The 72,089-nt window shown below is 42.7% G+C and overlaps 1 protein-coding gene across 1 annotated transcript; it reads left to right on the plus strand.

Annotated features, from left to right (window-relative positions):
- The first annotated feature begins 38,192 nt into the window (after window positions 1–38,192).
- On the plus strand, window positions 38,193–48,971 carry LOC306920454 (cilia- and flagella-associated protein 53-like). Its single transcript, XM_079497213.1, has 8 exons — window positions 38,193–38,353; window positions 38,715–38,878; window positions 39,797–40,028; window positions 41,725–41,943; window positions 43,223–43,439; window positions 44,016–44,118; window positions 46,474–46,712; window positions 47,765–48,971. The coding sequence occupies exons 2-7, from the start codon at window positions 38,862–38,864 to the stop codon at window positions 46,706–46,708; spliced, it is 1,023 nt and encodes a 340-aa protein (XP_079353339.1). The 5' UTR covers window positions 38,193–38,353; window positions 38,715–38,861; the 3' UTR covers window positions 46,709–46,712; window positions 47,765–48,971.
- The last annotated feature ends 23,118 nt before the right edge of the window (window positions 48,972–72,089 follow it).

Here is a 72,089-nt window from a genome sequence, read left to right on the forward strand (position 1 = left end):
TGTAAAGAAGCTATTTATCATAGGTCAATTTAATAGCCAGATTGATACGGTCACGAGGGGGTAGCCATGTTTGTTGTTTGACGCTGTTGAGTGACGGGGCTGATCGCCAATCAGCTGCTGCGATCAGATTTTCGATCGAGACTGACGCCGCCGCAGAGTCACCAGACCTGAATCACCAGGACATATTTTTTTAATGGTAGCGATTCAGGGCTGGAGCCAGGCTAGTACTTCACTACATTTTAGAGGCAAATATTATTGTACTTTTCTCCACTACATTAGTTATTTCACAACTTTAGTTACTATAGTTACTTTGTAGATTTTCATTGTTATTACAAAACATAACCACTTCAGCCCTATAAACATTTTGGCCATTTGAAAATAAAAATCTTTTGAAAATAGCCGATCTACAACTCCAAAGCAAACTCCACCCCTTACCCCTGTGTCGGATCGGTGGTTAGACTGGCCTATTCACCGATACCGATATGACCCGATATGACAAATAAGGGCCGATCCGATACTTTCCCCGATACCGATACAGTAACGGGACATCTCTAACAATGGTTCCACTTTTGGTACTTTAACTCATTTATTGTGGCTAGCTGTTAGCATAAAACCCAGGGCCAGCATACAGTCTTGTCAAAACTTGACTATTGTAACTCCCTCCTTACTGGCCTACCGGCATGTGCACTTAAGCCCCTCCAACTGATCCAAAATGCCGCAGCCCGCTTGGTCTTCAACCAGCCAAAATTCTCACACGTCACCCCCCTTCTCCGCTCCCTCCATTGGCTCCCGGTCGCTGCCCGCACAGAATACAAAACTCTGATGCTGGCATTCAAAGCAACCAAAGGCATGGCCCCCCCATATCTCACAAGTATGATCGTACCCTACAAACCCTCCCGCGCACTCAGATCAGCCAACGCAGGGAAGCTGGAGGTACCTTCACTAAAAACGCCGGGACAACGCTCCACACGTCCCAAACTCTTCTCCCTTCTGGCTCCAAAACTATGGAATGCACTTCCCATCACAGTCAGAACTGCAGCCTCACTCCCAATCTTCCGCCGTAGTCTGAAAACCCACCTCTTCAGACTCCACCATGGCCCGTAGCACTTGCCCTAGCCTAGCCCCTTAGATAGCACATTATGTAGACTTAGATAGTATTTTAAACAGACTTATAGCTTGTTACGTAGACAGCTCTAGAATTGCACTTTATGTAGTCATAGCACTTTATAGTACACATGTATAATATATTATATAGTATAGTATGTATAGTTTACATAGATACTCCACTGTTACGTTCTTAGTCTACGCATGATTCATGATAACTACTTTTTATATATGTGATGTATGCCATGCTTTTGTTATTGCTTAATGTAAGTCGCTCTGGATTAAGAGCATCTGCTAAATGCCTAAATTGTAAATTGTAAATTGTAAATTGTACTTTAAAAGTCGGAGTTTGCCCGCTCCCCCGTCCCACACACACACACTTCTGACCTTTCGTCAGAAGCTTTTACATGGCGGGAGCGTCGCGGTACAAAGGCACAAATGAAATCAGAAATTTGGATGGCAGAAGATCCACCAAGGACAGCTCTCCTGGATTCCAACTTATGGACGTTTGAAAATCCTCCTTTCAACTGCTTTACACAGTGATTATATTTTCAATCCCATAGCTTCAGCGGTGGGGTGTTGCCATAGCAACCGGGACAATTTTAAAAGCCACCGTGGGACTCAACCATTACATAGACGGAGTATACATTGGGGACCGTATATATATGGACCTGGGATATGACGTCCCCTAGAGTCGGGGTCCGATACGGACATGGGATCTGATGTCCCCTAGCGTCGGGGTCCGATACGGACATGGGAAAGAATTAAGTACCAAAAGTGATACCAGCACTTTTGTACTTTTACTCAAGTACATTTTTAATTCTGGCCTTTTTTTTCGTGTAATGGAGTAGTTCTACATTGCAGTATTGATAACTTTTACTTAAGTAAAACATGTGAGGTACTTTTCCCCACCACTGCGCCTGACCCTCATGTGCTCTTAGCGTGCATGGCAGGAGATTTAAACAGGCCGAACCTGAAGAAAAGTGCTCCCGAAATAGCATCACATTATTATGAGCAACACTCTCTAGGGGGATATATGGACACTCCAGTCCATTACACCACTCTGAAACATGAAGCCAGACGCTGCTTTGACCAGTGGGCGGGAAAAAAACGACTCAAATTTTATCAATACTGCAATATATTAGAAATACTCTGTTACAAGTTAAAAAAAAGTCCGTAACTCAAAATGTACTAAAAGTACAAAAGTATTCAAGTACCAAAAGTAAAAAGTAGTCATTGTGCAGAATGTCCCATTTCGAGTTTTCAAATGTATTGAAAGTTTATCGTTTGTCTGTTATCTGTCCTATTGTACCAACATCAATACAGCATGGAACTGTCCTATTGTACCAACATCAATACAGCATGGAACTGTCCTATTGTACCAACATCAATACAGCATGGAACTGTCCTATTGTACCAACATCAATACAGCATGGAACTGTCCTATTGTACCAACATCAATACAGCATGGAATTGTGGACAAAATCCTATCCAATGCCCACACTTCAGAGCTACTTTCAAAATGACCAGCTCAACAAGATCTACCCACCCGGATTTTTTCTTTTATCCCATTGCTGAAAATACTTTGAGAATGTACCTGAGGGGGCTTTGGAAAAACGGCACTGGCGTTACACATGAAAGACAAAACACACTTGGAATGGAAAATACAGTAGAGAGGGGAAATGGAACTGGTATAGGTTTTTTGGGGGTAGGCTAGATAAATTTGTAATGCTACTGACGTTTGCATTGTGAGTTTGAGCTGACAGGCCCTTTTTGATGTCAATCAATCAAGTCACCTAAATTCAAGTGGCAAAATGACATGTATACTAGACCGGTGGGACGGGTGGGTGGCCCACCTGGCTATGCAATACCCGTTGTACCTGTGGCTGAGTACCCGTTCCACCCATCTGTCTGTGTCCCTTTTATGGAGTTAAACCTATAACCTTATTCCTAACCTTAACCTCAGTAAAATTATGCCTAAACCTAACCCTATTCCTAAACTTAACCCCAGTAAAACTATGCCTAACCCTAAACTTATTTCTAACCTTATTCTCAGAAAAACAAAATAAAGAATACAATAACCGCCGCACCGAGCTGTCGGCGTGAGGTCGGCGGAAAAAAGCTGGGGCGAGATGGAATTGGGGCGACCGTACCTGTTACCGTGATCAGGTACAGAGCCTGGGTAGAGGCTTTCGTGCATGGTTCTGGACAACCGGCTATCCGACGGACTCGACACCGGGCACTGCACTCCCTGTGGGGGTGTGGAACGCCTTTGTCGAATTTGAAGTCGGTGGGGCAAACGGTTCTCGAGTTACGTGGATCATAGATGTACACACAGATACTTTGCATTTATAGATAGATTTTTAGAGGCATATGTCAGTGATCTACCTGCACAGCCTATATGTGATCTACTGGTAGATTGCGATCAACCTTTTGGGAAACTCCCTGCCCTGATCATGATCCAATGCAGTTTGTCTGCAAGTGTTCCAGCAAAAAACAAGGAGCAAAAGAAAACTAATGACGTCTAATGATAGAAGCTAAGCTAGGCCTCCAGATGTAGGTCCCACAGCGGTGCTGCATGGGACGGGACGGGAGGGGCGGCGGTGTGTGAGACATCCATCTCTCCCAATTCCTGTGTTTATTTTAGGACTCCGCTCGCTGTACGCTTCGCCCCAGCCCCGTCGTGTGCAGCTGAGCTGGGTCGGGTCTGTGACTGCCTGCCTTTGTTCGGTTGGCTCCCAGTTTTCTCTCTCTCTCTCCCTGCTTTAATTCCTCCTCAAAAGCTTTTCCTCCTCCACTCCCAAACTAACAGCATGCCTGCACTTTTTATTTTTCCTGGCAGCGCTCGCCTCCTGTAGTTCTGTCAGTCTGTCAGAAGAAAAAAAAACGAAGAAAAAAAACGAAAGCAAAAATACTGTGGGAGAAGGGAGAGAGCCAGAGACAGAACGAGAGAGAGAGAGAGAGAGAGAGAGAGAGAGAGACCTCACCATGCAAATCACAACCAGATGCCCTTTCCCTCGGTCGTCTCCTCTCCGTTCAGTGTTGATTTCGTCGACTAAAACTATGAGGAAAGATGTTCGTCGACTACCTTTTTTTTCACCGACAAAAACCAAATAAAAACTAAGCTATGATGACTACAACTGAGACTGAATATATTGACTGAACAAATAAAAACTAGACTAGATTAGGGAGGGACTAGTGGAGAAAAGATCCAGTAGAAATAAAAGACAAGTCATTTTATGTTCGGTTTCACTCTGAAGTTAGCAGATCTACAAGCTCACAACGCTTCATAGTCTTTTGAATAAAACTCCATGTATGCTTAGTCATATTCATTTCACTTTTAGTCTAGTTTTAGTCAACTAAAATATCATATGATTTTAGTCGAATACATATAGGCTACAGTTCATTTAATCGACTACAAATATTTTGGCGGGCCTTGATGGCGTCGTAATGCCGGATTTTACACTTGGTTGCATGCTGAGAATAGCCGATCTACAAGCTCACAATGCGTCGTGAGCTTGTAGATCTGCTATTTTCAGAGCGCAACACCAGAGTGCAACCAAACATAAAACGAATAGTTCTACTGGATCTCTTCTCCACTAGTCCCTCCATAACATTTAGTTCTACTGGATCTCTTCTCCACTAGTCCCTCCCTAACATTTAGTTCTACTGGATCTCTTCTCCACTAGTCCCTCCCTAACATTTAGTTCTACTGGATCTCTTCTCCACTAGTCCCTCCCTAACATTAATCTACTGGATCTCTTCTCCACTAGTCCCTCCCTAACATTAATCTACTGGATCTCTTCTCCACTAGTCCCTCCATAACATTTAGTTCTACTGGATCTCTTCTCCACTAGTCCCTCCCTAACATTTAGTTCTACTGGATCTCTTCTCCACTAGTCCCTCCCTAACATTTAGTTCTACTGGATCTCTTCTCCACTAGTCCCTCCCTAACATTAATCTACTGGATCTCTTCTCCACTAGTCCCTCCCTAACATTTTATTCTAGTTTTGATAATTGGCAAATTCGTATTAGTCATCATACGAACAGCTTCCATCATAGTTTGAGAGGGTGTGAATCTCGTTTGTGTCCGAGCATAGGCATGGCTGAGGCATGGTAACGCCCCGCCTGCCTGTGATTGGTCTACTGACACTGCCCGTCTTGACTGTCCTCTGAGATGTGAGGTTACTCCGTGGTGAGATTGAGAAATAAATAATAGGCTACAAGAGAATGACAGCTTTGCACGCGCGACAGAATGCAGCCTCGTAACTACGTTTTATTTTTGTAGAAGAGGCAAACTAATATTGTTTATGCCGTTTGCTTTGATTGAATAATTGATTGAACACGTATGTTGTATGTTGAGAGGAGACGACCGAGGGGAAGGGCATCTGGTTGTGATTTGCATGGTGAGGTCTCTCTCTCTCTCTCTCTCTCTCTCTCTCTCTCTCCTCCAGATCAAGTAGAGTCGGCCCCTCTCTGCACATTCTCTCTCCTCGTTTCCCTCACAGTGAAAAGGCCCAGATGATATTTGCCTAAGGAAGTAAAGCGACTAGGAAACAGTATTTCTTGGCTAGGTATAGCGGGAGCAGGCATCCACATGCACGCACGCACGCATGCACGCACGCACGCACACACACACACACACACACACACACACACACACACACACACACACACACACACACATACACACATACACACATACATACATACATACATACATACATACATACATACTGTGACAGACTGAGGTGGGAGACGGAGACAGTGGAGAAGGTTCACGATTGAGGTGTGCAGCCTCTTTTATTTATGAGTGGAAATCATATAGCAGTCCAGGGAATGGTAACATAAATCACAGTCTGTTGGCCATGCGGTGGCGTCAATGGTCCCTCGACGATGTCTGCAGGTGAGAGAGGGAAGTTAGTATTTTTAATCAACAGGAAATATCTAACATAAATCGTCCTCTTCGGGGCTAAACACTGTCTCCCGGCCCGAGGCCACTCTGGCGGGGCGGCGGTGACAGTGAGGTACAATAAACAGGCTTCTCTTCGGCCCTCTAGGTTCTACGGCAAACAGCGGCTCCAGCGGCGAGCCCGGGTAAGTACATGTAGGTGATTTAGCATAGAATAGCACAGTTCGTTAGCTACGTCCTCTTCTTCCTGCCGGGTCCCTGGGACAGGTGTTGTGTCGCTCAGGTATGATGATAACACTGGTGTGCCGCTTCAGCCCAAAGTGCGTTGCGACAGACAGCGTGGCTGGTCACCATGGTAACGCGCTCACTATAACGTACGTACGTACGTACGTACGTACGTACGTACGTACGTACGTACATACATAGAGCAGAGAGTCAAATCACATCCAGATGGGAGTGCAGAGAAAGCAGGGACGGAGTCATGGATTAGCTGGAGGTATAGAGCTGCCATGTAAATGGATGTTTCCTGTTTGGTTTACTCTGTTAACGCGTTAAGACCGGGAACACATCTGTGTCGTTGTAGATTTGAAACCACTTAAACTATTATTATTTTATACTTTGGCTATAAATTTTAAAAAAAAATAGCAGATCTACAAGCTCTTAACGTGGCACAGCGTTACTTTGTCGTGCTACGAGCTTGTAAATCTGCAATTTTGGACAAATTTTTGCACAATTTGTGCACATTTTGGAATATATATTCTTGTAAAGAGAACATTTTTTAACTCGTATCTTTGCTTCTGGGGGGGCCTGGATACAGATAATGTTGGAGCGGTCCTTGACATGAAAATGTTTGACCACTAACCCTAACCACTGATATATTATATATATTTTTTTGTTTAGAATCGGCCTCAGGTGTCAGTGAGTTAAAAGACTGGTCTATTCGGAGAGAGAGAGAGAGAGAGAGAGAGAGAGAGAAGCAGTGTCTTTATTATGGCAACCGATGGCACCGTCCCTACACCCTCCCCAAAATAACAACCGTAGCAGCTAGAGCATGCCATAATATCACAACATCAGCATTCTTCATGGGGAAGGCCTTCTTTTTAACGGCCTCTCTCTCTCTCTCTCGGTAGTGATTAGAGAGAGAGGACGTGCGTGCTCTGTCTGCGGTGAGGAGCCCACCAAAGGGCAGGGCAAATATATCACAGAGGTAATTGCTAGGTAAATAGAAACATCCATTTGTTACTACGGTAGTGCTACTAAAGTATATAGAGCAACAAATCAAACTTTGTGCCCAGGATAAGTAGGGACTTACCTATTTGCCCTGAAAGCCCTCTGTTAGTTTTCCTCTTTTCTTTTCTTTTTGTTGTACTTCTGCCAGCCAGACATTGCTATCATATGATAGAATCACTGGGAGCTACAATACCATTGACATTGGCATATAGTCAATAGGAATGTCATCCTTTACTCTTGGATAAGACATAATAGTTTGTGTGTCCCACCCCCTCCCCCGTTGTAAGGTAAGATGGAGGTCACAGTTTGCCAAACAGTTTGCCAAAAATATTATTATTATTTGTTGTACTTATTTTACTTAAAAGTATCAATACTGCAAAATGTAGAAATGCAAGTAAAAGTCCGGAATTCCACATTGACTTGAGTAAAAGTACAAAAGTATGTAGGCTACTAGCCCCTCTCGGAACCCTCGTAAAAGGTTTCTGACATTTGGATGTTTACCTTTTACGGAGGGTCCCTTCTCAGTTGTCGCCCGCAACATGGCGATTCTGGGATACACACGGACTTGGCCTCGCATATGTTCTTGCTGCGCTATTTGAGTGATGGTTATATGTCTCTAAAGAAGCATATATCTGCAATAGGAGACAACGGAGACAACGGAAACCTCAGCGAACGGAGCAGAAGCCGTTAAGTTTGTTAACTTTGTTAGACCGTTTTGGCAGCTCTGAAATTCTCTCTTCCTCACTTCCCATGTCCCGCCTCCCGAGCGGTGGCTGGCTAGCTGTTACTGCCTCTGATTGGCCGACCGCATACATGCAGGATGTTTTTCAGACATATGCGAGGCCAAGTCCGTGTGTATCCCAGAATCGCCATGTTGCGGGCGACAACTGAGAAGGGACCCTCCGTAAAAGGTAAACATCCAAATGTCAGAAACCTTTTACGAGGGTTCCGAGAGGGGCTAGTAGGCTACATAATTATTCATTTTGGATTTTATTTTGACAAATCGAAAGGTATACACGGATTTACTTAAAGTACCAAAAGTAAAAGTACTGTCATTATAGGCTACAGAATGTGCCACTTCAAGTTTTTACACATTTTCAAAAACATCTAAGCTCACAATGCATTGTGATCTTGCAGATCGGCTATATTCCAACATGTATAATAGGGCCAAAGTGGTTACTGTATGTTTTGTAATCATTATTATAAATCTACAAAGTAACGAGTAACTAAAGTTTTAAATAATTGTAGTGGTAATGTGTAGTAATTTGCCTCTGAGATGTAGTGGAGTGGAAGTACTGAAAACGACTCCAGTAAAGTAAAACATACCTCAAAACTGTAATATTTAAGTTACATAAGTTGAGCCTATGCATACGCCTGTAGGTCGTCGAGGCTAGGGCAAGTATGGCAAGTGCTACGGGCTAAGACGGAGTCTGAAGAGGTGGGTTTTCAGAATACGGCGGAAGATTGGGAGTGAGGCTGTAGTTCTGATCGCAATGGGAAGTGCATTCCATAGTTTTGGAGAAGAGTTTGGGACGTGTGGAGCGTTTTTAATGAAGCGTTTTTAATGAAGGTACTTCCAGCTTCCCTTGCGTTGGCTGATCTGAGCGCACGGGAGCCGGGAGGGTTTGTAGGGTCCGATCAGACTTGCAAGGTATGGGGGGGGCATACCTTTGGTTGCTTTGAACCCCAGCATCAGAGTTTTGTACTCTGAAAACCATGGCGAGCTGCGGCATTTTGTATCAATTACATTCAGAGGCTGTTCCCTCTGAGTGCACTGACTGTGTAGCTCGTTGTAAACCTCTAACTAGCTCATTGTTTGCATGGACCACCTTGTTTATATGACTTGAAGCCTGTCTTTGTTTGGTCTACTCATGTCTAAATATGGTCAGGATGTTTTCCAATTAAAGATCAAATACAGGTTCTGGTTCACTTTGCTGTACATACCTTTGGACTCATCGAGAGACAATTATTTCTTTCACCAGTACTAAATGCAATTGACAAACTACAAGTCGTACTCCTGTAGCCCCTGTACAAACACATAATAGCCAAGACGGAGGTGTATACACACTCGCTCTACTTCCCCATTTTCTCGAAAATGTGGAGTCCAAAAAAGTACTATAACTCGAATTTGCCTGAATGTATTCATGAACGAGCGCTCTGCAGTGTTAAACCCCAGCTATCTGCGCGCCCTGTCGCTCGTGCTACATGCACGCCCGTCTGCAGTTCCAGCTTTGGCCAGCAGTGGTTCCCAAACGTTTTCATGTCAAGGACCCCCAAAATGACACTAATTAATTAGCCTGCAGACCCCCCATTTGAAAATATATGCCAAGGACTTTTACAGTTCTAGCAGTGATTTCCAACCATTTTCATTTCAAGGACCCCCAGTTTGATATGCAACAGGCTACGGACCCCCATTTAATGGCATTTCTATTTCAGACTAATCTTCTATTTAATTAATAATACAAAATAATAATAACGCTCCCGGAAGATTTGGTCTGGCACTGCTCTGTTGGGATTGGATTTCACTCCCTCTGAAGTACGGAGTTACCAATCGGGAACCAATATGCAAGTACGGGGCACTCGGGCCAGGTTTATCACCAGAGTGATTGAGATTGAGTGATAATAATAAATACAGCTGGTGCTGTAGAAGTCGATACAGTGGACGAGTTGACTCGCTGAAGATGGATTTCAACATTTCTATATTTCTTTCCACTGTCCCAACTGACTACCGGATTGCTCTTGGCAAGAAATAAACCAAATTCATAAGGCTCAACATGCCTTTGCAAGACCTTCGGTTCCTGAAGAAATTAAATCATGATGTGAATAATATCGTTTCCCTGGAGAATATGTCTAGTGCCGACTCTCTCTCTCTGTCCTCTCTCTCTCTCTCTCTCTCTCTCTCTCTTTCTTTCTCTCTCTCTCTCTCTCTCTCTCTCTCTCTCTCTCTCTCTCTCTCTCTCTGCTCTCTCTCTCTCTCTCTCTCTCTCTCTCTCTCTCTCTCTCTCTCTCTCTCTCTCTCTCTCTCTCTCTCTATCTCTCTTGGTGGAGGAAGATAAAGAGATTGTTCTTCTGTTCAATTATCTTAGCTTAACTGTCTGGGTCGAGCACAAAACGGAATTCGCACGTACACACGCACGCACGCACGCACGCACGCACGCACGCACGCACGCATGCACGCACGCACGCACGCACGCACACACACACACACACACACATTAAACATTCAGACCAATGGGAAACACGGCATGTGCATCAACATCCATAAATGCTGGATGAATATGTCTCTCTCTCCCCGCATGACTCACTGGGCCAGACAGTAGACAATTGTCCTGAATCTCAACAGTACAGAAGTAAAAAGTACAGTACTTGAGTAAATGTACTGTACCAGTAACACTGTACAGTGTATTGTACTGTACGTGTCACCGGCTGCACATTCAGCTGATTTGGAACGCACAACCTTGTTAGACACGCACACACACACGCACGCACGCACGCTGTCAGATGGAGACAGGCGAGTGCTTTGATATCCCACAGGACGCCATGGCAGCAGCCAGCAGATGATAATGCTTGAAACTACAGCCAGACAAAACCTTTCCTATAGTCTCCTATTGTAAAAAGGTAGCCTACAGTAAATGGTGCATTTATAGAGCACCTTTACATAGTGCATTACAATCACCCATTCACAGTTTACATCGATATACATGCACATTCATATGCCTTTACATAGACTGTGTACATTACATTCACCCATTCACACACACACACACACCTTTACATAGACTGTGTACATTACATTCACCCATTCACACACACACACACACACACACCTTTACATAGACTGAGTACATTACATTCACCCATTCACACACACACACCTTTACATAGACTGTGTACATTACATTCACCCATTCACACACACACACCTTTACATAGACTGTGCATTACATTCACCCATTCACACTGCACCTTTACATATAGACTGTGCATTACATTCACCCATTCACACTGCACCTTTACATAGACTGTGCATTACATTCACCCATTCACACACACACCTTTACATAGACTGTGCATTACATTCACCCATTCACACTGCACCTTTACATATAGACTGTGCATTACATTCACCCATTCACACACACACCTTTACATAGACTGTGCATTACATTCACCCATTCACACACACACCTTTACATAGACTGTGCATTACATTCACCCATTCACACACACTCCTTTACATAGACTGTGCATTACATTCACCCATTCACACACACACACACACACACACACACACACACACAGACCTTTACATAGACTGTGCATTACATTCACCCATACATTCACAGACACATTCACACACCTTTTCATAGATTTTGCATTACATTCACCCATTCACACACACATTCACGCACCTTTACATAGATTTTGCATTACATTCACCCATTCACACACACATTCACACACCTTTACATAGATTTTGCATTACATTCACCCATTCACACACACATTCACACACCTTTACATAGATTTTGCATTACATTCACCCATTCACACACACATTCACACACCTTTACATAGATTTTGCATTACATTCACCCATTCACACACACATGCACACACCGATGACAGAGGAAACCATGCAAGGCACCAACCTGCACATCGGGAGCAATTTGGGGGTTCAGAGTCTTGCTCAAGGACACTTGGACACTAACTCTGGGGGAGCCCACAGGGATCGAACTGGGAACATCACGGTTCCCAAGCGGCCGCTCTACCTCGTGAGCCACTGCTGCCGTCTTGTCAGAAAGAAACAATGTAAGGAAGTACAGTAGGCGTGCATCAGCAAATCCAACCAATCTTTAAAATTGATTATAAAAACAATTACTTTTATAGTATGAAATCCTTCTTTTTTTTGTGACACATTGTGATCTTGTGGAACGGCTATTTCCGCTTTTTGGAAAGAGACAATCTGCTAATGGATTTAGCTGAAAATGTCGGTTTTTGCATCCATTTGTTGCTATCAGACCTGTCTGAGCATTCTAGTAGCCAGAATGTGAAACCGGACATGTTGAGTACACCAAGGTTTTATGTTAGAAATGTTGAGTATGGGTCCCCATCATGTAGAAACTGCCGGATGCAATTTTCATAATTGGCATAATCTGTGACCATACCATTAACAGAAAGAAGGCAAAGAAGGCAAAATATTCAAATTGTCATCATGCTTTAAGTAGGTTGTTAATGGTATGGTCACATATTATGCCAATTATGAAAATTGCTCAACATATGCAAGTTAGCATCCGGCAGTTTCTACATGCTGGGGACCCATACTCAACATTTCTAACATAAAACGTTGGTGTACTCAACATGTCCGGGTTCACAATGGGGCTCTATGGGCTGGCAACTAGACTAAATATAAAGAACAGCTAAGAAAATGACAGAAGTTATACAACCCTAAAAAGGAAGAAACTTCCACAATGAATGATCACGTATACAGTCTGTCGGCTGAAAGAACTTAAGAAGACACTTTAAAGGTATATTCAGTGGTTTCACTTAATTCAAATTTCACTTCTTTTTTGTTTTGTTGTGATAATCCTCCCTACTATAGAGTGTGCTGACCATATAAGGAGTTCCTCCCTGTCCCCAGTTAACCCCTGGGGGTCAAAAAACCTTAGGTTTCGTTTTTGGCTAGGTGTCCCAACCTTCATCCAATCAGGATTGAGAGGGGCCTTCCGCCAATCATGATCGAGCGGGGGCAGGCCTTGGTGTGGTCCCCCCCACTGTAGAGCGTGCATGTGCACATCTTGTTACCGGGGCGGACAAGGTTTTTTTCCAAATCACATATATCACTGAATGCTCCTTTAACATTCCTCCAAAGAGAGAGTTCTTCCCCCCCGAGGCACAAAGCAGAGTTTTCAACAAACTCATTATATGCTAATGTGTTGATTCACTGCCAGCAATTAATTATCTCTGCTTAGAAAAACTACTTCTGTTTAGGCCAATTACCATTCAAATGAGAGCCAACTAAATGTGCATTTTCACTCAGTCAGTCCTGCAACATGTACTTACTGTACACTATAAGACTATATTATATACTGTAGTGCAAACAGTTTCCCAAACAGTGGGTCGGGACCCATTTGTGGGTCATGTACACATTTTTATGGGTCCTTTCAATTTTGGGTTTTTTTTTTCATATCATGATTTTAAAACATTTTCGAAAAAACATTCCCAAACATTCCTTGTGGTACTTCAAAATGATTTTTATTACATTTTCTGAAAACCGACTCCACAGCTGCAGATCTGCTACCGTTTGTTCTAACGAGCCGTCTACTCTCCGCAATCCACCACAAAATGCTAAGCATGCACTGTTTAACGAGAGCTGGTGTTGGTGCAAAGTAGCTAGAATTTACAACGTGAGCACTGTGTTTAAAACTACTTGTGCACTACTTCACTAGCGGTGATTGTGGTTTATTTTCAGTGTTGGAAATTACTTTTTCCACCACTGTTAATTTTTTATGCTTGTGGATTTATCGGGATGTTTGAAAACGAATTCCCTCTGACAGTAAAGGCTTGAATTTAATCAGTAAAGGCTTAATTTAATCAGTAAAGGCTTGAATTTAATCTCAAAGTGCAACCAAACATAAAGTGACTTGTCTTTTAGTTCTACTGTAACTGGATCTCTTCTCCACTAGTCCCTCCCTGACATTTAGTTCTACTGGATCTCTTCTCCACTATAGTCCCCTCCCTAACATGAATCTACTGGATCTCTTCTCCACTAGTCCCTCCCTGACATTTAGTTCTACTGGATCTCTTCTCCACTAGTCCCTCCCTGACATTTAGTTCTACTGGATCTCTTATCCACTAGTCCCTCCCTGACATTTAGTTCTACTGGATCTCTTCTCCACTAGTCCCTCCCTGACATTTAGTTCTACTGGATCTCTTCTCCACTAGTCCCTCCCTGACATTTAGTTCTACTGGATCTCTTCTCCACTAGTCCCTCCCTGACCCTTTAGCTTAGTTTCTATCTGGCGACAAGATTGTCATTAATACATTCAATCTCAGTTTCTTACTTTTTATTTCCTTTTCATTCAGTTTTCCGTCAGTGTAAAAAAATGTAGTCAACGAACATTGTTTAGTTTTTAGTCGACGACGAAATAAACAACACTGTACTCCATCCCTTATAGTACCAGATAAATAATTAGCCGTGACTGCGCACGTCTGTAGGAACCGATAGTTAGATCCGAAATTGAATTATGCCTACTGTAATGGGTGCCACGGAAAGTACAGACAACTCACCCCGCAATGTCAGAAAGTGAAGACAGCTCACCCCGGAAAGTAAATACATCTCACCGGGGTGAGATGTCTTCACTTTCCGGGGTGAGCTGTCTTCACTTTCCGGGGTGAGCTGTCCGGGGTGAGCTGTCCGGACAACTCACCCCGACATGTCAAAAAGTGAAGACAACTCACCGGGGTGAGATGTCTCGTATTCTTTAGTTCTACGTACTGGATCTCTTCTCCACTATAGTCCCTCCCTAACATTAATCTACTGGATCTCTTCTCCAGTCCCTCCCTGACATTTAGTTCTACTGGATCTCTTATCCACTAGTCCCTCCCTGACATTTAGTTCTACTGGATCTCTTCTCCACTAGTCCCTCCCTGACATTTAGTTCTACTGGATCTCTTCTCCACTAGTCCCTCCCTGACATTTAGTTCTACTGGATCTCTTATCCACTAGTCCCTCCCTGACATTTAGTTCTACTGGATCTCTTCTCCACTAGTCCCTCCCTGACATTTAGTTCTACTGGATCTCTTCTCCACTAGTCCCTCCCTGACCCTTTAGCTTAGTTTCTATCTGGCGACAAGATTGTCATTAATACATTCAATCTCAGTTTCTTACTTTTTATTTCCTTTTCATTCAGTTTTCCGTCAGTGTAAAAAAATGTAGTCAACGAACATTGTTTAGTTTTTAGTCGACGACGAAATAAACAACACTGTACTCCATCCCTTATAGTACCAGAAGGGTGCCATGCCTGTACACAGCTCTCCTCTCCTCTCCCCCAGCCCCTATCCGTCTGCAGCCCCTCCTATGCGTAGCGATACATTGTGTCTGCGGTACATTGCACCATCATGCGTTATGGAACAGAGCTGAGCTGAGCTGAGCGGCGCGGCAGACCCGCTGCGACCCAGGAGGGTTGAGCTGAGGTCATCGCCGAGATGCCTCGCCTCGCCTTGCCTCGCCTCGCCGCGACAGACTGCGGGAGGAGGAGGACACAGACAGACGGGGGGGGGGGGTCCTTCAGCCACACCTGCCTATAGAGTCCTAGCATGTAGCCTACTGTATAGCCATGGACACAACATCTGCAGCTCCACCACACTACTGTGTGTGTGTGTGTGTGTGTGTGTGTGTGTGTGTGTGTGTGTGTGTGTGTGTGTGTGTGTGCGCGTGCGCGCAAGTGCGTGCACGTGTAGCTCAGAGATGTCTGTTTAATCTACCTGCCAAAGAACAGTCGCAGGAACAGACATGACATGAATGATAATATGGGTCACACACACACACACACACACACACACACACACACACACACACACACACACACACACAGAGAGAGAGAGAGAGGGCGGGAGGGAGAGAGAGAGAGAGAGAGGGAGGGAGAGAGGGGGGAGGGAGAGAGAGAGATAGAGAGAAACCCCGCCCCAAGACTACAGCACTGCTGCAGTAAGACAAAATACACACACGGGATCGCACACACACACACACACACACACACACACACACACACACACACACACACACACACACACACACACACACACACACACACACACACACACACACACACACACACACACACACACACACACACACACACACACACACACACACACACAGGGTGTCAGGGTCCCACCCTGTCTGCAGCAATGCTGCTGCAGTCAGAGAGGCGCTTTCATAACAGCCCTCTGCCAGTGGCGTTCTACTGCCCTCCAGTGGGCTGCAGATGAACTGCACCGATGGGTTCAGCGTCAATCACCACCTATATTCAGTAGTGAATACATTCACTCAAGTACCGTTACTTAAAGCAGTGGTTCCCAAACTTTTTCACAGGACCCCCCAAATTGGCACTAAAACCCCCCATTGGAAAATATATGCCAAGATTGTTTTTGTTACGGCTTTAACAGTGACTTTCAACCATTTTCATTTCAAGGACCCCCCAGTTTGACATGCATTAGTCTACGGACCCCGTATAATGGCATTTCTATCTCTGGGACCCCCGATTTATATTGTAAAATCACTGATAATTTAACTCTGAGAGTGTACAATGCAGGTCCTTCAGTATATCTTCTGAAGCAACATCGGCAGCTGTCAGAGACAGATCATACACATTATTGTCCTGTTGGAAGACATGGTATTCCGACACTGTTCAACAAGTTGAATGGCATCGGAATGATATATTTTTTATTCTTGATGGAAGACAATCTTTGGGTGTCTTCATCATCCTCATCATCATGTGTCAGTCCAAACAATGATCTGGTATCCTCTTCCAATTAAGTTTGCACATTCATTGTAGGTGATTGACCAACAGTTTATAGCCATCTCATTTCGAGCACTCCAGCAACCTTTCCAGCTTTGTTTATATGCTCAAGGCGAAGGTCAAAACGAATTGAAGCTGTGTTTAGTTTCCTTTGCTACAAACTCACCATAGGAAGACCTGGTAGACCTCTGGTGTTGTCTGGGCCAGAAGTTTCATGTCTGCTGTGTATAGAGCGTTGGCAGTCCCACCCCCTTTCAGAATGGCGAGGGCCCCAGGAAATATTTTCCAATAGACATTTCAAAAAGTATTTATTTAAAGACCTTAAAAGCCTCGAACAAAGCCAACAGCCGGACAGATACCTGTCCATTTAAACTCTAGACGGGCCTGTTGACTGATACCTGTCCATTTAAACTCTAGACGGGCCTGTTGACTGATACCTGTCCATTTATATTCCAGACGGGCCTGTTGACTGATACCTGTCCATTTAAACTCTAGACGGGCCTGCCCCAAAGTTAATAGTGCAGCAGCGCCCTGCAGCCGGCCAAAACTAGAGTTAACAGGCCCGGAAATTAAGATCGTACCCCCCCATGCCAAAGCGCCAGCGCTCGCCCAGCAGTCTGCTGTCACCCAGGCAGATATGTTAATCTGACCCCCCCATTCCAAAGCGCTAGCGCTCGCCCAGCAGTCTGCTGTCACCCAGGCAGATCAGTTAATCTGACCCCTGTTACGACCCCGGGTCTATATGAGATGGGAGGTTGGAATATCAATATTCCTTACTCCAATATAACCTTCTTTTCCCTGGTATGTGGTGGCTTGATGAGAGAGTGATGTGTGCCAGGTGTGTCTGTGGAGGTGGGCAGAGAGTGAGAGAGTTAAGTGACTGCTTTGGAAAGTAGGTGGCGACTTGGAGCCTGGAGGCGGTGATTGGTCTTCGGCGGGTGGTGGAGGAGGATAACAGGCCACCTCTGTTCAGTGCCAGGCGTCCTCTCTTCACTCTCATGTGGACTACCAGCAAACGCACTACTCACCCTGTGCTCTATAATGTATTCCTCTAGTGCCACTGTGTATCACCTAATGATAAGATAACAATCACAATGATCTAACCAGTCGGGTATTGCTAAGGGTGGGGGGGGTCTTTATTTTGGGGCCCCGTTTTCTGATGTTTTGTTGAGTAGGAGTTAGGGTAGTGATTGTATTTTCCTTTGTTGATTCCGGACAGTTTAGTTAGGGTTAGAATAGTGTTGGGTTTGTGTTGTTTTGCTGCTCAGATTCCCCCCTTCCTAAAGACGAAATAAAACCCATGGAAAGACTGTGCTCCTGTTTGCTGGTGGTTCATTCGAGAGGTTTTAAGAGGGGTCCATCGCATTCATGTTGCAGTCCAGTTCCCCTAGGCTGTGCCTGTAACAGGAATTGGGGGCTCGTCTACTGCCATCTTGTGGTTCGTGTCGGCGGTGCAGGTGATGTATAGGCCGTGCGTGTGTTTGTTTCTCATCGCTTGGTTACCAGCTTTTTTATTTTTCATGATGGAGGGTAGGGCAAGTGAATTTGTGAAAAGTCCCTCATGGCAAAAGGTAGAACAACTGCGAAAATGTGACCTGGTTGATGTGGCAAAGCATTATGGCTGGAGTGTGTCTGTAAGTGAAAAGAAAGCAGACATAAAGCAGCCCGTATCGGGTGGGGGTGCGGAGGGTGTGGAGAATAAGGAGCAACAGCCTCCTACACCAATAAAAGATCCGGTATTGCCCGGTATTACCCCGTTAGGCATGTCGGCTGCGGAGCTTGAACTGGTGCTCCGTATTAAAGAGATGGAAGTGAAAAGCAAAGAGTTGGAGAAAGAGACGCTACTTCTGAAAGTGCGTGCGTTAGAACTTGAGTCAGCATCAACATCCACCCTTGCCCAGGGAGCGACCTCCTCCCCTCAACATAGCTTGGATATTAGCAGACACTTTGCACTGGTCCCACCGTTTCGAGAAGCGGAGGTAGACGCGTATTTCAGTGCGTTTGAAAGAGTTGCAAGTGCTTTGCGCTGGTCACGAGAGGTATGGGCTATTTTCAGGGATGAGCTGAAGGGGGTGCTACGGGGGGTCGTCGACCCCTTAGTTCCCAGGCTGGGGGCTGGCGCGAGCACTCACCGTCACCCGGCCGCGAGCCGTCAACATTAACACAACAATGGCCAGGTTGAGGACGTAAGTGAGAAAGCAATGTTATGCAAAGCACATTGTGTTCTCACTTACGTCCTCAGTTACACTGTATTAACAGCCACACAGGTCAGGTATTTCACTTGTCTGCGAATTCTACAATGCCTCTCACCTTGCCTCCGAAGAAGAAGAAATGCATCCAGAAGAAACTCAGTTTCGCTACGCCTACCCGCCTGCTTGAAGATACAAGTTACATGGGCCACCTGTAGAGGTCTGGAACCCTTCAGATTATGTGATCAGTTGGAATAGATACCATCGTTTAGCAGAGGACCCAAGAACGAGAGCTGTACCAGAAACTCACACGGTTATCCCTGACCGTTGTTGGAAGTTCTTGTGACTGTTCATATGATTGTTAAAACCACTGTTGAAAGTTGAAAGCAATGTAAGTGACATCTTGTGTCTTTAAAAAAAAATAAAGTCATTGAAGTAAAGATGAAGTAAAGTTGTCTGATTATTTTAAGTACTTATGTGTGGGTGAGTCTATGTAAAGGAAAATAAAATAATTGATTAATTGAAACAAAAATAAAAACAACAAATTAACAATGCAACAAAATAATAAGAAATATAAATACATTAATAATCACATGTTGAATACAGTATTTCAACTAGCACTGAGCTGAGTGGCTATGTGCACATGCCCGCGCACGTGCACGTGCGCGTGCATGCGCGTGCGCGCGCATGTGCGTGCACGTGCACGTGACGTCATAAATTATAGCCCCCTTAGTTAAAAAATCCACAGCTCACCACTGGCTATTTTGGTCCAAAGTAAATTTGTAGGAAAAGCACAGGAAGTGTGTAACAGCCTGTCGTTGGAGCAGGGCTTAGACTATGAAATAGTGAAGGAAACGGTGCTTCGCGCCTATCAGCTCATCCCTGAAGCATATAGGTTGAAGTTTAGGGTAAGTAGGAAAGCTGGTGCCCAGTCGCATGTGGAATTTGCACATGTAAAACGCACATTGTTTAATAAGTGGTGTAATGCCACGGAGACAAAAACGTTTGAGCAATTGCGCGAGTTGATTTTGATTGAGGAATTTAAGAGATACATGCCCGAGAATATGGTAATTCATTTAAATGAGCAGAAAAAGCCTACTTTGGCAACAGCAGCAGTGGCGGCTGACGAGTTTGCTTTAACTCATAGAAATGCGCTTTCTCCCCCGGGGTCTCGGGGCGGGCAGAATTCACCAAAAAATAGGCGGCGGCAGTCGCCTAACGCGCAAACTACCCCGCGGGCTTGCTTTCATTGTCGTGAGAGCACGCATTTGGTGGCGGAATGTCCAGCGTTGGGGCGACAGCGGGGAGAGCCTCGTAATAATGCACACCCGTCCGCGATCGGGTTAATTCACACGGGTCCGAGCGACCTCGCCAGTATCGGTTCTGTGGAAAGGAGTGAAAAGATTGATGCAGACTTTATACCATTTGTGACCGACGGGTTGGTGTCTATGGTGGGAGGGGGGTCCGTGCCCGTGCCCATAAAGATTTTGCGTGACACTGGGGCAAAACATTCACTTATTCGAAAGGGGATATTGCCGTTTTCTAATGACACCTATTGTGGCTCAGATTTGCTTGTATGGGGGGTGGGAATGAGCGTGTTACGCGTGCCTCTCCACAATGTACAGTTGTTGACCGCTTTGGTGTCTGGTTCCGTACGGGTGGGGGTACGTGATCGCCTGCCTATGGCAGGTATTGACCTCATCCTCGGAAATGATATTGCGGGGGGTAAGGTATTTTCTTCTCCCGAGGTGGTGGAAACTCCTACATGCGATATGAGCGATGCCACATCCATTTTTCCTGTATGCGCGGTGACGCGCGCCCAAGCGCGCAAACATGGGGAGGCAGTACAACTGGATGATACGTTCTTGGTTAATGTTGATACACTGGACAATGAAGTGATCGATGGGGCTGTCCTGGGCGATAATGCAGCTGGGTCCAGTGTAATTACAGTGGGTCCTGAGTTGAGTTTGGCTGTGAAAAAAGAAGACTTAATTCAAACTCAACAGAATGATGTTACTTTGAAAAGTTGTTTTGATGCAGTATCAAGGACGTATAGTCCAGGGTTATGTGTGTATTCCTTAGATGGGGGGGTACTGATGCGCACTTGGTCTCCTGTGGGCGGCGGCGACCGGGATGCCATTCGACAGGTAGTGGTTCCAACTCCTTTCCGTGGGCAGGTGTTGAGCTTAGCTCATGACCACAGTCTCTCAGGCCATTTGGGCATTAGAAAAACACATGACCAGATTCTCAGATATTTCTTTTGGCCGGGGTTAAAGGGGATGTGGCGAGATTTTGCGGTTCGTGTCACATTTGCCAAGTGGTGGGAAAGCCAAATCAAAAAATTGCACCGGCCCCCTTACACCCAATCCCTGTAATTGGTGAACCTTTTGAGCACATTTTGATAGATTGTGTGGGACCACTCCCGAAAACAAAAGCGGGTAATCAGTATATGTTTACAATGATGTGTGCGGCTACCCGTTATCCAGAAGCGGTGCCTTTACGCACGATAAAGGCTAAGCATCTCGTGAAAGCGCTGGTGAAATTTTTTACCACGTTCGGCATTTCAAAAAGGATTCAAAGTGATCGTGGGAGTAATTTTATGTCCAACGTGTTTGCCCAGGTGATGGCCCAATTGTCTGTTCAACACAATGTATCAAGTGCTTATCACCCAGAGAGCCAAGGCGCATTGGAGAGATTTCACCAAACGTTGAAATCTATGCTAAAGAAATATGGGGAGGAAAATGAAAAGGATTGGGATGAGGGGTTGCCATTATTGCTGTTTGCTGTAAGAGAAACCACACAAGAGTCCTTGGGTTTTAGTCCGGCTGATTTAGTTTTTGGACATACCGTGCGTGGCCCATTGCGGCTGCTCAGAGAAAAGTGGCTGGCGGAAGAACCGAATGCAGAGCATAATATCTTGGATTATGTTAAGTCATTTAAGGAGAGGTTACATTGTGCGTGTGAAAGAGCCCGCCTGTCACTTTCCGCTGTGCAGTCGAAAATGAAAGCACGATATGACAAAAAGTCGGTGGCTAGAGAGTTTCAGCCGGGGGATAAAGTGTTGGTTTTGCTACCTGTGGGGGGTTCAGGCTTGCAAGCGAAGTTTTCAGGTCCATATGTTGTGGAAAGCAAGATAAATGAACTGAATTATGTGATAGAAACACCTGATAGGAGGAAAAAATCAAGAGTCTGTCATGTAAATATGTTGAAGGGTTATTTGTCCCGCACAAATGATGCGCCTGTGGGGGGGGCAGTGGGCATAGTGGGCACACCGATTCCTGAGGGTGGGGTGGACGAAGAGAGTGGAAGACGAGGGGAGGTTCCATGTGCTCGCATGAAAAATTCAGAGCTGGTAGAGAGTCTGGATAGTTTTCTATCATATCTATCGGAACCAGAGAGAAAAGAGATCATGGGGCTTATTCTGAGTTTCCCTGAATTATTTGGGGACAATCCTACACAGACGCACGTTCTCTGTCATGATATTAATGTTGGGGAAAACAAACCTATAAAACAGCATGCATATAGGGTAAATCCTGTGAAGCGAGCAGTTATGCAACAAGAGGTTGAGTATCTCCTGGAAAATGATCTTGTAGTACCAAGCTGTAGCGCATGGAGTTCTCCGTCAATATTAGTCCCAAAACCAGATGGGACATTTCGGTTCTGCAATGATTTTCGTAGGTTAAATGCAATAACCACCTCAGATTCTTTTCCTCTACCTAGACTTGAGGATTGTATTGATCGCGTGGGTTCTGCCAGATTGGTAACGAAATTGGACCTGCTTAAAGGGTATTGGCAGGTGCGTTTGACTCAACGCGCCTCCGAAATGTCCGCATTTGTGACTCCGGATCACTTCTTGCAGTGTAAGGTAATGCCTTTTGGCTTGAAAAATGCGCCCGCTACATTTCAGCGGCTTATGTCTAAAGTATTGGCGGGTGTGTCAAACTGCGAAGTATATCTGGACGACATTGTGCTGTATACCTCTACGTGGTCCGAACATGTAAGAACCCTGAGAGAGGTTTTCTGCAGGTTGCGGGACGCATCTCTCACACTTAATTTGGCCAAGTGCGAATTTGGGAAAGCAGTGGTGACGTATTTGGGGAAACAGGTGGGACAGGGGCAGGTGTGTCCTGTAAATGTGAAAATACAAGCCATGGTAGATTTCCCAGTACCAAAGACCCGACGTCAGTTGCGCAGATTTCTGGGTATGTGCGGATTCTATAGAGGTTTTTGCAAAAACTTTGCGGATATAGTGGTTCCATTGACAGCATTGACTAGTCCTAAAAAGCCTTTTGTGTGGTCTCCCCGTTGCCAGGAATCGTTTGAGGCTGCAAAGGCACTTCTTTGTAGCACTCCAGTCCTTGCATCCCCTGATTTTGAGAGAGCTTTTAAACTAGAAGTGGATGCTAGTGGTCTGGGCGTGGGGGCTGTGTTGCTGCAGGAGGATGCTGGAGGCGTTGACCACCCGGTGTGTTTTTTTTCTAAGAAATTCGATAAGCACCAAGTTAATTATAGTACTATTGAGAAGGAAGCGTTGGCATTGGTTATGGCTCTGCGACATTTTGAAGTATATGTCGGTTCTGCGTCAGTGCCAGTACATGTGTACACGGATCATAACCCGCTAGTATTTCTGGCACAGATGCGTAACCACAATCAGCGCCTGATGCGCTGGTCTTTGGAGTTGCAGGATTTTAATATCGAGATCCATCATAAAAAAGGGGTGGAAAAGGTGATGGCTGATGCACTTTCGAGGTGTTATGATGTGTAGATTGTAAAGGATTGGGCCTTTCTGTTGGGGCAGAAATGCTCAATCTTGAGGGGGGAGGTGTTACGACCCCGGGTCTATATGAGATGGGAGGTTGGAATATCAATATTCCTTACTCCAATATAACCTTCTTTTCCCTGGTATGTGGTGGCTTGATGAGAGAGTGATGTGTGCCAGGTGTGTCTGTGGAGGTGGGCAGAGAGTGAGAGAGTTAAGTGACTGCTTTGGAAAGTAGGTGGTGACTTGGAGCCTGGAGGCGGTGATTGGTCTTCGGCGGGTGGTGGAGGAGGATAACAGGCCACCTCTGTTCAGTGCCAGGCGTCCTCTCTTCACTCTCATGTGGACTACCAGCAAACGCACTACTCACCCTGTGCTCTATAATGTATTCCTCTAGTGCCACTGTGTATCACCTAATGATAAGATAACAATCACAATGATCTAACCAGTCGGGTATTGCTAAGGGTGGGGGGGGTCTTTATTTTGGGGCCCCGTTTTCTGATGTTTTGTTGAGTAGGAGTTAGGGTATAGTGATTGTATTTTCCTTTGTTGATTCCGGACAGTTTAGTTAGGGTTAGAATAGTTAGTGTTGGGTTTGTGTTGTTTTGCTGCTCAGATTCCCCCCTTCCTAAAGACGAAATAAAACCCATGGAAAGACTGTGCTCCTGTTTGCTGGTGGTTCATTCGAGAGGTTTTAAGAGGGGTCCATCGCATTCATGTTGCAGTCCAGTTCCCCTAGGCTGTGGCTGTAACACCCCCCATAGCTAGATTCTCGCTCTCAGGTAGATTACAAAGCCTTTATTTCAATTAATTTTTTTCCGGGGTTTTTTTTTTCGTGTTGTGGAGCAACAACCCGACGCGCGTAATTTGGAAGACGAGCGTGTGATGCCTTGGGATGATGTTACGCCTCTCAGAATTTCAAGGAGAAAGGATATTCGTAGCCTGGTTAACCACTCCCCATTGAAATCGCATTTCCATTAATTTGTGCAGAAGAGTCCAGTGTTGACAGACAGCGCCTTCAGCCAATCAGCGTAACAAAAAGTGACATCATCTCCAGTCTCCAACTTTGTCTTGGCCCCATCTTATGTATATATATATGCATTTGGTTACACACGACTTTTTGGGAATGTTTGCACATTAATTAAAAATTATTCATTGAGCATGTTTGTGCTTCTTACAAGCCAAGAACACAGCATTTTCCAAATCCAAATGTATAATTTTGGTGTGTTTTGGGGTAAAAATTAAAATACATTGAGTACAAAATAATAATTGTGAGGAGAGATAGGTGATGTTGTACTGAGAACTTGTCCACACATTGCTGTAGAATTGTATGTTAACTTGGGCAAGTTGGGCAACCAATATTTACTTTTTCAACCATCAACCGGAATTGCTAATGTTTGCCATGTTTGTGCTTTTTAAAAGTAAATACAATGAATGAGCTCATAAAGCTCCAATCATTAGCGGTTTCAAGAAAAGGTAAATAACTTAGTTATAGTTATAGTTACTTATCTAAAAAAGTAACTAGTTACTTTACTAGTTATTAAATTATGAAAGTAACTACTTTCAAGTTACTTTACTTTACTTTAAAAAATAATAATATAAACAACGATTTAAAAGAAGGTTTTTTGTTCTGTCGCACAGTAAGAGAAAAGTCACCTCCTAACATTATGAAATGTAGTGGAACAATAAAACATGTTCAGAAATTTTGACAGGCATATTTATTGTAGCCTCAGCCAAAACAAATGGTGCTGTGAGCTGTGTAATATGAAAAAAATAATAACAATCAAATAAAAAATGAGTCCATATATCTGCAGTGGTAGTGAGATATTCTAATTTATCAAATGTATTTTTGAGCTCATCTTCCATTTTAGAATTTTCACTGTTCAGGTATTTGGGAAATGTATTTCTGCACATTGGCCCTGCTTTCACTGGTATTTTGCTGACCAGTGCTCAGAAAGGAACAGACTCCAACGTTGAGATACCTGGCAATCATTTTGTCAAGTTGACTCTTGGTGACATGCTGCTGTGGCGATTTAAAATCGATCTTTGTCTGTTTTGGTGGTGTTGGTCCATGTGAGGCACTGCCCACACTGGTACCCGGGGTGGTGGTAGATTTAGGGTCTTTGGCCACACGTTTCGTAGCCTCATGGACTGATTTAAGATGCTTTCTTAGATTTGCATTGCTCTTCTTGGCTGTGGACAATGCTTTCTGTCCGCCACATAATTTGCATTTTCACCTCAATGTTTTTGTCGTCCTTTACCCGCAAGTACTCAAAATAATGCTTGTATTTCCAACCCACAAAGCATCCGATCTCGCTGTCATCCGCATTTGCCATTGTAGCGTGTGGTAATAATGTTCGTTCAACCGGCGTTTTCTGTGTATGCATTACAAGGGTTTGTGTGTCTGTGTTTACCACAGCCATAAGAGTAAGACCCGCCCTACTCTGTCAGACTGTCTCTGATTGGCTTACCCTGAAATCTGGCCCTACGTTAGCCAATCAATGACCTCTTCTGCGACATGCTTTGTTCATGTTAGAGTGAGAAGCCATGTGGGCCCAGAGGCTAGTATGAGAGCACAAACTGTCAACAGAGTACAACACAGAGAGCGCTCTCTCAGCAGTCAGCACAGAGATGAGACGCCTGTATGATATGGAAGCATAACGCTGCCAAAATGCAAATGAAATGGCAAATACAAAAAGTCAATTGAAATAAGAGAAATGCTTTTTCATTTTCAGGTCATTAACGCATTTCATGAGACAAAAATAAATCTAAAATGCAATAGCATTTACATTTAATCTACAGATGTGCTCATTCTATGACACAATTCTTTTTTTTTTAAATAAAAGATAATTTGATTTTCAAATTAGTAGGCAATATTAAAATGAAAATGCAATTTAGAAAATTCAAATGAAATAAGATAAATGCTTTTTAACCTTCAGATATTGAACGCATTTAAGTGAAAATATAATGCAATAGCATTTACATTTCATCTCCTCCAGATGTGCTCATTCTATGACAGAATGAAAAAGCAAAAGCAATTTACATTGCATTTGCATTTTCAAATTGGCATGTGTACGACTTGAAAATGAAAATGCAATGCTATTTGCTTTTGCTTTATCTCCAGGTGTGCTCATTCTATGACAAATCATTTTCAAATAGTACACACGCCAATTTGAAAATTAAAATGCAATGTTATTTGCTTTTGCTTTCATATATAGAATGACCACACCTGGAGATGAAATGTAAATGCTATTGCATTATATATTCACTTAAATGCGTTCAATATCTGAAGGTTAAAAAGAATTTATCTTATTTAATTTGAATATTCTAAATTGCATTTTCATTTTAATATTGCCTACTAATTTGCTGGCATTTTTTGAAAATTGAAATTCAAATGATATTTTATTTATAATTTGAATTGTGTCATAGAATGAGCACATCTGTAGATTAAATGTAAATGCTATTGCATTTTAGATTTATTTTTGTCCCAAGAAATGCGTTAATGACCTGAAAATGAAAAAGCATTTCTCTTATTTCAATTGACTTTTCGTATTTGCCATTTCATTTGAATTTTGGCAGCTTTATGCTTCCATAGTATGACAGATAGACTCACGGTGCTGCATATGGGGAGACTTTTCACTTGGATCACATAAGTTGACATAATAACGTCATAACGCGGGTAACGCACTCACAATAACTATAAGGCCGTTATGGAATGGGGAAATGTAAATATATATAATATGCCTGAATATAAGACTACGTTTTATACGGGTCGTATTATTATCGGGGACTAGACTATTTGACATTCAATGTTCTCTTTCCACAAATGAGTCTTGAAAAATGGGGGTTGTCATAGAATCGTCTTATATTCGGAATACGGGTATATATAAATTAATTTAGGGAAAAATAAGCCACAAACAGCAATAACAGGGCTTCTCGCCTTGTATCACTCCACATGTGCATCTGCAGACTACACATTTGACCTAATCTAGATCACAATCTGTACATTTGTTCTTGTATGACTCCTGACACAGTCACATATGAGGCACTTTGACTAGTTGTCACCACAAAGTGCAAAGGGCTTTTCCCCTGAATGAGTCACCATGTGTGTTTTTAGGTTACCCTTCTGACAAAAGCCTTTGCCACAAACTTCACAAGTAAAGGGTCTTTCTCCCGTATGAGTCATCCTGTGTTCTTTTAGGCGACCCTTGTGACCAAAGCCTTTGCCACAAATTTCACAAGTAAAGGGTTTTTCTCCTGTATGAATCATCATGTGTTTTTTAGATTACCCATTTCAGCACAGCCTTTGCCACAAACTTTACAAGTAAAGGGTTTTTCCCCCGTATGAGTCCGCATGTGTGTTTTTAGATCACCCTGTCGACTACAGCCTTTGCCACAAACTTCACAAATAAAGGGTTTTTCCCCTGTATGAGTCCTCATGTGTCCTTTTCCACAAACTGTACAAGTAAAGGGATTTTTCAATGAATGCGTCATCATGTGTTTTTTTAGGTTACACCTGTGAACACAGCGTTTACCACAAACTGTACAAGTAAATGGCTTTCCCCTTGTATGAGTACTCATGTGTGTTTTTAGATCACCCTGTCGAATACAGCCTTTGCCACAAACTATACAAGTAAAGGGCCTTTCCCCTGTATGAGTCATCATGTGTTCTTTTAGGTGACGCTTGTGCCCAAAGCCTTTGCCACAAACTGCACAGGTAAAGGTTTTTTCCCCTGTATGAGTCATCATGTGATCATTTAGATCAGTGTTTCCCAACCTGTGTGCCGCGGCACTTTACTGTGCCGTTTGATGTGTCCAGGTGTGCCGCCTGATTTGACCGAAAATAACACTAACCCTCCCCCGAAAGCAATATTATAGCTACTGGGCTGCAGGCTTCCTATTGTTGCGTCGTTGTTGTTGTCACACGTCTAACCATTAGACGTGCGATAACGACGGAACAATAGACTCTAACGACCCTCGGCCATTGAAATGTTAATGCAAAAGAGATGCATCCAGAAGACGCTACATTTCGCGCATATGCACGTAGACAGCAGACACATACAGTCCTACATGTCCCGACCCAAACACTGAGGAGGTAAAGTAAACGTGACGTTGTTGTGATTAAACATAATGTGCCACGAAAAATAGCTGTCCATAGCTGTCCATACATGATCGCCTCGTTCGGCCAACACAATATATCTCCCTCCCTCCACAGAAGTGCAGTGATGCCTGATTTATTCTTCGTCGTACACGTGTTCCATGCTGAAAATTGCTGATTTACAAGCTCACAACGCGTTGCGGACGCAATGCGTTGTGAGCTTGTCGATCAGCTATTTTCAGCACGTGGAAATATGCAGGCTGTGAGAACTGAGACCCTTCACAATAAAAGCATGCAGCTTTCACAAGTTGGCCCATAATAAACTCAAGGAAAAGGATTAAGAATTAGGTGGAATTTCACATTGCATATGAGCTATTTTTTCTCCAAAATGTATTTTTTTAAAGGAATTAATGTTGTATTATTAAATCCCCCAAAGTTTTTTTATTCAATAAAGTCTGAGGTTCTATATGGCTATGGGCGTACTGTGGTAATATTAATAATTCAAAAAAGAAAGAACGAAACAGAACTAAAATTGTTCATTTTTTGGAACCATGAACTTTAGTTCAAAATATTGAATGATGAATATATAAATATATACATATATAAATATATAGATATATAAATATATAAATATATAAATATATGAATATATAAATATATAAATATATAAATATATAAATATATATATACTGTATATATTATATACACATACATACACATATGTATGTATATGTATATAGATAGGCCTATACACCGTATATCTAGGTGTGCCCTGAGATTTTTAGGCTATGAAAAGTGTGCCCTGGGACAAAAAAGGTTGGGAAACACTGATTTAGATTACTCACATGAACATAGCCTTTGCCACAAACTTTACAAGTAAAGGGTTTTCCCCTGTATGAGTCCTCAGGTGTGTTTTAGATCACCCTGTGTATTCCAACATTTGCCACAAACTGTACAACAAAATCTTTTCTTCCCTGTTTGGCTCCTCGTGGAGTGAGTTGGTTTTGATGATTTCAGTGTTTTTAAAGCAGACTGATTGACCACCCTGCTCTCCTCCTCCCACTCATCACTGTCTTCAGTAATGTCAGATTCAGAACGGTGTGAAGAGAGGAGCTGTTCATCACTGGTTGGCTGTGATGTTCCACAGAGCTCTACATCAGCTTGTGTTTTCATGTGTTCAGTTGAGGTGCCGGCTACAGGGTCTTCTTGGGGTGTCTCTGGTCTCTCTGTTGTCAGCATCACCTTTACTTTTCACTGCAAGTAATGTCACCGTTAACCTATCAGCCTCCTCTGGTCTTTGAAGTAGCTCCTCAATTTACAATTTAGCTGACAATTTAGCTGACATCTGAAAGAAAGAAAGAAAGAAAGAAAGAAAGAAAGAAAGAAAGAAAGAAAGATCATTAAACTTACTATCCAGGTGGTCTTCAGGTTCATGTTTAATAGAAGCGGTCTTCACCTGCAGGCTGGACTCACGGTCTGGAATGAAGGAATAGAATATTAAAGGACTTTGATTTGCTGTAACATGGCTTGTTGATGAAGGTTTAATGTAAAACATGACACTTTAAGCTTATTGTATGCAGTATGCCACTAAAATGCGGAACGCCCTACCAGCCATTAAGAAATGTGATTCCCTAGACTCTTTCAAAACCGCTTTCAAAGAGCACTTACAGACGGCTGCAATTCAAAAATGGCCCCATAAAAAAGTCAAAGTCCCCCCCCTTTTTCCATATTGTACATGTTTTTCCCTTATTTACTTTCTTTAACTGCATAGAAGTGTAAATTTGTATGTCTTTAAATGTTCTGATGAATTGAAAATGGAGGACCCTGATGTAAATTGTCTGGTTTCATCCATAGCACTTTTGTATTGACCTGTAACTACTTTCGCTTGAACTGTACCCATTTTGTTCTAACTGTGAATACATTTCAATCAATCAATGATTCAATACATACTGCCTCAAACGTGTGTACATGTTTGAAATGCAGCTTAAATAACAAACCTGCTCTGTGTAGTTTGATGTGTGGCTGTAAAATCATGTCTAGCAGTTTGTCTCGTCTCTCCAGCAGAGTTTCTAGTGTCTCTATCTCTCTCTGGAAAAGGTTGCACATTAACTCACCCGCCGCACTGAGGCGCTCCAACACAAACACTCTGACATTAAGCTTCACATTACAAACAGCAGCACATTGCTGCTGTTTTTCCAAAACACACAATATCTCCTCTCCCACCGACATCAGGTGTTCATTTATCGACAGCCGTAGAGACTCTATTTGAATCATTTTACCAGACATTTTTCCCATGTTTCTCTATGAAAACCAGTGTCTAGGGAGCACGGATAAGACATCCGAGCTCTTCAGAATAAAAGTAACCTAGAGTAAACAAAAATAATAATTTGCACATTAAAACAATAAATTAAGTATTCAAACGAAAATATACAACACAATTTATGTTATAATTAACATTTATAACAATTAATAACATTATCAAAATTTCTAAATGGATAAATGCTGTTCACTGGAGTGCATAGCCCTTACAAAGACTCTGGTCAGGAGACGGTTCGTTATTGTGACATAGGCCTATGCACACGCTCGAGAAGACCTCCTCTATCATACCACACTCTCGGCTAAGCAGGAGAGGTGTAAAAAAAAAAAAAAAAAAAAAAGTGTGGTGGGCCTACCAGTGCGGCCAGAGGTTAAAAATAAATCACACTCGTGTAAGGTGAGTGGTGCAACTCCGTGGGGGGGTCCATATGTACATATGTACTGTTTGTACAGTATATGTAGGCTACAAACAGTACAGTCTGTTATTTGCACCTCTATGCTCAACAGCCTGGTTTATCAATCTTTATGTTACAAACTCAGACCCAAAAGGGTTTCGTATGTGAATGTGAATGTGATAGAGGAGGTCTTGAGTGTGTGCGTAGGTCACAATAGCTGACACGAAGAGCCGCCTCCTGTCCAGTATCCGTGACTATAGTCTGAAAATGGCACTGTTAGGCCTGACTCACACCTTTACAACAGATTGATGTATGGCTGATGCATGAGACTTATTGACTGATGCAAGCTCACAATGCATTTCCAATGGGAGTCACATGGTTTGACACAACATTTGTGTTGTATGAGGGGGTGGGGGGCAGTCGAAACACAGCCGAAAGCCGTACAACACAAATGTTGTGTCAAAACATGTGACTTCCATTGGAAATGCATTGGGGCAAGATGTAAACAAACCCTTTCATACATCTAACATGCATCAATGTTGTATGCTAGATGCGAAGGTGTGAGTCAGGCCTTAGGGTGTAGAAGTCAGTGGATTTCAATCCTTTTCGTGTCAAACTTCATTATTTATTCAGCATTTGAGCCACGGATCACCATTTGTAGACTTTGAATATTTTGTTGTCGTTGGATGAGATTTGAGGAAACACATCGACTCACTGGCCTTGGAACGTCTCGGAATCCCCCAGGAGGAAGTCACTAATGTTGCTCTGGAGAGGGAAGTCTGGAGCACTCTGGTGGAGCTGTTGCCCCCGCGACCCGACTACGGATAAGCGGTTGAAGATGGATGGATGGATGGATTCCAAATATATCCTGTCTAAATAAACAGATAGTCATTAGGCCTACTTCGAGTATGGTTAGGGCTCAAATGTTTTCTGTCTTTAAACTAATTAAACTAGATAGAGGGTATGCGCGTGACATCATCATCAAACCAGGAAGTTATGCAGGAACGCCTACTGAGTGGCAAAAAACTACTTTCTGGCCTTGACAGCCCATACATCCACACAGAAAAGTCATATCTGATTGCATTAAACAACATTAAACAATGTTAAACTCACTTTGCCTGTTGCTTTGCCACTCAATTTGCCACTCGATGTGCCATTCACTTTAAAGGCGTAGTGAAACGGAAATGGTGGACATTTTATTTTGAAGTTTCAGACGGTCTCAAGTTGAAACACCGCTATGAAGTTTCTGAACCAATCAGAGCGTCGCATCCCTTCAGGGGATGGGACGGTAGCTAGGGACGGTAGCTATGCTACGCAGGACAGCATGTGGATGTTTGTTTACAAATCAGATAGTCGGCCAGCTTTACCAGTTTACTCTTATGTGGCTTATTTCTACCCTATAATGTTCTCAGATACATTTTTTAGCGTGATGATTAAGTTGAAACCGAGTAATACACTCTCTTGATGTTATCTTGAATGGGAATAAAAACGGAAGATTTCTGTAATCAGTAGCAGCTGTGCAGCCTGTGCTGGACGGATGCGGAGATATGGGGAATTAAACGGGTGAGCTTAATTTGTATTGGCTTTTATCGCTGTGGGCCTCGACACGTTATCACGCAGCATGTTTTCATTTTCAGGAAGTAATAACAAATATTTTTTATGGACTTTTGATATAAAAACACACAAAAATGAGAATTCTCCCATTTTGTTGGCATCCATTGTTAGGTGTGCCCATATGATGACCACGGATATGGTCTAAAAGTGTGAAAAACGTATTTTTCATTTCACTACACCTTTAAGCATGCGCATACTCTCTATACATGAATTAATTCATTATCCTTTATTTATGTGAGTATACTGTTGATCATGCGTATATGTGTACGTGCATGTATGTACATGTGTGCACGGTTATGCGTATGTGTGCGCATATGTATGAATGTGTATGTATGTGCATACTGTATGTATATGTGTGTATGGATACATGTAGGCTATGTGTGTATATATATATATTTAAAATGAAATAGTTCAATTTGTTTTCTTTACATTGCTTCCACTATTGCTAGCATTTAATCTTAATTACTTTAATGCATGAATCTCAAACTTAGTAACTTATTCTGTTTCCCCCGGGGCATGGGAGGGTAAGGGCGGGTGGATACTTGTGAGGGTCTGTTTTGTTTTTGTTGTTGTCTGTTTTGTTTTGTTTCCGCGTGTTCTGTTTACTTTTTTGTTTTGTCTCGTTTTATTTCCTATGTTTTGTTTGGTCATGTATGTCTTGTATTTTAAAATGGAAAAAACCTAATAAAAATATATATATATCCTTTATTAAACCATGTTAAAATCTCTCTTTTTATGACAAAAGCTATAATTATTAATTATTATATTTAGACAATATTTCTAAATTGTTCAAATTAGATGGATAAATGAAATAAAAGGAATGTAATAAAATACAAATCACACCCGTGTGAAGTGAGGGGCGCTCTTATCATCTTACAGCTAAGTACAGCTACAGCACCACTTCAGACGGGTCTGATTTTTAAAACAAACTAAACTAAACACAAACATTAAACCTGTAGGCCTATATAGGAGGGGCTAGCGCACCTCAAAAACGTAGGCACTATATTATTTAATGACATATAGGCCTAGAACATGGATACACAGCAGATTTGAATTTGTATTGTATTGTTGTTGTTAAATTTCCTTCCTACCCCACAGTATACAAGGGCAGGAAGGAAACAATTTAAAGGTGTAGTGAAATGAAAAACAATTCACACTTTTAGACCATATCCGTGGTCATCATATGGGCATACCTAACAATGGATGCCAAAAAAATGGGAAAATTCTAATTTTTGTGTGTTTTTATATCAAAAGTCCATAAAAAATATTTTGTATTACTTCCTGAAAATGAAAACGTGCTGCGTGATGACGTGTCGAGGCCCACAGCGATAAAAGCCAATAAAAATGAAGCTCACCCGTTTAATTCCCCATATCTCCGCATCCGTCCAGCACAGGCTGCACAGCTGCTACTGATTACAGAAATCTTCCGTTTTTATTCCCATTCAAGATAACATCCAGAGAGTGTATTACTCGGTTTCAACTTAATCATCACGCTAAAAAAATTATCTGAAAACATTATAGGGTAGAAATAAGCCACATAAGAGTAAACTGGTAAAGCTGGCCGACTATCTGATTTGTAAACAAACATCCACACGCTGTCCTGCGTAGCATAGTTACCGTCCCTAGCTACCGTCCCATCCCCTGAAGGGATGCGACGCTCTGATTGGTTCAGAAACTTCATAGCGGTGTTTCAACTTGAGACCGTCTGAAACTTCAAAATAAAATGTCCACCATTTCCGTTTCACTACGCCTTTAAATCGGTAAATGCATTTTTAAAATAAATGTCTTATTCTGAAGGCAACCGGAAATCTTATCCGTGCTAGCGCTAGCGTCTCGATTGCGAGAGGCAACAGTCTGGTAACGCGAGATTATTCTAGTGCACAACATTAGTTAAATAATAAGAGAGACGATACATTGAATAAGATATAAAAGGAGTGACAAACAACCACAAAAAACAAAACAAAAGCACTATACACTGTGACACACGCGCGCGCACACACACACACACACACACACACACACACACACACACACACACACACACACACACACACACACACACACACACACCGGGAATGCACCCATTCTGCAAACTGTTAATAAATACTTAAATCAATCAGACAAGCAATCAGTCGTCAATGGTTTAATTTGATACTCTGACAGTTTTACAGTTACCGACGTTTTCCACTGGAGGGAGACAGAGGCCGCGGGATGTAAACAGAGCGATGATATGAAGTCCTTGTTTGACGGTTGCCACAGCAACTTAAAAGCGTTGCCGTCCGAGCGTTGCTCTGCCTCTGCAGTTTAGTTTTAGTTTAGTTTGTATATGAATGAGTTTAATTTGAACATGTCCACGTATCAGAAGACAAAGCTTCAGAAGGAATTCATTGGACCAACGCCTCCTCACTCTGGAGCTGTGGTGAGTTTATTTATGAAGAAACATTTCATTTAATTTCATTTGTTTGTTTGTTTGTTTGTTTGTTAACCAATTCCAAGGAACCCCAGATTCTGAGAGTATTTGGTTCCATTTCTTACCCTCAGACAGTTACAAACCCGTAAGGGTCCTTTTAGTTCCATACATTCTCAGATTTACAGATCTGTAAGGGTCCATTTGTACACTCTGAGAGTTGCAGACCTGTAAGGGTCCATTTGGTTCCAGACAAGGGTCCGTATGGTTCCATTTGTACACTCTCAGAGTTACAGACCTGTAATGGTCCATTTGGTTCCATTTGTACACTCAGAGTTACAGACCTGCAAGGGTCCATTTAAACCCACTCAAGGAACCCAGAGGGTCCCTGGATCACACTGTCCCCTAGGGTAGGTACCCTGCATGTTCTCCCCGTGTCCCCTAGGGTATAGGTATACCCCCACATGTTCTCCCCGTGTTCCCTAGGGTAGGTAGCCTACCCTCACATGTTCTCCCCGTGTTCCCTAGGGTAGGTACCCTCACATGTTCTCCCCGTGTTCCCTAGGGTAGGTACCCTAAAAAAAAAACATGCAGTAATCCCAAAATTATGGGATAAAAATTTAAGAGAGATTTTGTTGTTGTTGTTGTTATAATCTATTATAGTGTATTATCATAGTTGTAATACATCATAATACTTTATATTCTATTATAATTATCACAGTTCACACAGCGTCAATTTGGTTCTCGCCCGCTGGAGTACTCCTCTCCTGTGTTAGGCAAGAAACAATGACCTCCACCTCCATCCATCCATCCATCTTCAACCGCTTATCCGTAGTCGGGTCGCGGGGGCAACAGCTCCAACGACTCTACTCCGAGTCGCTCTCGTGTGACTGAACTTCTCACAATCTCACCCTATCTCTAAGGGAGATGCCAGCCACCCGTCGAAGAAAACTCATTTCGGCCCGTAACTCTGAGTGTACAAATAGAACCAAATGGAATAGTGCTCTCTCTAACGGTTACCAATGAAAGCATCAAAGACAGCTATACATGTTTGATGCCTTTCAGAGAGAGGAGGTGGGGGGAGAGTGTTTGTACACACACACACACACACACACACACACACACACACACACACACACACACACACACACACACACACACACACACACACACACACACACACACATGCACACACAGAGACTTGCTTATAGTATCCCTTTAATTAAAACATTTATTTTTAATGTGTTAATAAAAAAGCGGGCGAGAGCGGTGACCTCATCCCGGCCCCGCTCCCCAGACCACCTGTTCGCAGAGAGGAGGCGACAGGAGGCCTCCCGCCACCAGGGGGCAGACTTCTGCAGGAAGCAGCAGGCTGCGTGGCAGCTGAAGAACGAGTGGGAGCGCAGCACGGGCCAGAGGTTCGTCCGCGAGATGGTGGACCGACACGCCCAGCTGGCCCTGGAGCGCTGTCACATGACCACTGAGGAGAGACGTGATAGGTCAGTGCCACATGACCACATGACCACTGAGGAAGGTAACAGAAGAGTGTAGAGTAGGAGAGTAGCGACACGCTTTGATCTCGCCGCAAAGCGGGTGCCTATGGGCTATAGTTCCAAACATTGCTCCTATGCCTGGAACTATCCCATTGAGATAGAATGAGCACTTCTGCATTCCATTGTTACAATGGGAGTCAACCATGTCGCCACTCTCTTACTAGATTACTCTGGTTAACAGGTACCATCGCCCATAATCCATCTCGCCTTCATTTTTTCCCCCGCCGATCTCACACCGACCGCTCGGTGCGGTGGTTCATGTATTCTTTGTTTTGTTTTACTGAGAATCAGGTTAGAAATAAGTAAATAGGCGGCACGGTGGCATAGTCGGTAGTGCTGTCGCCTCACAGCTAGAAGGTCCTGGGTTCGATTCCTGCTGGGGACGCTGTGGGCGCTGGGGGCGTGTTCCCTCCTCCGCATCATCAGTGCCCATACCCGAGGCAGGGTTGGCGAAAGGGCCTTTCTGTGTGGAGTTTGCATGTTCGCCCCATGTCCCCTAGGGTAGGTACCCTCACAAAAAAAACATGCAGTAATCTTGGTCTATACTGCCTCTCCCTGGCCAGCCGGGGTGCCTGATGGAGGGGAAAGGAACTGTTCAGAATAACGTGTTCCTTCCACATGCTACGTCCAGCCGGTAAAACTCCCCCCCTGTCAGGTGATAAGAAGCGGCCTGCTCTCTCCTCATGCATTGAAGGAAGCATGAGCTCAGTTCGGGGCTCTCCCCAGGTCGGCAGAGCAGCAACGGGAGCAGTGCATGTTCGAGCGCTAGTCCGACCGTTGTTCCCGCATGTCGGACTAATGCTCCGTCGGAATTACGTTTGGATCCCCCCAGGATTACAGTTTAGGCAATTGGCACAGGGTGAAAAAAGATCTGATATAATATAGTATGTAGCTGTCCCAGCAATGGGTATTTTGTAATATTTTATTTTATTGTTTACCTTTCTAAAAATGTGTAATATGTGAACATTGTATGTATTTTTGTTTTGGGTAACATATTGAATTTGTATGGTGTGTGGTGCCTTGGCTTCTATTGCTCATTTCATTATGACCTGTTGTAAGGGCATGCAGGTATGGTCCTATGTGATTAGTGTTGAGCAGCATTGATTGCACCTGTGTGAGCTAAGCTCAGTCAGAACAGAGTTTCAGTGGTGCAAGGAGCTCTTCCTACGACAAAAAAGAGTGTCCTTAAAATAAAGAATATAAGATACAGATAACGTAACTCTCCTAAAATAATTGGCAGAAGGCGCACACGGTATGTTACATGTTGTTTTGTTTGTAAACAGTAGCATATTGTCATTTCATCGTTTGTTTGAACATGTGAATGTAATGGAAGTTTTTTCATGATTATGGACACTTTAAAAGGACAGCTTGACTGTCAAAGAGGACATTCATGATTCATATTTCATATTTCATGTTAATAATTAATTGTGTTAAAAAGGATATTGTTTGTTTTGTGTTGCAGCTTTTCACGTTGTCTTGGGCTATAATAAATTGTCTTGAGATATCAGTTGGAGCGTTGTCATTCTGCTGGTTGAAGAGCTTTAGGAGCGGTTATAGTATAATATAACGTTATGTTAATCTAATATAATGAATCTAATATTAACCCTTTCCAGACTGCGCTTCATGCTACAGACAGAGGAGCAGGACCTGCAGAGGGAAATGGAGGCCAAGCAGGAGACGGTTCTGGAGAGACAGGCCCGGATGAGAGAGCGAGCACGGACTCTGAAGGAGCAGAGAGAGAGAGAGAGAGGCTGCAGCTGATGGAGCAGCTGTGCAGGTATAGGGGGCGTCCCTTTTGGAAACCCAGCCAATAGGAAGACAGAGGCTTAAGTAATTTCAGCCCGTCCCTATTGGTCGTCTAAGAGCTCCCCTGCACTTTGGGGCCTTTAGCATGCTGTGAACTGGAGTTGTGGCTGTTGAAAAGCCCAGCCAATAGGAACACAGGGCTTGTGCTCCCCGTAATCACGCACAATTAGCGACGTAGTCTTTTCTCACCAAGTGAGCTGAGTGCCATAAAAAAGTCATAAAACTATGCCTATACGCCTGACGTTTAAAATAAACGGCGACATCACGCTGCCATCTGGTGGTAGCAAGGGGTTTGGGGAGTCATTTAATGCGGTAGTTCCGTGTCCGTCACAGAAGGGGTGTCGCTAATTTGTTGTGTGTGATGTTTGAGGAGGAAACGCACCTTGGCGACCCTCTTGGGTCCCAGCTGATCAGACGCCACTCTGCTATGCATTTTATTTTTGTTTTCGCGCGTGGGTTTCTTTGAGGGGCGCTAGCCCCTCCTACATCCAGCTTTTGTCCCCACAAACCATGTCTTAAACAAACATTAAATTCCCATTGACAATGAATGGAGAATTTTACATCATAGTGTCTCAGCAAACAGGCATAGTGTCTATTTTACGTCATGATGATGTATGATGATGAGAGCGCCCCTCACTTCACACAGGTGTGATTATTTTTGAGGGGTGCTAGCCCCTCCTATATACAGCTTTTGTCCCCCACACATCTCGACATTTGCCAATGACAATGAAAGGAGAAATTAGGTCAAATGTCCGCCAAATATGATGTAAATTTAACCAACCCAATCACATAAATTCAGTTGTTCATGAGATAATGTATGATGATGTATAATGATAAGAGCACCCCTCACTTCACACGGGTGTGATTTTTTTTGTCATTTCCGCTCCAGAGAGCAGAGCGAGGAGCTTCGCGCGACGCAGACCAAGCGCCGTCAGGACCAGGTGTGCGTGGAGCGCGCCGTGCAGCTGCGCAGCGCGCAGGAAGAGCACCGCCAGCGGCAGGAAGAGGAGGAGCTCTACGCCGGCCTGTGGGAGGCGGACCGGCTGGCCAAGGAGGGGCGGAGCCAGGAGGAGGGGCGGAGACAGAGGCGGAGCAACCAGGAGGTCCTGGCTCACCTGCAGGTCGTTATCACTTTTTTCATTTTTTTTCTTTTGTGACTTAAACAGATCGTGACATTTTTTCATATTTGTTTTAGGTTTTCTGAGCTCAATTGCACCAAAAAAAACAGAACTTTTAACATTCAGTTGATTTTCTGTGGTCTGGGGATTTCTGGCTCAAACAAGAGCTCTGATTTGCCTGTGAACTGTGATAGTCCACAAATCCCATATATGACATGATGCGCCAGCAGATGACGCGCAGCAGATGTCACTGTTGAGGGCATTTTGCCTGTTTTCATTGCAGCTCAAAAGGCTTCAGAACACACAGAGAAAACCACAGAAAATCCACTGAACATTCAAAGTGCAGGTTGTGTGGGTGTAATTGAGGTCATAAAACCTAAAAGTTTAGTTTAGTTTTAACTGTATTTTTTCTTTTTCTTTTTTTTGTTGAAAGGGTTAGTTTTGTTTTATATTGTAACTTCAAAAAGCAGAGAAAATAGCAGCTGATGGAGAGTTGATAACTAAAAGGTGTAAAATGAAACGAAATGGACCCTTTTACCGTTCCATTTAAATTATTGTTAAACATCTGCATTAATTAATTTACAAGAAGTTTACACAATACCCAGTTAGAGAATGTAGAATAATAATTGTTATTTTGAACCTGTTATCTCTCCTAATGGTATAGCAACATCAATACAGCATGGAATTGTGGACAAATAAAAAACGTTATCCAACGAGAACAAAATATTCTTTAGTTTTGGGTCTGAGAGGCTAAATGTCATCAAATGGTGGTCCGTGGCTCAAATGGATCTGAGAGGCTAAATGTCATCAAATGGTGCTCTGTGGCTCAAATGGGTCTGAGAGGCTAAATGTCATCAAATGGTGGTCCGTGGCTCAGATGGGTCTGAGAGGCTAAATGTCATCAAATGGTGCTCCGTGGCTCAAATGGGTCTGAGAGGCTAAATGTCATTAAATGGTGGTCCGTGGCTCAAATGGGTCTGAGAGGATAAATGTCATCAAATGGTGGTCCGTGGCTCAGATGGGTCTGAGAGGATAAATAAATAATGCTGCATAAATAATGTATTAAAAATAGGATGAAAAGGGTTGAAAACCACTGGATTAGTTTGACCTGTAATGACCCTGGCTCACCTCCAGGGGGTAGTGTGTTAATGAACTCTTCTGCTCACCTGTGCAGGCTCAGGTGGAGGAGGCGGAGCAACAGAGACAGGAAGCGAAGCAGCTCAAAGAACAGGAAGCACAACGTGTGTGTGTGTGTGTGTGTGTGTGTGTGTGTGTGTGTGTGTGTGTGTGTGTGTGTGTGTGTGTGTGTGTGTGTGTGTGTGTGTGTGTGTGTGTGTGTGTGTGTGTGTGTGTGTGTGTGTGTGTGTGTGTGTGTGTGTGTGTGTGTGTGTGTGTGTGTGTGTGTGTGTGTCGCAGAGGACAGACAGAGACAGTGTGTGTGTGTTGTGTCGCAGAGGAGAGACAGAGACAGTGTGTGTGTGTTGTGTCTATCGCAGAGGAGAGACAGTGTGTGTGTGTTGTGTCCATCACAGAGGACAGACAGAGACAATGTGTGTGTGTGTTGTGTCCATCGCAGAGGACAGAGACAATGTGTGTGTGTGTGTGTGGTGTCCATCGCAGAGGACAGACAGAGACAATGTGTGTGTGTGTTGTGTCCATCACAGAGGACAGACAGAGTGTGTGTGTTGTGTCATCACAGAGGACAGAGACAGAGGCGCTGCGCGCGGAGCAGCAGCAGGCTGGCGTCCAGAAGCAGAGGGACCAGGAGGCTCGTCGCAGACAGCTGGACGGATGTCTCCGCCTGAAGACGCGCCGTCTGTCCCGCGAGCTGCGCGACCAGCTGGCCGTTGACGCCCGTCTCCTGGAGACGCTCTTCTCCCAGGACACCGACGAGGAGCAGGAGGCCGCGCGCAGGAAGGTGACGATGGATGGATGGATGGATGGATGGATGGATGGATGGATGGGTGGGTGGGTGGACGGACGGACGGACGGGTGGATGGATGGATGGATGGATGGATGGGTGGGCGGGCGGGCGGGCGGACGGACGGACGGACGGATGGACGGACGGACGGACAAAAAACATTAAAAAAAATAAAAGTTGAATTTTATATTATCGGTCCTTTAAGGCTGAAAGGATAACACAATAGTTTATTAGTCATAAAGTATGTAAACTACACAGAGGTACAGTCAGACTCTTCAGACTCCACCTTAGCCTGTGGTACTCGCCCTAGCCTCGAAGACCTTGCAGACTTATGCAAAATCTAAAAATGTGATTTAGACAAGCAGCGAGCTATGTATGCTTAGATGATTTTGATTTATATTTTTTTGATAGATTTGCACGACTGAAAAGACGAAACGGAAGTGAGGAGCTGCTTCACTTCCGCGTTATCGCTTTGTTCATGATCAGAGATTCCGTTGCTCCAGACTGTATGACTGGAAACATTTGAAAATTGCGGGAGGCAACAACAGTCTAGGTGTGCGAGACTAATTTACAACTTTCAATTTAGGCATTTAGCAGACGCTCTCGAGAGCGATTTACAGAAAGCAAGAACAACACATGGTAATACATCAAATACATAGGAAGAGTCACCAGTAAGACGCCTCAGGCGAGAAGCGACCGCAGGGCTGAGACACTCCGGAAAATGTCAATTCATTATGTCAGCACTACAGCGGAGCGGACAGACGGTAAAATCTCTACCAAAGTCCTGATGTCACTCGCTCAGGGCCGTAGAAGTTTCATTTTAAATTGGCTCATATAAGCATTGTGGTCTAAAAATAAATAAACTGTCTCAGCGATATTGTCAGGGAGGTGTCTCTGTGTCGTCACAACAGTGATATTCATAAGCAACCTAAGAGCCTAACATCTGTCTATATCTGTATAATGAAACTATGAGCGGCGGTGGCTCAGGGGTAGAGTGGCTGGATGCAAGGTTGCCAGTTCGAACCCGGGCTCCCCCAGAGTTAGTGTCGAAGTGTATCTAAATTAAATGAGTTTAGCCTTTGCATACGCCTGTACGGTCGTCAAGGCTAGGGCAAGTGCTACGGCAAGTGCTAATACATGCCTAAATTGCGTGCGTGGTGTGTGGTGTGTGGTGCGTGGTGGAGCGTGCGTGGTGCATGGTGTGTGGTGCGTGGTGGTGCGTGCGTGGTGCGTGGTGTGTGGTGCGTGGTGGTGCGTGTGTGGTGCGTGCACGCAGCTTCAGCAGCAGCAGGAGGAGAGACAGTACCGTGACTACCTCCAGGAGGAGAGAGACGAGCAGAGGAGAGATGAGCAGGAGGAGGAGCTCCGCGTTGGAGAACAGCTCCATGACATCTGGAGAGAGAGAGCGGAGCGGAAACATCTGGAGGGGCGAGCAAGGAGCAGGCTGATGAGAGACGTGGCGGATGTGAGACGTCTTCAGATCCAACACCGATGTAATTATGATAACTTAATATGATAATAATAATACTTAGGGCTGTCAAACGATAAAGTAGCGTCGCTGCTTCTTCACCTGGAAAGGAGCCAGCTTAGGTGGTTCGGGCATCTGGTTATATGCCTCTCAGGCGTCTACCTATGGAGGTCCTCGAGGCACGTCCCACTGGGAGGAGACCCCGGGGCAGACCAAGGCGCATTTGGAGGAATCACATCGACTCACTGGCCTTGGAACGTCTCGGGATCCCCCAGGAGGAAGTCACTAATGTTGCTCTGGAGAGGGAAGTCTGGAGCTCTCTGGTGGAGCTGTTGCCCCCGCAACCTGACTACGGATAAGCGGTTGAAGATGGGTGGATGGATAATCACAGCTTAAAAAATAATGAATCATGATTAATCACCATTCGAACTATGTCCAAAATATGTATGTCATGTTTTTCTGTATATTGTTGTGTCATACGTATGTATGTAGTATGTATTATTATTCTTCATAACAATCCAGTGTGGCAGGATAGGTGTTGCTGTAAATTGTGTGTGTGTGTGTGTGTGTGTGTGTGTGTGTGTGTGTGTGCGCGCGTCAGTGGATCAGAACATGCAACAGCAGCTGCAGTTGGATGCAGAGAAGACTGAGCTGACCAGAACTGTCCAGGAGGTCAAAGTGTTGGACGAGGAAGAGAAGAGATGGTACGTTTTAAACCAGAAGCAAAGATTTGAGTTAAAAAACGTTCACTGGGAAATATATATTCAAAGATTTGCACATATTTTCACGATTTTTGAAAAATAGCAGATCTACAAGCTCGTAGCGCGGCACTCGGTGCCGCGCTATGATCTTGTAGATCTGCTATTTTTCAATAGCTAAAGTATAACATAATGCTTAAAACACCAAAAGGGGTTCTCGCCCTTAATGGGTTAAAAAGATGTTTAATAATTAACACTAAACACGGGTGATTTTCACCCGGACGATTATATTTTAGTACTTTCATAATGTTGCTGATGTCAGAGGTGGGCGGGTCTTTCAGTACCTTCATGATGCTCAGTGACATCATAATGTTGCTGATGTCTGAGGTGGGCGGGTCTTTCAGTACCTTCATGATGCTCAGTGACATCATAATGTTGCTGATGTCAGAGGTGGGCGGGTCTTTCAGTACCTTCATGATGCTCAGTGACATCATAATGTTGCTGATGTCTGAGGTGGGCGGGTCTTTCAGTACCTTCATGATGCTCAGTGACATCATAATGTTGCTGATGTCAGAGGTGGGCGGGTCTTTCAGTACCTTCATGATGCTCAGTGACATCATAATGTTGCTGATGTCAGAGGTGGGCGGGTCTTTCAGTACCTTCATGATGCTCAGTGACATCATAATGTTGCTGATGTCTGAGGTGGGCGGGTCTTTCAGTACCTTCATGATGCTCAGTGACATCATAATGTTGCTGATGTCAGAGGTGGGCGGCAGTGACATCATAATGTTGCTGATGTCTGAGGTGGGCGGGTCTTTCAGTACCTTCATGATGCTCAGTGACATCATAATGTTGCTGATGTCAGAGGTGGGCGGGTCTTTCAGTACCTTCATGATGCTCAGTGACATCATAATGTTGCTGATGTCTGAGGTGGGCGGGTCTTTCAGTACCTTCATGATGCTCAGTGACATCATAATGTTGCTGATGTCTGAGGTGGGCGGGTCTTTCAGTACCTTCATGATGCTCAGTGACATCATAATGTTGCTGATGTCTGAGGTGGGCGGGTCTTTCAGTACCTTCATGATGCTCAGTGACATCATAATGTTGCTGATGTCTGAGGTGAACGGGTCTTTCAGTACCTTCATGATGCTCAGTGACATCATAATGTTGCTGATGTCAGAGGTGGGCGGCAGTGACATCATAATGTTGCTGATGTCTGAGGTGGGCGGGTCTTTCAGTACCTTCATGATGCTCAGTGACATCATAATATTGCTGATGTCAGAGGTGGGCGGGTCTTTCAGTACCTTCATGATGATCAGTGACATCATAATGTTGCTGATGTCAGAGGTGGGCGGGGCTTTCAGTACCTTCATGATGCTCAGTGACATCATAATGTTGCTGATGTCTGAGGTGGGCGGCAGTGACATCATAATGTTGCTGATGTCTGAGGTGGGCGGGTCTTTCAGTACCTTCATGATGCTCAGTGACATCATAATGTTGCTGATGTCAGAGGTGGGCGGGTCTTTCAGTACCTTCATGATGCTCAGTGACATCATAATGTTGCTGATGTCAGAGGTGGGCGGGTCTTTCAGTACCTTCATGATGCTCAGTGACATCATAATGTTGCTGATGTCTGAGGTGGGCGGGTCTTTCAGTACCTTCATGATGCTCAGTGACATCATAATGTTGCTGATGTCAGAGGTGGGCGGGTCTTTCAGTACCTTCATGATGCTCAGTGACATCATAATGTTGCTGATGTCTGAGGTGGGCGGGTCTTTCAGTACCTTCATGATGCTCTTTGACATCATAATGTTGCTGATGTCTGAGGTGGGTGGGTCTTTCAGTACCTTCATGATGCTCAGTGACATCGTAGAAGGTATATTTGTTTTCCTGCCCACATTCCTGGTTATTTCTACAGGCAGGTGTTTGGGTGAATTTCACTCGCGTTTAGTGAGAAAAGAGGAAAATCCTATACACCCACAATGGACTTTTTTTATTTAATTTTTCTTCACTGGACCATTCTCACATGGAATCTCTTAGGAATGGGTGGACCAAAGGATTTTTCGTTTTTTTGTGATTCAAGAGTAAAAAATTATATATTGTTAAACATCTGCATTACTTAATTTTCAAGAACTCTACACAATTAGAGAATATAAAATAACTGTTATTTTGCTTGTTGTGGACAAAATGTTATCGATAACAAAATATTCTTTCGTTTTGGGTCTGAGAGGTTGAATCTCATCAAATGGTGGTCCGTGGCTCAAATGCCGAATAAATAATGGGCCTTGACATGAAAAGGGTTGAAAACCGCTGCTCTAAAGTATTATTTCTTTGCCCCCCCCCCCCCCCCCCCCCCGCCAGTCACAAGCAGAGCTGTGAGCAGTACCAGCAAGATCTTCTGGCTCAGATGAAGCACCGCCAGGGTCTGCTGGAGGCCGACCGGGCTCAGACGGAGACGGAACACCAGCAGGGTCTTCTGGTCCAGGAGTGCTACCGCCACAAGATGGACGACATCTTGTCTCAGCCTCTCTCCTCCTCCTCCTCCTCCGCTGTCACGTCTGTCCACCCCTTTAGACGCTCAGCGGTGCAGTGTTGATTTTGTAAGGCATTTTTTATTTTAGTTTGCGTCATTTTATAGTCATTTTACTCACCTGGAATGTTTCAGTGTTCGTGTAGTCGACGAAATATCATTGTCGACCACAATGTATTTTGGCGGGCCTTGGCGAAGGTTGGCGAAAGGGCCTTTCTTGTGTGGAGTTTGCATGTTCTTCCTGTGTCCCCTAGTGTAGGTACCCTCACAAAAACATGCAGTAATCCTGGTCTGTAAACTACCTCCCCCTGGCCTTGCCGGGGCGCCTGATGGAGGGGAAAGGAACTGGTTGGAAAAACGTGTTCCTTCCACGCTCTACGTCCAACCAGGGAAATTCCCCCCTGTCAGGTGTAAAGGAGCGACTTGGACACTCATGCATGTAGGAAGCATGAGTTCAAGTCCGTTGCTCTCCCCAGGTTGGTGGAGGGCGTGTAGAGCCCAGGATCACATTAGATAATTGACAGAGGGGGTGAAAAATGGGTTACATTATTATTATTATTATTTTTAAGATATATTTAGTCTTGTACTTTTAGTGATCATAGATTAGTTTTCATGTGGTTTCCATTTAGTTTTCGTCAGTGTAAATAAGGTAGTCGACGAACATTTATAGTTTGACTAAAACACTGCAGCGATGGCGGAAAGTAACTGCGTTTACTGTTTTTAGGTGCTTTAACTATTTCCAGTACTTTTACTTTACTGCTCCCACCTCAGATCCAAATGTTGTACTTTTTTACTCCATTGCATTTATTTGAAATCTTTACTTATTATAGTTACTTGGTTTTTCATCATTATTACAATACACGCTTAATTTCGGCCATTTGAAAATAGCAGATCTGCAAGCTCACTTTTCTATTGAAAATCCCCACGGAGAAGTCTTATAGATTGTGTCATATAAGAACCAAAAATAAATTAATAAATACATTGGTATGTGACTGTGTTGTGTTGTGAGTGAAAGTGGTTCTCTAAGTGTTCTAGTTCAGTCACATAACTCACAAATAGATTGAACCGATATTTAAAGATGGCGTGCCATAGTTTTGTACATTTTCTGTTTTTTTTTTACAGAACCTTTCCCACGTACCGATCAGAATACTGGTGCAACAACCAACCAAACAGACAACAAACCGCCAGTACACGCAACAGGAGAAGAAACCGATCAGGCCGCATTGCTTAGCCCAGTTGATGATGGGAAATACATTTAGGCCTGAAATTTAAAAAATGTCTTCTAAATCCTGACAGTTTTCTGAAATACTTATGTTTCTGTATCAGTGGTGCTCAATATTTTATGTCAAGGACCCCAGAAATTATATGTAATTGGCCACCGACCCTATCTGAAAATATGTTGTTCCTGCAGGGACCCCTCCCAGAAGCAAAGATTTGAGTTAAAGAATATGTATTCAAAGATTTGCACTACATTTTCACGATTTTTCAAAAATAGCAGATCTACAAGCTCGTAGCGTGGCACTCGGTGCCAGGCTATGAGCTTGTAGATCTGCTATTTTTCAATAGCTAAAGTATAACATAATGCTTAAAACACCAAAAGGAACCTCACCTCAAAAAACCTCACTCATTGATTCACTCGTGTAGGCTACCAAAATATGTTTTAATTGGGAAAAACAAATGTATAATTTCTCAGGTCAAATATTGATATGGTATTAAACATGAAATTAATTAATTACAAAGTCTAATTAATTAGATTATTTTTAATCCAGTCCTAGCCCTAGAAAACATATACATTTTTCCCGCAGAATCATCTAACTCCAGCAAATCACTAATATTACTAACAAATATTTATCTTACGTCGTCATATTTAGGGCTTTAAAACAAAAAGTGAACCTTGTTTTTAACATGGGCGTCAATGGGAAATTGTGAAATTTGTGTGCCTATTTCAGCATTTTTCAATATGATCCCCTACTTGGATTTCTTAGGACTTTTGCTATGTTATTACTAACATATTTATGAAACAAAACAAAGTTTAATGAGTTTCTGTTGCAATTCGTTTGAGGTTGACCCCTTTCCCCCCCTTAGATTCCCTGATTTAAATGTAGTGCCCTCTGTAACAGAATCTGTATGACAAAAAAAGCACTACTTTTATTAGTTATAGCCAGGAGGTGGCAGTGTGACTCCACCACGTTCCAAGGATCATAAACCAACAATCCTAGGCTTTCATTTTTCCAATCTGTGTACTAATTCTGATATACTGCTGATAATATTTCAATATTTTCCATACTCATATAAGAGGAATTAAAAAGGATGTCAAAAACAGGTCTCATTACTATTAGTTTTTGGATTATCTGTGTGAATTATTTCACAGTGTATTGTTTCATTTGTGGTGTTTCACGTTTAAATTCCCTGAAGTGTACTACTGTACTAATTAAAAGATAATTATATGTATTTATGTGAAGTATGTTGTTATCATCAAATGAGGCCAGAGAAAACAAAGAAACACACGTCTGTCTGTCTGTCTGTCTGTCTGTCTGTCAGTATTTTAGTATTTAAAAAAATCACACCCGTGTGAACTGAGTGGTGTAAGGTCTTATATAGACTGATCAGCTGTGGTCTGATGTAATGTCTGACGTAATGAAATAACACCCGTGTGAACTGGGTGACCATAGCAACCGTGCTCATTTTTTGAGCGCAGACAGACAGACACGTAAACTAACAAAGCCAGTTGTAGGAGTGGTTTACACCACTCAAAAATAAAGGCTTAAACTGTTGATGCATGACCGGCAGAGCAGCATATCTGCATATGGAGCTGGCCTGTTCTGACATCACAATGATGTTCTGACATCACAATGATGCGCGACCTCGCCCTTTATTAGCCAATAATTGATGATCACACCTGATCACCCCCCAACGGGCATGGATGACCCCTAGATCTCCATATATGGAGCTGGCTTGTTCTGACATCACAATGTGGAATACATTTTGGGCATTTATATGAATGTAAATTTGCATTGCAGTGCAAACTGAGACCAATGAAATTGGTCTCAGTTTGCTTGTACTTTCCTTGAACTGTACCCAGTCCCACTCTACAAACTTGATATAATTCTCAATCAATCAATCAATCAATCAATCAATCAATCACACACAAGGCTTTGTTTGTTCTGTCACCAATGAGACTTGCTAGCCTGGTTAACCTGCACTCCACCTTGAATACATTTCATTCCGTTCTGCGAGGTGATCGACCTGCAGGCTACAGACTTCCCACAGATGATATTGTGTTATTGTAACTGGCGTGCCAAGTATTTTCTTCTTTAAGTTGCAATAAATCAGGCTGATAAGATATAGCCTGTCACAGTACTCTTATGTGTTGACTGTGGAATGCGGTTGGCATATAAGGGGAGATCCATGGAGTGGCATTCTTGGGCTGCATTATACTATTGTTATGGCCTATATGTGCCTAATTTCATAATACGTTGCATATTTCTGTGTGTGTCATGGGATTTAATTTTGAATACTGTACATTTTGTTTTAATACTTTTGCAAATTGCATCTAAAATTCCAGATATCACATCAGTTATAGGCCTCATATCGATTTAATTAGAACTAGGGTAAATATTAGTCTTAAAATAATGTACAGATCAATTAACTGTTTTTCTTTCAAGTCAAGAAAACGAATTGCACAACAATTGTTATTTCCTATACTGGACTATGGCGACATAATTCACGAGAACACCTCTTTACTAATATATAATTATATATATTTATATATGTTTGTTTTGAGGTGTGCTTATACCGTACGCACCATTGTGTTATGTATGAGTCATTGAACTGGTTATCACGCCAAGCTAGGAGACAATTCCATTGGTTGCTTTTTGTGTTTAAATGTTTTTATTTTAATTATCCCACATACCGATTCTCATCTGTTTATTCTCTAAGACATACTCAACATCTTTATTTTATTTGCCCATAATCTCTAGAGAGATAGGTAGGCGTGCTTTTAATTTCACAGCACCAGCAGACTGGAATGTCCTGCCCTTGTCTCTTAGATCAATTACTTCTGTTGATGCTTTCAAGAATGCATTACTAGTTCATCTTATATCTAGCTATTCTTGTTTTTGATTGCTCTTTTGTGTTGTCTTGAGACTATATCCTATTGGCATCATACTTGTTTATTTGCATTGAATGTCTTATTTCTTGTATTAATGTTGTATAATGTATTTTTTTTTCTCCAATGAAACTCTGGGGTTACGACTCGAGTATACTGATGTAGTGGGTTTGTGGTGGGTTTGTGATGGGGAAGAGCCTTTTGTTTGTTTTTGTTGCTGTATTGTTTTGTTGTACCCTGAGGAACCCCTTGAAAACGAGTTGCTGCAACTCAAGGGAGTATCCTTCAGTGAAAAAGTACTTAATAGTATAGCCTATAGTTTAACCTGCAACAGACAGGGGGGGGGGGCGTGAAGATATGTTTTAACTCAGGGGTGGCCCGGGGCATCTCCGGGGAGTGTGTATGGACACTCTGTCGCCGACTTTTGTTCATACCGAGCTAACGAGCTTGGCGCAAGCGGCGGCAAGCCCTTCAAAGTAGTCAGCTGACATTTAAAAACTGAAAAGTCGATTAAACAACAGTTAACTAAAGACGAAAACTGAGAATTTTCACCGAAAACCCAGACTTTTGATGACTGTTCACGGCCAAGCTACACCAGGCTTTTCTGGCCCCCGTAAAATCTGATTCCCCACCCCCACCCCCCCCCCCCCCCACCCCTTTTTCCCTCACTGTATATGTTTCTTTTCCCTTTTTACCTCCTTTATGATGAATTCCTGTTCTGTCCTTTGTCTATATAGAAGTGTCTATTTGTACGTCTCTAAATGTTTTTGATGAATTGAACATGGTGGACCATATTGGAAGTGTAATGCTTAATTGGGTCGTCCACTCACAGTTAACAGCCTTTGTATTGAGTTTGTGCTTGAAATGTACTGTAATTCTGCAAACTGTTAATACATTTTTCAATCAATCAATCAAAAAAACTCTCGCGTTTACCCTAAAAATCCAGTCCTAAAAATAGGACTGGACCTAACGGCCACGCTACACGGCCACGTTTACCACCGCGCGTGGGTTTAATTTAGGTCCACGGCCAAGCTACACCAGGCGATTTTGCGCGCGTGCGTATGCGTTTACTGCGCGCGTTTACTGCGCGCGTACAGTGCGTTTGGATAGGACCAATATATGTCAATGATACCAGCTACACCAGACGCACGGATACCGCGGGCCATCCTACGCGTGCTCTAAAAATAGGATCGGTTCTAATTTTTTTACGTGCGTATGCCCCCATGTGCGCGTATCTACATATCCTCCCGGAAGGTCCCGCACGAATCCGCCGCCCGCCACATATCTGGTGTAGCCGGGGCATTTCGCACGCGTACTTCATGCGCGCAGTGCGCTTACGTCAAACGCACACATGCCCGGTGTAGCTTGGCCGCCAGTCCTATTTTAAAAAACGCACGCGCGGAACGCGCGTTTACGGTAAACGTAAATTCAACGCACGCGTTTAGGGTAAACGCACGCATTTTGTGCGAGAAAAGCCTGGTGTAGCTTGGCCGTCAGCCGTTAGTCCTATTTCAAAATGGCTGTGTGCGTGCGTGCGTCTCGTGTGTGCTGGCTATTAAACTATAGGCACGAGACCGGCAGAGCAGGTTGAGCGATCAATGAACTGGAAAAGACGGCTATGAGTACTGCATGCACATGATGTGTGCAGTTCATCCCTACCCCAATTATTGGGCCAGGTTGGGGCAGGTGCTGAGCAACGAACAGTAAATGTATTAAGGAAGAACAACACACACAGAACAACCTAACCAAAAATGTATTATTAGATAAAGACAATTCATTTAAATAAGGGTTTCGGCTTTCGGCCCATGCATAATGCCTACAGTGTTTTTGTTTTCCTTTTGTTTGTATATTGATAGGTAACCTGTGACATATTACTGCTATGTCCTTTTTTTTCCTTTTCTCTTCATCGTATCTATTTTTTTCGCTATGTCATTGTGTCTGGTTTTACTTGTCTTTATGTTGTCCTAAGTGTTGTTTTTGTATCCGTATGACCACACCGTGGTGTTCACATAAAATAAAAGAGTGGTGCAACAGACTCCCCCCCCCCCCCCTGCCTTTATTGATAGACCGACCTACTTGGGAATGAATTCCAGTTGTACAGTATGTTGAATGTGGAGGGACAGCATGCCAAAAAGGTTTCCTTGCATGTTGATTCGGTATGCGGGCCGTGATTACAGTTATTCAACTGTGAATGTTGAGTTTCCAGAAATTGACAGCACGGTATTTGTCAGTCACGATATACAGTATAAATAACAGCTGCAACACCTGCACTCTGAAACAGAGTGTATGGTGATTGTGCAGAATGTGCACCATGGCTTCCACCACTCTGGTGATGCTGGTCCTGATGGCATCGCTGGCCAGCGCATTATACGGCGGCATCAACACCTTCACGGCCAGGAGAAACCCAGATGGGACGTTCAGGGTGAGGGCACATTTTTATCTATTTAGACCTGAGGACGATTCTAAAAAAAATGTCTTCTAAGGACCCCCAGAATTATATGTATTTGGCCCCCATCTGAAAATATATGTTGTTCCAGGGACCCGGCGCCCAGAAGCAAAGATTTAAGTTAAAAACATTCACTTTGAAAGAATATATATTCAAAGATGTGCGCCACATTTTCACGATTTTTCTAAAATAGCAGATCTACAAGCTCGTAGTGTGGCACTCGGTGCCGCGCTATGACAACAAAAGGGGTTCCCCATTCCCGTACAGAATGGGTTAACCTGACTATGCACGGTTCAACTTCTGCTTGTCTGGAATGATGCTTCTATTAATGCATCAATTACTGTACTAAGCCATAAGGACATAGTTGGAAAACAGGGAATTATTCTATTCTATTATTATTACACTATTGTGCTGAATATGTAAGACTATAGTTTTTTTTCAATGGAAATATCCTAACAAATGGGGTCGTATATTATAGCCGGGGACTATAGACTTTTTCACATTCAATGTTCTTTTCCCACAAATGAGTCTTGTAACATGGGGGTTGTCTTATAATCAGAGTCGTCTTATATTCGACACAATACATATTATTATTATTATAATTATTATTATAATTATTATTATTATTATTATTATTATTATTATTATTATTATTATTATTATTATTATTATTCAATTCAATTCAATTCAACTTTATTAGCAGACTCAGGTCCATAGGGATACATACACGGGGTTAACATACAAGAGATTATTATACAATAATTATTATTATTATTATTATTATTATGTATTTATGTTTTTACCAAATTAAACTTTTTTCATGCAAGGTTCTTAGAAAAGCACTATATAAATCTGAGGTAATATTATTATTACAGGATGCTGCGATTTATGATTCACCTATTATAGCAAACATAACCTTATCATTACTATTAACAATTATTATTTCTATATTTACCATGCATCTATTATTAATCATTAGTTTCTCCAGTTTTTTGATTACTTACCTTCTGAGTACAACTTATGATACAAAATCACAATGAGAAATACCTTCTGGAATAGGACGGACATTTTCCTTTTTCACCGATTTCAGAAAATAAACATATTAATGGACTCTTATTAATGGCCGCAGGAAAATGCATGCATGCATTTCACGAGCATGCACGCACGGACGCACGCACACACGCACGCACATGTGCACACGAACACACACGCAAGCACACACGCAAGCACACACGCAATCGCACGCGCACGCACTCACACACGCACACACATTTTCCACCGAGGTTGAGCCGGTTCGGTTAAAAAAAAATAGCTGCCGGTTCTGTGAAAGCACCAAGGGTTCCAAGAATGTAGAACAGAACCAGTTCTAGAACCACGGTTATATTTCGGTGGAAAACGTGCCGCAGTGTACTATTGCCCCGGTTACATGTTCATTAGTTAGACAGAAGACTGTAGGCCTACTGTACATTCCTTGCCTTGCTGTACATTCCTTGCCTTGCTGTACATTCCAAACAAACAAATAAAACGTTTTATGTCCTTGCTGACCAAGGACATAAAAAGGTTGTATTTGTTTGTTTGGTTATGTGGAGAGCATGTATCATGTAAAGTATATATTCACTACATATAGTATGACTTTCTTCCACAGGTGGTGATTCGCACTAAAGTAACAAATGATTGTTACACTTGTAACTACAAGGGTTGTTGTCCCATTAATTCTGGCCTCGACAACTTGAAATGTTACAGTGGTGACTGTGGCAACAGATCCGTTATTCACAGTGGCAGAATCGACAATGGCACTTTAAAAAAATACACACAAAAATACACCGAAAGTGCGACCGTCGTATCAACAGATGTCTCAAGTAACCTACCTTTTCAAATGAGGTGAGTTATTTTACTCAAATTATGTTTTATTCCACTTATTATGACCTTCACTGGTCCAACATAAGTTTGCTTAGGCCCGACTCACACCTTTACATCTAGCATACAACATTGATGCATGCTTGTTGTATGAGATGTATAGCTGATGCAAGCTCGCAATGCATTTCCAATGGGAGTCACATGGTTTGACACAACATTTGTGTTGTATGGCTTTTGGCTGTGTTTCGACTGCCCCCCTCCCCCTCATACAACACAAATGTTGTGTCAAACCATGTGACTCCCATTGGAAATGCATTGCGAGCTATACATCTCATACAACAAGCATACATCAGTCTGTTGTAAAGGTGTGTGTGACACATCTTGCCCCAATGCATTTCCAATGGGAGTCACATGGTTTGACACAACATTTGTGTTGTATGAGGGGGAGGGGGGCAGTCGAAAAACAGCCGAAAGCCATACAACAGCTTGTAGTCCAAAATGTGGACTACAAACCATGTGACTTCCATTGGAAATGAATTGGGGCGGCCAACAAGCATGCATCAATGTTGTATGCTAGATCGAAAGGTGTGAGTGAGGCCAAGCATGCGGACGCGGTATCACTCAGTGGTGGAAAAAGTAGTCAATTGTTTTACTTAAGTAAAAGTACCAATACTGCAATTTAGAACTACTTCGTTACAAGTAAAAGTACAGAATTGAAAATGGACCTGAGTAAAAGTACAAAAGTATCGGCATCAAAATGTACTTAAAGTACTAAAAGTAAAAGTACTCATTGTGCAGTTCAAGTTCAAAATGTGTACAAAATCTATTGAAAATAGCATTGTGAGCTTATAGATCGGCTATTTTCAAATGGCCGAAATGTATAGGGTTGAAGTGGTTAATGTATGTTTTCTAATCAAAATTAAAATCTCCAAAGTTTTCAAATAATTGTAGTGGAGTAAAAGTACACATTTTGGCTCTGAGATGTAGTGGAGTAGAAGTAAAAGCATTGGAAATTGGAAATACTCTAAATACCTCAAATTTGTAGCCTACTTAAGTACAGTACTTAAGTAAAAGTACTTAGTTACTTTACACCACTGGTATCACTTCCAAGTGCAAGTCACTCACAATGGCTGTTGTTTCGATATAGGAAATATCCTAACAAATGGGGTCGTATATTATAGCCGGGGACTATAGACTTTTTCACATTCAATGTTCTTTTCCCACAAATTAGTCTTGTAACATACGGTATAGAGATGCTGACTCTGGTGGATTTGGGAACAAGGTCTGACACTGGAACACCAAACAGCTCTCCAGTCATTAACAGTCTGCCATTCCTGAGGTCAGTTTACTACCTATACTGTATATGTAGATCTCTTTTTTTTTAATGTTCTGTTTATTCATTTTTTGTTTTTTACAAATAGTAAGTAGTAAATTGAGAAATACAAACAGAGTAATACAAATACAAAAAACACACACAACAACAAAACAACACAAATTTCAAATCAAGACAACCAAAGAACATAAAAAAAAAGAAAAAAAGAAGATATATATATATATATATATATATATATATATATATATATATAAAATAAAATAACAACTCCAATATAGTCAATATACAAATCAGTTCATGGTCACAAACATCATCCAGACAAGACAGGTTGGCTAGTCAGGTGACAGCTATTCAGGTTCAATCGAGGGCACGAGTGTAAGGCGGTCAACATGAGATAGAAAAGGCTGCCATGCTTTACTGAATTTGGAGATTGAGCCACGCAATGTGTATTTAATTTCTTTCCAATTTTAAAAAGTATAGTATGTCAGATATCCAACGGGAATGTGAAGTGGGGTATGTTACTGTAGATCTAAATAAATAATATGCTTGCACTGCACACTTTTTGGTTTAAGAGGTTAACTTACTTTCTGTTCATACTGCATGTGTGTTATAGATTTCCTGTTAACTGCCCAAGGTCATACAAGATGATGTTGACCGCCTTTGATCCTGATGGGGACCAGGTTCGATGCAGATATGGTAAGACCGGCACTGGCGAGTGTCACATATGCAAGCTGCCCACAGGCGTCTACCTGGATCCGGTTAGTGGAGTTTTTTCTTTCTTCTTTTTTTAACCCATTCAGGACGGGAACCCCTTTTGGGGTTCTTGTTGCTATATGTATAAGTATATTAGCAGCATAACATTTTTTTACATTTTCTTTCTTTCTTTCTTATTTTCTTATTTTTCCTCAGAAAACTTAGTTCAGTATTCAGAAGGTGTTTTTACAATCGGCCTCAGGTCCTATAGGAGCCCCAGTTTTAATTGTTTGGGGCTTTTGCCTTTATTGATAGATTACGCTAGTCTGACAGGAAATGGGGGGAGAGATGGGGGAGGTTGGAAAAAGTGATGGAAAAAGTACTCGAGTAAAAGTACAAAAGTATTGGTATCAAAATGTACTTAAAGTACCAACAAGTATACTCATTATGCAGAATGTCTCGTTTCAAGTTTTCAAACGTATAGAGAATATTTAGAAAACTGACTCGGGTGTGATATAATATAACATTTAAGGATCTTGTCTTCTATCGTCGCTCATCAGAATTATCTCATTTTAGGGTTCTTGCGCATTGCACACTAGCACTTTTGCTACACCTGGCGTCTCCAATATGATCGAGTTGGTGGTTGAGGATTTCCCAAGGCGTGACATCACTCTGACCTACACGGATGGCTCTCAATCACAAGTCTCCTCCCTGTCCACGTCCTCTCGTCCTCTGAGCAAGATTCCTCTACATTTCACTCTTCAAGGTAAGTAAACATGGTTGATGGTTGACAGCAGTGTTGTTTTCGTCGACTAAAACTATGACAAAAAATGTTCGTCGACTACCTTTTTCCACTGGTGAAAACTAAAATGGAAACAAAATGAAAACTAAGCTATGATGTTTAAAACTAAGACTAAATATACTCAAATTTCGTCAACAAATAAAAACTAGACTAAAATGTTAGGAGGGGACTAGTGGACAAGAGATCCAGTATTAAAGCAATAAGCCACGAGAGGTCTCAGGTTACCGGGTATTTTACAATGGCTGGGGGCGTAGGCAGCCATTGTAAAATACCCGGTAAGCTGGGGCCTCGAGTGGCTTATTGCTTTTCTAAAACGGTTACAAAGATATAGCAATATTAACCTAATAAAACTATTACATTCACAAAAGTAGCTACGCTTTGCGCCACCAGAGCGAGCCGCATCACTTCCTTGTTTTGCTGCAAGTAGGCTATGTGACGGGAGAATAGCGTTTGATGTCTTTACGGGGCCACCTGGAGCCACACATTCACAGTCATATGCAGTCATTCACAGTACAGCTACAGAGATGCGGAATCAGCTGCGAATGATATAAAGTGATTGAAGGTGTGGGTTATCGGTGAAATTTACACCGGTCACGTGACGGTAACCAGCCAATCAGAATCAAGTATTGGGACTACCCGTTTTAGAAAAGTCATTTTACACTTGGTTGCTTCCTGACAGCTCAAACACACAAAGACTATTCGTTTTCAAGTCATACACGGTACCAATTTCAAATATTTGTACTTTTTCCCCACTACAAATAGTGCTAACTTTGTGTGATTGCAGTATATTCCAGCAGTGAAGTACCCCTTTAATTTTCACCTCTTGTGATTGGCCCATAGAGCCCCATTGTGAACCCGGACATGAAGAACTTTTGAGTATGGGTCCCCAGGATGTAGAAACTGCCGGATGCTAACTTGCATATGTTGAGCAATTTTCATAATTGGCATAATATGTGACCATACCATTAACAACCTATAGAAGGCAAAACAAAATATCAAAATTTCATCATGATTTATGTAGCATGTGACGAGTCATACTAGGGGCTTTCCATGATGCTGAATCCATTCCAAGCATTAGTTTTGCAACAAAAAAAAACACTCCTTGGGATAAAAACGGCCACAGCCACTTTTGCGCCCAAATGTGCTGACATCATCGGCTATGTCCGTTTTTAGCCCAAGGAGTGTTTTTGTGCACAGCTAATGCTTAGAATGTATTCAGCATCATGAAAACCCTCTAGTTTGACACGTCACATGTTTAACTTAAACCATGATGAAATCAGTTTCTACATGCTGGGGACCCATACTCAACATTTCTAACATAAAACGTTGGTGTACTCAACATGCCCGGGTTCACATTCTGGCAAGTGGACTATGATGCCAGATCAAATGTGACCAGATTTGACTGAGAGCCTGCCATCGTGCAACCTCCAGCTTTTTGCCAGAGGAGAAAAACTGAATTTATTTATATTTGATCCTAAATGAGTTAATAGCACATGCAGGCAGACTCTTCACATTCTAGAGCATGTCTGAAATAAATATCAGAGCTGACATCGACATGTAAATATGAAATAATGTAGCTAGGTGTAATGTTAGAGTCCACAGAAGTGAACCTTTCAAGCCCGTTTTCTCAATTCGCTGTTTTCTGCAAGACATTACTCTATAAGCCATATCTCCAAAACTGGTGGGTCAAACTGAACAACCAATATGTCAATTTGAAGCTATATGATTCAAACGAAAATTTAAAAAAAAATCCAATGGCAGTCCCTCAGTCAAATTTGGCCACAAATGTCTCTCATTAGTAATTATATCTATCACATTACTGTTGAGGGTGAAATAGATTTTCATTTAAATTGCAGTGGATTCTCCGGCTCCCTCGTGTGTAGAGGGAGTATATATACCGAGGCTCCTGCTTCCGACGCCCAAGAACGGAGAGCAACTCCAAGCTGAAGTCAACAAAGAGACAGAGATCAGAGTCAAAGCACAAGTCACTTGTGCTAAGTGCCTGTAAGACTAACGGGCCAACAACCTGTTGTGTTATTGACAAAAGTGTTTCCCGTTTAACCCATGCAGGGACGGGAACGCATTTGTGTAGCTCTTGCGTTTAACCACCACCGTGTTAAACTTTAGCTGTGAAAAATAGCAGATCTACAAGCTCATAGCGCAGCACCAAGTGCCGCGCTACGAGCTTGTAGATCTGCGATTTTTGAAAAATCGTGGAAATGTGGCGCAAATCTTTGAATATTCTTTCACAGGAGGGGGGGGGGGGGGTGTCCGGGGCCAGGGCCAATTACATATAATTCTGGGGGTCCTTGACATGAAATAGTTTGAGAACCACTGATATAGAAACATTGTTTTTTTCTGAAAACTGTCATGATTTAGAAGACATTTGTAGAATCTGGTTTCATGTCTAAATGGGTTTAAGCATTATGCAAGATGAAATGTGTTAATTTGTTTTATGCAGAATCCATGATCTGTTCTTCAGTGGACCGCTGAATGTCACTAAGAGCACTACTGTACCACCAAGAAAGAAAACACACGAGTTTGTTCTACGATGGACTCCTGTTCCTGATGACCTGGGACAACACTTCCCCATTTGCTTTTTTGTTGAGGCACGGTTTTTGTAAGCCAGGCCTCACATTCATTCCTCAGAGCAAATGTTTTTAACTCAAATCTTTACAACATATTTTCAGATGGGGGTCCGCGGCCAAATACAGATAATTCTGGGAGTCCTTGACATAGAAACACAGGTTTTTCAGAAAACTGTTTTTTTAACTGTTTTTTTGGTAAATGGTAAATGGTAAATGGTGCATTTATATAGCGCCTTTATCCAAGGCGCTTTACATAGATTGTGCATTACATTCACCCATTCACACACACACACACTGATGGCGGCGGAAACCATGCAAGGCACCAACCAGCACATCAGGAGCAATTAGGGGTTCAGTATCTTGCTCATAAGGACACTTCGACACTAACTCTGGGGGAGCCCGGGTTCGAGAATCAGCCTCAGGTCTAAATGGGTTAATATAATATGGATTCTCCAGGAGGGATTGAGGTTGGTAGATCATTGCTGTTACCCAATACACAAATGCCCATGTTTTTTCAAGATTAATAAAATCTTATGCAATGCCCTTGCCCAGAAAGTCATCGCTCCCCTTTTTACAGAAATATTAATGATTGACAATTTGAGAGTTTGGGACAAAAAAATGTATAGTCCATCCACTAGCCTATAGACCAAGTGGTGCAACGTAATACATTATTTATCATCAATTATCATATTTAATGCCCTAACTTCCTCACAGAACGTATTCTAAAACCCCCCACTTTTTCAAGATAAACCTTTTTACTTTTTACTTAATCAGACAATTAATGCATTTTCAGGCCGGAATACTAATATGTATCAAGGGCCATTCACGATAGAGAACTCGCACAGGATACAGATTACACAAGTGGTTATTGATAGTCTGCATGAAATTGGCAGCCCACCTCAAAATGTATTGGTGAGACACCTAGTTACGGAACAAACACCATACTATCAGAATTTTGTGATTTAACCAATATAACGAAAACCTTTTTGTTTTAACAAAGAAAAGTATAGCCTACAAAGCAGCCACATTTTTACATCAGTGATAATGCAGTCTTTAGGTGCATGCGGTCCTGCAGACCAGCCAGGGCAGCAAGCTTGAGAGGACACCACATTATGTCTGGCTAAAAGTAGCCTAGGCTACATGTATTGCAATTAACGTCTCCGAACTCAGCTACAGCCTGAGCCTAGTCAGTGAAATGACACTAATGACAATAATTGGGGCAATAATTGGTTGGTAGTGCTGTCGCTTCACAGCTAGAAGGTCCTGGGTTCGATTCCCGCTCGGGACGCTGTGGGCGCTGGCGGCGTGTCTCCTCCTCCGCGTCATCGGTGCCCATACCCGAGGCGGGGTTGGCGAAAGGGCCTTTCTGTGTGGAGTTTGCATGTTCTCCCCGTGTCCCCTACGGTAGGTGCCCTCACAAAAAACATGCAGTAATCCTGGTCTCTAAACTGCCTCCCCCTGGCCAGCCAGGGCGCCTGATGGAGGGGAAAGGAACTGGTTGGAATAACGTGTTCCTTCCACGTGCTACGTCCAACCAGGGAAACTCCCCCCTGTCAGGTGTAAAAGGAGCAACATGGACACTCAGGCATGAAGGAAGCATGAGTTCAAGTCCGTTGCTCTCCCCATGTCCCCCATATATGGGACTAGGCTGGTGCAGGTGTAGAGCCCTGCAGGATCACATCAGATAATTGACACAGGGGTGAAAAATGGGTTACAAAATCGTGGGATAAAAAAATATATTTAAAAAATAGAAATTACACTAATTGAAGATGACGGTTGTTTGTCAAAATTGTCACTCATTTCAGGGATAAGAATGTCGATGTGTATCAATCTGAGATGAGGTGTGTTGGTGTGCAGGTGGTACAGGGAGGAGGTGAGTCTTTGTTGCTGACACAACCACAATTTTAAAGACACCATACAGTAGCAACAACAACCTAAATGTAGAACATTTATTTGAATTTGAAGTGAATATCTACATTCATTATAATCAGAGGTGTCACTGTTGAGGGTCGTTAAAGGCTACTGGGCTGTAAGTAGGCCCAGAGCCTTAGATATAGACAGAGTTACGCAAACTGCGTTCACTCAATGGGGCCAGTCCAAGTCCTCTTCTACATAGACTTCTATTGAAAATGGGGACTCGCGACTGGGACAAGTCCTGGACCGGAAGTAGGCAGAAATGCATTGGACTCAGGCAACAGCCCAGATTTAATGATCTTAAATCCCTTTATTTTAGATTGTTTTGTAGTAATAGTACAACATAAACATTAAAGAGACTTTAGTTGTTACTGTACAATACAAAAACAGTTCGTATATGCACACATGCCTAAAATAGCTCTTATTTGCGCCATGCACCCTCGTTGAAAACAATGTATTTCCAACTCCAGCTTGTCTCAGTTCAGGCTGCATGAACAGCGATCAAGCGCTCGGTTTCTGCCCCCTCTATATCGTAACTCTTCTATTAGATGGCTCTGGAGCCATAGGGTGCGTTCGGAAATGTGCACCGGGAATGTGGTCAGTTTGTTGAGTGTGGTGGGCGGTGACGTCACAGAGTGTGTTCAGTGTGCCTTATTTACGAACGACCACAGCTGTGACGCATTCACACCGACACCGGACAACCCCAGCTTCAGGGTAGGGTCGCTCAGTGCGGGCACTCGGCACACCCGGTGCGCAGCGCACTGGATTTTCGAACGACAACGCACCGAGTGTACTAAATAAACGAACGACAAGAGAGTTCCGACATTGAGGGGGCAGAAAACAGCCTGGTCACATGGTTCATGTACTCTTGCGAGCCCATAGACTCCAATGCATTCCGTAAACTTCTGGTGTCCCTATTCGCCAATAGAAGTCTATAGATGTAGAAGTCTCCAGGAAGGCCCCATGAAGTGAACGGAGTTGTCGTAACTCTGTCTTGCTCTGTATAGACCCACAAAAGAACGAACGCCTCTGACCTTTTTTGAGTCCACATATTGGGTTTTCTCATTTTTCTCATAGAGATTTACACAAATATTCTATTATTATATCAATTATTTTAAGCTGAGAATTAAGCCATCCAGGATGCTGGCAGTGGTGAATCATGACAACTAAACCTTTGATTAAAATATTTTTGTAAATCTCTATGGGGAAAAATGAATGGCCTATTTTTGAATGGCAACAGAAATATGCAACTATATGCTCTATGAGCAAGATTGAACACATAATATAGGCTACATGATATCTCCCATTAAAATTATTATGAGGACACACATTCCTAATGCTGAGACACATGCATTCAATCAAACTACTACTATTATTATTATTATTATTATTATTATTATTATTATTATTATTATTATTATTATTGTTATTATTATTATTATTATTGTTATTATTATTATTATTATTATATTTAGACTACTGTAGCCTACATTTGGCATTCAAACTATTTGTAGACATACAGGTTTTACTAAAATAATAATTTTCCTCCCAAAACCTCTTATTTCAGTGAAAGTGATTTGTAACGCAACAGCCATGACAGTAGAGGTGGAAAAATCCTCGTTCAAGGGACACTTGGGTCATCTACGACTAAATGATGCAAGCAACGTAGCCTGCCTCGTGGACAGCACTGGAAACAGCACTCACATCACCGCAGTAGTCCCCCTCAGTGGCTGTGGCACTCAGCTTGAGGTACAGTAGTCCCCCTCAGTGGCTGCGGCACTCAGCTTGAGGTACAGTAGTCCCCCTCAGTGGCTGTGGCACTCAGCTTGAGGTACAGTAGTCCCCCTCAGTGGCTGTGGCACTCAGCTTGAGGTACAGTAGTCCCCCTCAGTGGCTGTGGCACTCAGCTTGAGGTACAGTAGTCCCCCTCAGTGGCTGTGGCACTCAGCTTGAGGTACAGTAGTCCCCCTCAGTGGCTGTGGCACTCAGCTTGAGGTACAGTAGTCCTCCTCAGTGGCTGTGGCACTCAGCTTGAGGTACAGTAGTCCCCCTCAGTGGCTGTGGCACTCAGCTTGAGGTACAGTAGTCCCCCTCAGTGGCTGTGGCACTCAGCTTGAGGTACAGTAGTCCCCCTCAGTGGCTGTGGCACTCAGCTTGAGGTACAGTAGTCCTCCTCAGTGGCTGTGGCACTCAGCTTGAGGTACAGTAGTCCCCTCAGAAGCACTGCTCTAGATTAAGAACATCTAGAACATCTAGATCTAGAACAGTGCAGGTTTTCAACCAATTTCATATCAAGGCACGTTATTTATTTTGCATTTGAGCCACGGACCACCATTTGATCAGATTTAGCCTTGCAGACCCAAAACTAAAGAATATTTTGTCGTCGTTGGATAAGATCTTGTCCTCAATTCCATGCTGTATTGATGTGGTATATAGCGTATAGGAGAGATATGGCAATATATGGAATGATTTTACATGCTCTAATTAAGTAGCCTAATGCAGACGTTTAACAATAATTTAACTCTGACGGGTTCGTGCGGTTTCATTTTACTTACACTGTCAAGACTTAAATATCTAATAAGGATCCATTTGGTTACCAACTCTCCATCATTCAGCTCTAGAACAATACTACACACAACTCTCTATAGTAACTAGAGAGCTGTCTGTCTGTCTGTCTGTCTGTCTGTCATAAATAACTATTGCAAATTAAATATGACCAAAAAATAAACAGACTGCACTGTTCAATGTCTACTATACTTTACAGTCCGTTAACTTGATGTTAGATAGCCAGCCTGCTACCGGTTAGATTAAGTCTTTACTTTCCATGCAGGAGGATGACGACAACCTCATATTCAAAAACGCGATCTCCACCGTCGACGATGCCAACGCCCTGATCACTCGCAAGCACCTGCTGGAGGTGGATTTCTACTGCCAGTACCCCAAGACTGGCAACGCGACCCTGAGCTTCACCCTACACCGGAGCAACCTCACCGTCCAGGAGAAAGGCTTCGGCACCTTCACCTACCAGTTTGAGTTCTTCCACAGCCAGAGTTTCGCCTCCATGATGGACCCCAGCTCCTACCCGCTGGAGTACGACGTAGGGGACACCATCTACATGGAGATAGAGGCCACGTCTTTGGTCAACAACACCGAGCTGTTTGTGGAGTCCTGCAGGGCCGCGCCGTACGATAACCCCAGCTACCCCAATACCTACTCCATCATAGAACATGGGTGAGTGGAAAATAATACTTACTTATGGATGGTCAATGTAGTATACCACAATACAGGTTATTGTGGTATTAATAGTGTCAGGCCCATTTGATATAGTCACATTAGCAGATGATAATTCATTCACTGACTGCTTTAACCAATTCTCTCACAGTATACACAGCATTCTTTTTTCATGGCGCTGCCACCCGAAACCCTGTCACTCCCATTTCAGGTTTTTTCGAACCATCTGTATGTTCACAAATTCACTGTACACATTCAAATGTAAATTATACATTAACCAAGTCAACCTGTCCTCTCTCTTTCCACTTTATTTCTAATAAATATCAATATACCTCATGGCCACACCATCTGGCAACTCCGCATATACCACTATTGGACTTATTTTCATATCAACCACTCCAAACTCTTTTGCTATATCATTCCCCACCCGAGTGACCCGACCAAAGTTATCATTCTTTCAATAATGCTTTTGTAAGGTGGGAATCCCTGTGACCTGATGACTTAAAAGCCCCATGCATATACCCCTGGGGCTAAAGCGTGCACCACCCCTTAACCCTTATCCCTAAACTAATTTGCAATTTTTACTATTTAAAAAAAACCTTTTAAAATAGTTCAAATAGCCGATCTACAAGCTCACAATGTCTCGATGTAGATCGGCTAGTTGAACTATTTTAAAAGGCTTTTCAAAATAGTAAAAAATGGCAAATACGTTTAGGGATAAGGTATAAGGGTGGCGTAAGAAGATGGAGCCCTATGCCTGTGCCTGAATTACGCCCAACTTTCTTTTAAAGAGCTGCTGACCCATATGCTATACTTCATAGCCACATATAGTTGGCCTCAAGCATGCACCAACCGTTCTTAAGAAGTTATTATAAGAGGAAATTTGTTCTTAAGAAGATTTTGGCATCCACCAATGTTTTCTTGATGATTGATTGATGATTTGTCCGTAGGTAATCATGGAATCATGTTTGTTTCTTTGTTTCTTTGTTTGTTTGTTCAGGTGTGTTTTATGTCTTTTTGTTTGCGGTTGCAACATACCAAGGTGTAATGCATTTGTATTGATTTATTTGTGTTTGGTTTCAACCATGCAGGTGTGCAGTCGACCCCACTGTTGCAATTCTGTCACCACGGCATGAGAAACATTTCCAATTCACAATGGAGGCCTTCAAATTCATAGGATTGCATGATCAGGTGAACCGAGGAGATATGTATTTGTTTAAAGAAAAAAAAGGCTTCTTAAAACAGTTTTCTGAAAAATCTATGTTTCTATGTCAGTGGTGCTCAACAATTTTCATGTCGAGGATCCCCAGAATTATATTTTCAGATGGACCCCCATCTGAAAATATGTATAGTTCCAGGGACCCCCCCAGAAGCAAAGATTTGAGCTAAAAACTTTCGCTCTGAAACAATATACCCAAAGATTTGCACCACATTTCCACGATTTGTCAAAAATAGCAGATCTACAAGCTCGTAGCACGGCACTCGGTGCTGCGCTATGAGCTTGTAGATCTGCTATTTTTCAATAGCTATAGTATAACATAATCCTTAAAACAACAAAAGGGGTTCCCGCCCTGGTTAAAGTGGTATTGTTTATCATTGATGTTTCAGGTGTACATCAGCTGTTCCGTTATCCTGTGTGAAGCTGGGAACCCCAACACCAGATGCTATCAGGGATGCAGTAACTCCACACAGTCAGCTAAAGTAAAGAGGGAGGCTGTCATTCAAACGGCCAACCACTTCATTTCCCAGGGTCCCCTGCGCCTGAGACGGTCAACTGCGACTGAGAGCACAGGTAACAAACGTCCTGCATCCGTTACGTAAGGAACGAAAGGATCTCTACAGTATTATGATGACGGTTATAAAATGATGTTGCAACATTTGAGAGATTGTAGATTTGATTTGAGCATTCAAACCCACTGAAATATGAAATAAAATAAAAATAAAACACAATTTAGGTTTAGGCATAGTTTTACTAAGATTAGGGTTAGGATTAAGGTTAGATTTTAGGCATATTTTACTAAAAGTCTTCTCTAGTGCCCATGTCTTCCCAAACAAATGCCCACCCTTCCTGTATTCACAGATTGAGTAGTATAGTATATATAGTACAGAGTACAGTAGATACTGCCTCATTACAACAGTTTCATGACAGCTCAACTAATGATCTAAAAACAATGTTTGCAAGCTGAAACAGTGTGGGTTTTTATTTATTTCTTCAGCTACCAGCAGCCTGAACCTGAACATGAACCTGGTCTTCATCGCTGGATGTCTGCTCGCTGCCGTCGCCATGATCTGTGTAGTGGCCATTTACAGAGTCCAGAAGACTGGGGTGAAATATCAACTCATGTCATCCACTGACAGTTAAGGCAGCAAAGTGACTGCATGGTGTCTGATACACGTTGCTCTAACGGCCAACTTTTGTACTCGTTATGTTAGGGATAATATCTGGCTAGGTGGTTATTGTCGGGAGATAATTCACAGACAGAGAGTTAATCACCCTGAAGGTGAATTATATAGGCATATGAATATATATTAGGCATATAATATATATAGATATAACACACAGAAACATTGAAATTAAGCAACTGAAAATGCACAAGTAAAAACAATTACATATTGAGGTAGGGCGATTTAAAAGCAGCACCCAACTGAAAATGTATTTTCTGATTATTAATTTCACTGAAATGCTTAGATTTAGTTGAATTTAAATCGGCACAAATTATGTATAAAGTAAGGAAAAAACTACTTCCTGTGAATATTCTAAAATTGTTCAAGGATAGGGAGGGACGCTATCAGTTAAGATGGGACCTAAACTTTCAACAACCCTGTGTCAGCACCACCCGGAAGAGCATGTGTATTTCTGTCTGTGGGGTGAAAATATGGAATGGCTTGACTGAGGATGTGAAACACAGCAGACACATCTCTCGATTCAAGATACTATTCAAGCATATCCTTTTGGCTAAATACAGTATTTCATAAGATAATTTGTATAACATATTTAACCTATGAGGATGATGATGATGATGATGATGATGAATATGGTAATTAATTTATAGGGATCCTGGTGGATCTCTATGGTGACACGGGGGTGGGTGGGGTATGGTGTTGGTTCTCGTCAATTGGTTATGAATCTTCTTGACGATGGTATTAAATTGTTTGGATTGTTTATTGTAATTCCTTCAATTGCTGTAACCACGTGAGGATTTTGATGTTCGTAGGATAGGCATTTATAAGCTTTATAAGATTTGATTTGATTTGATTTGATTTGATTTGATTTGATTTGATTTGATTTGATTTGATTTGATTTGATTTGATTTGATTTGATTTGATTTGATTTGATTTTTAGCACTATACAGTATAGAGCAATAGAGGGTATGCGCGTGACATCATCATCAAACCAGGAAGTTATGTAGGAACGCCTACTGAGTGTCAAAAAACTACTTTCTGGCCTTCACAGCCCATACATCCACACAGAAAAGTCATATCTGATTGCATTAAACGACATTAAACAATGTTAAACTCACTTTGCATGTTGCTTTGCCACTCGATTTGCCACTCGATTGCCATTCACTTTAAGCATGCGCATACTCTATACATTAAAGCATAAAAATAAAAAAGGGAAAGTGCCAGGAGGAGGCAAGAAGCCCTGGAGGCTTATACGAGGCCTCTACCTCTAAAATACAATAAAGACATTATAACAAGATATAAATAATTTCCAGTATACATGATTGCAGTATATAAAATATATATATAAACTCTACAACATGGGGAGACCCCACCCCTGTTACTGAACAAACACTGTAGCAATGATTACTTATAGTATAGAGCTTTACCCTGTTTTAACCAAACACATTATACTTACAGCACCTTTAAAATGCCACTGAAGTGTTTATATGATCATTGAGATGCCTCCAAATATCGCATCTTATATATGTACAGTACAGCAGGGATCTCTGCTGGATTCTGTACATAATGGCCAGCAGAGAACGCTGTTGTCTGTTGTAAAGGAAGCTGCAATTTAGCAATGTTTCACAGCTTCATATTCTACCATGATCAGGTTCAGGAATGTATGGGAAACTCACTATACCAGCATGAGGAATGGGGCTGAAGTGAAGGATCCAGGAGTCGATCATTCCCATCAATTCTGACCAGGACTGCTCCTCAATCCTGGGAGACTGTGCTGCATTTGTTAGTCAGGCTGCATCAGGGTGGTATACGTGCAGCCTAGGGCAGTGGTTCCCAAAGTGGGGTCCGGCCTGGACCCCTAGGGGTCCCCGGACCGGGGACCCCTAGGTGTCCTTGAGAGAGTTCCAGGGGGTCCCCAGCAAAATGATAATTATGATACAATATACAATATTACAATAATGATGAAATGATGATGAAAAGGAACCAAATGAACCCTTATGGGTATGTAACTCTGAGAGTGTACAAATGGAACCAAATGGACCCTAATGGGTCCATTTGTACACTCTCAGAGTTAAATTAACATTGATTTTAAATTATAAATTGGGGTCTCAGAGATAGAAATGCCATTAAATGGGGGTCCGTAGACTAATGCATGTCAAACCGGGGGTCCTTGAAATTAAACGGGTTGAGAATCACTGCTAGAGCCGTAAAAATCTTCTCTTATGGGGGTCCCTGGCATATCTTTTCAAATGGGGATCTAACGACGAATTAGACCGTTCCTCACCCAGGAATCAGCCCAGCTCCTAATCCAGACAACAGTCTTGTCAAAACTTGACTATTGTAATTCGCTCCTTACTGGCCTACCGGCATGTGCACTTAAGCCTCTCCAAATGATCCAAAATGCCGCAGCTCGTCTGGTCTTCAACCAGCCAAAATTCTCACATGTCTCCCCCCTGCTCCGCTCCCTGCACTGGCTCCCAGTCGCTGCCCGCACAGAATACAAAACTCTGATGCTGGCATTCAAAGCAACCAAAGGTATGGCTCCCCCATATCTTGCAAGCATGATTGAACCCTACAAACCCTCCCGCGCACTCAGATCAGCCAACGCAGGAAAGCTGGAAGTACCCTCACTAAAAACGCCGGGCCAACGCTCCACACGTCCCAAACTCTTCTCCCTTCTGGCCCCAAAACTGTGGAATGCACTCCCCGTTGCAGTCAGAACTGCGGCATCACTCCCAATCTTCCGCCGTAGTCTGAAGACCCACCTTTTCAGACTCCATCATGGCCCATAGCACTTATCCTACCCCCTTAGATAGCACTTTTTAGACTTAGATAGCATTTGAAACAGACTTATAGCATGTAATGTAGACAGCACAATAATTGCATTGTATATAGTCATAGCACATCATAGTAGCCTACATATGTATAGCATAGTATAGTATATATGTATAGTTAATATGTATAGTGTCATTATATAGATATGTTCTAGTTACGTTCTTAGCTTACGCATGTTTCTTGATAAATGCATTTTATATATGTGATGTATTCCCATACTTTTGTTCCTGCCTAATGTAAGTCGCTCTGGATTAAGAGCGTCTGCTAAATGCCTAAATTGTAAATTGTAAATTGTTATGGGATAATTAGTGTCAGTTTGGGGGTCCTTGACATGAAAAACTTTGGGAACCACTGGCCTAGGACACATGAGGCTACAGACTTCCCAAAACAAACTGGTCAGGCTACTATACTTGGCCTCACTCCCCGAACGAACCCACCTCACCCCTGCCCATTTTGATATAACGAATTGAAGTCTGTTCTGATTGACCAGATAATTTAATTATATTCTTTGTATGTTGTTTGCATGTTGTAGTTATTTTATTTTAAATACTTTTTTTTAGGGATGCACGATTAATCGGTATAGCATAATCGGAATAGGCCATATCAGCCATAAAAATGCCATATCGGTATCGGAACGGTCTCAAAATATAATACAGATTATTTAATCGGTTTTCACCAGCAAAAAAATAAATACAATTAAATTGTGTACGCATCTCATTCAGTAGTCATTCAGTTGTGAAAACAGACACTTGGTAAAGAGTATATATAGGCTATTATGTATTGATTGATTGAATACTTTATAAACAGGCTTTGAGCAAAGCCCCTAGGGCTTAGGCTTGTTTTCATTGTGGTCCTCTGTATAATATCGGAATCGGTCCGAATCGGTATCGGCGGATATGACCCTGCAAATAATCGGAGATAAAATAAAATAAAATAAAGTTCAACAAACCATGTGCAACACAGATTCGGCTGAAACAAGGGATTAAATTAATTTCGCTCCTATGCCACTAAAATGTGGAACGCCCTACCAACAGCCATAAAGACATGTGCAGGGCCAGATCTACCATATGCGCACTTTGGGCACGTGCCCCTGGGCCCACACCTCTTTCTTCCCATACTGTTCATGTTTTTTCCAATTTTTACTTTCTTTATGATGGTTTCCAGTCTTTTTTCATAGAAGTGTATATTTGTACATCTCTAAATGTTCTGATGAATTGAACATGGTAGACCCTATTGT

This window comes from Electrona antarctica (assembly GCF_951216825.1).
Source record: "Electrona antarctica genome assembly, chromosome: 3".
Taxonomy (NCBI): domain Eukaryota; kingdom Metazoa; phylum Chordata; class Actinopteri; order Myctophiformes; family Myctophidae; genus Electrona; species Electrona antarctica.

What these genes read in the sequence shown, in the direction of transcription:
- LOC306920454 (XM_079497213.1), top strand. An exon ending in AGGTCCTGGCTCACCTGCAG is followed by an intron (nt 40,029 to 41,724) that starts GTCGTTATCACT and finishes GTGTCATCACAG; the next exon opens with AGGACAGAGACAGAGGCGCT. An exon ending in AGGAGGCCGCGCGCAGGAAG is followed by an intron (nt 41,944 to 43,222) that starts GTGACGATGGAT and finishes GCGTGCACGCAG; the next exon opens with CTTCAGCAGCAGCAGGAGGA.